This window comes from Suillus bovinus, assembly GCF_016758785.1.
Source record: "Suillus bovinus strain UH-Sbo-P2 chromosome Unknown EDB93scaffold_146, whole genome shotgun sequence".
Lineage (NCBI taxonomy): Eukaryota > Fungi > Basidiomycota > Agaricomycetes > Boletales > Suillaceae > Suillus > Suillus bovinus.
The window spans coordinates 1-60440 of record NW_024542202.1 but is presented as its reverse complement, the minus strand read 5'-3'; the positions used below and the strand labels follow the sequence as shown (position 1 = coordinate 60440).

General features: G+C 45.4%; 15 protein-coding genes across 15 annotated transcripts; 10 read left to right on the top strand and 5 right to left on the bottom strand.

Annotated features, from left to right (window-relative positions):
• Positions 1-1973: 1973 nt before the first annotated feature.
• EDB93DRAFT_1332657 (uncharacterized protein) lies at positions 1974-3156 on the top strand (the record flags this gene model as incomplete). The annotated part of the gene is made up of 3 exons (XM_041455256.1): positions 1974-2499; positions 2543-2832; positions 2885-3156. The coding sequence occupies exons 1-3, from the start codon at positions 2099-2101 to the stop codon at positions 3154-3156; spliced, it is 963 nt and encodes a 320-aa protein (XP_041301093.1). The 5' UTR covers positions 1974-2098.
• Positions 3157-7246: 4090 nt separating this feature from the next.
• On the top strand, positions 7247-8487 carry EDB93DRAFT_1256967 (uncharacterized protein; the record flags this gene model as incomplete). The annotated part of the gene is made up of 4 exons (XM_041454029.1): positions 7247-7516; positions 7571-7807; positions 7866-8007; positions 8057-8487. The coding sequence occupies 4 exons, from the start codon at positions 7247-7249 to the stop codon at positions 8485-8487; spliced, it is 1080 nt and encodes a 359-aa protein (XP_041301092.1).
• Positions 8488-24652: 16165 nt separating this feature from the next.
• Positions 24653-25838, top strand: EDB93DRAFT_1270149 (uncharacterized protein; the record flags this gene model as incomplete). Its single annotated transcript, XM_041454311.1, has 5 exons — positions 24653-24950; positions 25116-25297; positions 25371-25532; positions 25578-25749; positions 25801-25838. 5 exons carry the CDS (start codon positions 24653-24655, stop codon positions 25836-25838), a joined length of 852 nt encoding a protein of 283 aa, XP_041301091.1.
• A 1338-nt stretch (positions 25839-27176) lies between these two features.
• Positions 27177-28549, top strand: EDB93DRAFT_1256962 (uncharacterized protein; the record flags this gene model as incomplete). The annotated part of the gene is made up of 8 exons (XM_041454028.1): positions 27177-27281; positions 27336-27373; positions 27421-27552; positions 27600-27708; positions 27762-27952; positions 28002-28140; positions 28188-28379; positions 28439-28549. The coding sequence occupies 8 exons, from the start codon at positions 27177-27179 to the stop codon at positions 28547-28549; spliced, it is 1017 nt and encodes a 338-aa protein (XP_041301090.1).
• Positions 28550-30166: 1617 nt separating this feature from the next.
• Positions 30167-32477, bottom strand: EDB93DRAFT_201986 (uncharacterized protein). The gene is made up of 6 exons (XM_041455680.1): positions 31128-32477; positions 30887-31084; positions 30766-30788; positions 30548-30711; positions 30482-30498; positions 30167-30432 (listed from the first exon to the last, which is right to left on the bottom strand). Exons 1-6 carry the CDS (start codon positions 32294-32296, stop codon positions 30327-30329), a joined length of 1677 nt encoding a protein of 558 aa, XP_041301089.1. The 5' UTR covers positions 32297-32477; the 3' UTR covers positions 30167-30326.
• Positions 32478-32498: 21 nt separating this feature from the next.
• EDB93DRAFT_1186589 (emp24/gp25L/p24 family/GOLD-domain-containing protein) lies at positions 32499-33664 on the top strand. The gene is made up of 6 exons (XM_041450822.1): positions 32499-32771; positions 32824-32835; positions 32888-33204; positions 33261-33311; positions 33364-33417; positions 33465-33664. The coding sequence occupies exons 1-6, from the start codon at positions 32625-32627 to the stop codon at positions 33523-33525; spliced, it is 642 nt and encodes a 213-aa protein (XP_041301088.1). The 5' UTR covers positions 32499-32624; the 3' UTR covers positions 33526-33664.
• Positions 33665-35124: 1460 nt separating this feature from the next.
• Positions 35125-36479, top strand: EDB93DRAFT_201940 (uncharacterized protein). Its single transcript, XM_041455679.1, has 5 exons — positions 35125-35531; positions 35584-35767; positions 35820-35897; positions 35952-36279; positions 36350-36479. The coding sequence occupies exons 1-4, from the start codon at positions 35427-35429 to the stop codon at positions 36218-36220; spliced, it is 636 nt and encodes a 211-aa protein (XP_041301087.1). The 5' UTR covers positions 35125-35426; the 3' UTR covers positions 36221-36279; positions 36350-36479.
• Positions 36480-37922: 1443 nt separating this feature from the next.
• Positions 37923-39186, bottom strand: EDB93DRAFT_201855 (proteasome endopeptidase complex beta subunit). Its single transcript, XM_041455678.1, has 6 exons — positions 39056-39186; positions 38906-39003; positions 38770-38846; positions 38441-38717; positions 38189-38390; positions 37923-38134 (listed from the first exon to the last, which is right to left on the bottom strand). Exons 1-6 carry the CDS (start codon positions 39086-39088, stop codon positions 38021-38023), a joined length of 801 nt encoding a protein of 266 aa, XP_041301086.1. The 5' UTR covers positions 39089-39186; the 3' UTR covers positions 37923-38020.
• Positions 39187-39842: 656 nt separating this feature from the next.
• Positions 39843-41158, top strand: EDB93DRAFT_201816 (uncharacterized protein). Its single transcript, XM_041455677.1, has 2 exons — positions 39843-41002; positions 41053-41158. The coding sequence occupies exons 1-2, from the start codon at positions 40182-40184 to the stop codon at positions 41135-41137; spliced, it is 906 nt and encodes a 301-aa protein (XP_041301085.1). The 5' UTR covers positions 39843-40181; the 3' UTR covers positions 41138-41158.
• A 1335-nt stretch (positions 41159-42493) lies between these two features.
• EDB93DRAFT_201804 (nucleotide-diphospho-sugar transferase) lies at positions 42494-44384 on the bottom strand. The gene is made up of 3 exons (XM_041455676.1): positions 44192-44384; positions 42631-44127; positions 42494-42568 (listed from the first exon to the last, which is right to left on the bottom strand). Exons 2-3 carry the CDS (start codon positions 44118-44120, stop codon positions 42562-42564), a joined length of 1497 nt encoding a protein of 498 aa, XP_041301084.1. The 5' UTR covers positions 44121-44127; positions 44192-44384; the 3' UTR covers positions 42494-42561.
• Positions 44385-46404: 2020 nt separating this feature from the next.
• EDB93DRAFT_1109221 (uncharacterized protein) lies at positions 46405-47945 on the bottom strand (the record flags this gene model as incomplete). Its single annotated transcript, XM_041447934.1, has 8 exons — positions 46405-46525; positions 46578-46648; positions 46851-46973; positions 47027-47165; positions 47213-47403; positions 47452-47560; positions 47610-47744; positions 47794-47945. The coding sequence occupies 8 exons, from the start codon at positions 47943-47945 to the stop codon at positions 46405-46407; spliced, it is 1041 nt and encodes a 346-aa protein (XP_041301083.1).
• A 778-nt stretch (positions 47946-48723) lies between these two features.
• Positions 48724-48988, bottom strand: EDB93DRAFT_1256955 (uncharacterized protein; the record flags this gene model as incomplete). The annotated part of the gene is made up of 2 exons (XM_041454027.1): positions 48724-48771; positions 48824-48988. The coding sequence occupies 2 exons, from the start codon at positions 48986-48988 to the stop codon at positions 48724-48726; spliced, it is 213 nt and encodes a 70-aa protein (XP_041301082.1).
• A 690-nt stretch (positions 48989-49678) lies between these two features.
• Positions 49679-50697, top strand: EDB93DRAFT_1256954 (uncharacterized protein; the record flags this gene model as incomplete). Its single annotated transcript, XM_041454026.1, has 2 exons — positions 49679-50152; positions 50206-50697. 2 exons carry the CDS (start codon positions 49679-49681, stop codon positions 50695-50697), a joined length of 966 nt encoding a protein of 321 aa, XP_041301081.1.
• A 790-nt stretch (positions 50698-51487) lies between these two features.
• Positions 51488-53597, top strand: EDB93DRAFT_1109218 (uncharacterized protein; the record flags this gene model as incomplete). Its single annotated transcript, XM_041447933.1, has 7 exons — positions 51488-51609; positions 51735-51752; positions 51840-51897; positions 52058-52112; positions 52167-52979; positions 53029-53261; positions 53316-53597. 7 exons carry the CDS (start codon positions 51488-51490, stop codon positions 53595-53597), a joined length of 1581 nt encoding a protein of 526 aa, XP_041301080.1.
• A 2640-nt stretch (positions 53598-56237) lies between these two features.
• Positions 56238-56672, top strand: EDB93DRAFT_1096425 (uncharacterized protein; the record flags this gene model as incomplete). Its single annotated transcript, XM_041446782.1, has 1 exon — positions 56238-56672. A coding segment is annotated over one exon (435 nt), but the record flags the coding sequence as incomplete, so codon positions are not given.
• Positions 56673-60440: the final 3768 nt, after the last annotated feature.

The window sequence follows — 60440 nt, the reverse complement described above, 5'->3', positions numbered from 1 at the left end:
TTTTGCACTGGTCCAGCCGAAACCAGCCGAACTGAATCAGGACCCAAATTCACCCAAATTGACACCCCGTTTTCGAGGGTCTGAAATTCACCCTGTCATTCACGGTAAATTAGCAAGGCAAATCAGCTGGGCAAATCAGCCCACCCCAAATTCCCTGACGCCTAGTGCCACAACATTCGTTCGCACTCAGAAGTATCGCCCTGCTTGTTTTATTTCCCCACCCTCCTCTCCCTTTCTTTCTCGTTCCCGACTCAACATTTCCTCGCTGCTACCCCCCACAAGATTCCGAATCAACTGGGCCCGGAGGCCACCTGCATTCTGGTCACTGCGAGGAAGCCCTCCCTCCCTCGCAGCTCACCTCAATACACCATCATTACTGATTATACCTTTTCCATATTCGAACACGTCTAAGTGATCCTCAAAGACACATAGTAAGGAAAAGCCCGGGCAATTTCCATCGGTTGCTATCTTCCAAGATCCACCTTGGTCGTATCTGAGGGCCAGATAAACATGATTAGAACTATTAGTTCTGGGACGTTCCTCCGCTTGTGGTGACAATCTTAATGGCCGTGAGACCCGAATTGATGAGATTGATACGTAGACCAAGTTTGCTCGACTAGAAGATGATGATGGATGCGGAGATTGCCTAGGACTGGGGTGAGGGTCTTGAAAGAAGAGCACCGACTTTGCGGGACTGCAGCGTGTAGATGATAGATTAGTAGTAACTTGACTCTTGAGTTACAATTATATTTTTCACATATGCAGTTTGGGTATCGAATTTAGGCTAAGGCTTAGGCTGAGGATTAACAGGATTCATCTGTATCGGCTAATGCATGAGGCCTGAAAATCCACAGGAGAATAGAATTGTCTGTAAAACATTTGACCAAGTTTCCCGTTGTCTGTGTATAAAAGAGCCAAGTAATCACCGTTATTTCAATAACGAAGAACATCACCCAGCCCAGTCCTTCGAAGTACAACAATGAAGCTCACCTCACTCGCCATTATGATTATGTCTAGCCGCGAAGGCAACTCAAAAAAAGGCAGCCTATCCTTGGAAGATGTGACCTGGCACTGGCAACTTTACCATTACTGAGGTCGAAAAATCTACCTCTTGGCTCGCCATATACGTGACCCCGCCTCCCGCCGTGGTCGGGGTGCTGCGCACGCACGGCGAGAGGGACGAACTCGCGGGAACGATGCCGGATATGGGAGGAACGGATGAAAAAGCGAGCGAGTGCCAGCGGGAGGCAAGTCTGTGAACGAACGAAAGGCTTGAGCATTAGGGGCAGAAGGATGTACAGTATGGAGCAGTAACTAAGTAGGTACTAGTAGTGTGACGAGCTCAAAGTTGATATAGTTAGAATTGAACGGGACCTACGAGACTTGGCCTGAATTACGAGGGACAATGGCTTCGAATGTGGAGCCATCCGTCCTGCATGCTGAGCACAAAAGGGAGGGACTTCGAGGTGTTTGGTGTTGAAAAAAAAAAAAGAAGCGTCTAAAAATCGTCAGCGCAGGTCATGGCCAGTGGCAGCGTGCGAGAAGTATTACTCACTACTTTCGAGGGATGATATCCCCGCGCTCCTTCTTCGCGCGGTTGATTGCCCGAAGCAAAGCTGTGTGGCCCACAGTGGCCTCTGGATATGCAGCGAGGAATGCGGGCTCGTGTCCATCGAACCTATGTGTTGCATAGAATGATGATGGATGGGGATGAGAGCAGTTTCGTGTGCCCAAAAATTGCGAATCAACTCAGTGAACTCATGGATAAATTAGAAAGACATATATGGCAATATATAGTACATAATCACAAGCATAGCATAACTCTGCTACTATCACTGATTCGGAATGCACAATCGATGGATAATGCACAATGCACTCCAGAGCTCACCACTCTAAATATTTCATTCGGAACAGCTGGTGGACAATTATTAGCATACATTCATAATACTACCAATTCAAAATTTTAAAATCGGTGCTGTGAAGCCTTCCCGAGATGAACATTGTGCGAGTGTGCCCAAATGAGTGATTTTGGACACTAAATCCAAGATCCACCCAGATCCCATTAACCTATCAACACAGAAAGTTCAAAATATGTGAAATGCACCATCCTGAATCTACTCCAGGTGTTTCTATGTCAATAGGACACCACCACAGCATGCTATTCGCGATTCATGAGCAAAGCGTGACGGTCAGGCTAGATTGGGAAATCACACTCTCGGCTTGGTTGAGTCTCCGCTTTCTTTGCATTCGGCAGAATCGGCACATACCAGCATCTGTTCCTTTGAAGACACCAGAGGACATTGTTACATTACAAGGACAGTCGACCATGTCAAGGACAGCTCGAGTTTTTCGCAACCGCCCTTCACCACATTCACAACCTCCTCTCACACGCGAGGATCGTGAAAAACGTATCAAGGATGCAATCGATACATGGCGTGGGGTGAAACTAAAAGCCTCCTACAAGCAGCCAAGCATGGTGTCGAGCACATATATTCCACAGTGCGTAGGAGATGTGAAGGGTTGACTCTGGCCACGAGACGAGGCGCATGCAAAACAACGCCAAGTCAAAATCAGAACTGGAGGATATTGCTACTGCTCTTTCGCTGTCAACCGAGGGCACGAAGTCTGAAATTTTAGAACGCATCAAAGGACACTTGGAGAATACTCCCGACCTACGCCAGGACCACCGCTTTTCTGGTCTTTACCATCTCGTGGAAATCGGGCACCCCATGAGTCAAACGGTCATGCTGGATCTTCAAGAATTGACCATACTGCTCCCATTCAAGCTACACACACCATCTCATCAGCTCGTTCCAAGCATCAGTCATGGTTGTATTTCACTTACTTCTTCATGTTTATTTTGTTGCTGATAATGTCTGAATAGCTATGCATAGTAACGGCGCTCCCTTCTCTCGAGTCAAGCGGCAACAGCAAATGACGGTCCTTTACCCTTCCCTCCCCTCATTTAATAATCCACCACCTGCATACCCCATCCCACATCCGATTCTCGGTCGCGAGACACGATTCATGCAGCCAGTGCCAGCCCCAGAAGGGCTCGTCCTCTTCGAACTTCACAAGACCTCCCACACGCTACATGCTGGGCCGTCCACTGGCAGATCATGCCTTACCCCCTGCATGGCCTTCCTGCACCATTAAATAGAGTTCAGCAAATAATGATCACTCAGCACATCCTAGTGTTTATTATTACTAGATATTATTCCCTCAATGAAATTTGATTTGGAGCTCGTTATTGAAGCTTGAAGTTATGAACGGTGCGGAACACTGGACTTTCATTCGCTTTGCACGCTGTCGGACTGTGAATATCATTGTGTATTGGCCGAGGTGCCGCGCGTGACATAGTGTGACGAAATTGTGCATTTCTATTGTGTTTTCGACACCTCAACTTCCAGTGCTGCCGCTGCAACAAGCTCGCAACAAAATTAAAAAATTCTTGTTGGGCCTAATGCACAGAGACCTAAAGTATACACTACAGTAGATCCGATACGAATATGTGTTGTTGTTGTGTTGCTATTCAGCAATAAGTGTAAATTGTGCATTTCCCGTCGAATGATAGTATTGATCGTTACATTTTAATATTTGACCTTATCGTAACGGCGCCTACGCGCCGAGTCCCTGACTCCGTTTCGCACACCTCCATGCACCTGAAATTCTAGTAGTTTACCCCAGCCGACGTTCGGTTTGCCTGCCTTCACACTGCCTGTCTTGAATGGGCTTCATCCAGAGTACACACATGTATAAGACAGACTACACACAAATATTCAACGAAACCACCAGTACTTCTAGCAAACCAGAAACCTCCCAGACAGTTGAATGCCTGAATGATGCGGCCTCTTTAAACATGCCTACATCTGACCTCATCCAATGATACCAGAATCTCCAACTATGTGGACAACATGCCTGTCTTAGCTGCCTTCCTTGTTGGACTTCCTTGAGCAGGAGGACCATCAGCCTTGCATTTTGGTGAATTGTACATCAGGACTGGGCAGACAAACTTACTAAAAATGATGGCTCCTTCACCGTCATATAACTCGATTAGGTCTAGCACTGCAGATGACATGATGGCGAAGGAAGAAAAGCAGGGACCCCACTGTGTCAGGAAAAAAAGCAATGATCGAGTACAAAGCCCAGTGAATGTCCTATTCTGTGCAGTTCATGTTCAGAGCACATCGACATCATCCAAGTCCAAGTACGACATCAAGAGTCTTTTGAGCATTTCAATGGCCCGTATCTATTCATAGGACTCTCACCAAAAGCACGTGCTCATCGTGCAGTTGATGGGCAAAGTACATGGACATCATCAAAGTAAGACATCATACAAGAACATGTTGTGCAGGAGGGTTTGATGCCAGTCAACCCAAGCAAATTGGGTAGAGTTGGCAGAGGATTTAAGAGATGGGAAAATGTTTGAGTTCGACAAGACCCTCCTCCACTAACGTGGGAGTCGGGGATACAGGAAACAACAGTTCCTGATGTTCATATCCCAGTGCGCGGTCTATATAAATGCTCAAACTCATACTTGAAGGGAAGGTGGAACCATTTGGCACCTGCCCCAATATCTCTCTTGTCAGGCAACAGTGCAATTGTAAGGCTTTGTACCAAATCTCCATCACGTCAGTGACAATTTTTTATGTGAGCATAAATGCCAGTATCTTGCAGGGAACGATGATGAATTCACCTGAGCACCTGAGCAGAAAATCACCTTGTGTGTTGACTTCGGAGGTCATCTTTTTGATATATCTAATAGTTGTCAACTATATATCAGTTGCAGACAACGTCAGTGTATTCACTCGAGCGTGCGGCCAGAAAATTGTTTTGTGCTTCAACTTGAAAGGCCATCTTTTGCATATTTTTACAAGAACATCTAGACGCTTGGGTCCCTACCATTTTTCTCCTAATCCTCCTCGTATCAGCCCTCGTGTCATACCCTTACCCCGACCTTACCCTCGTCATCCTTGTCATCCTCGCCTTCCCTTTTGCTCTCTACCTGTTGCTGCAGCAAAGCCAGTACATTTGGCCGGATCCTTTCGCTGACGAAGCATACCCATGCTCCGTTCCACCACCTGACTGATCCAGTGGATAGTCACCTTTATCCTTACCGTCCGGACGGTAACCTATGATACGATGCACGACGCATCCCCTTTGCCCTGTTCCCTTTCTTGATCTCTGACTCAGTGCGCAGTCGCACATGCGACTTATACTTAGATCCGCAGCTGCACGATCGTGCCCCTGCGCGTTTCACTTCTTATTTCGATCTTTGACTCACTTTCTTATCTAGCACGTTCTACCTCGACCGAACGTGCCTTCCTGTTATGGTTTTACCCTTTACCGATTGCCTCTCCCAGTAGTATGAGTTATCACCCACTAATACGTCTCCTGTCCTCTATATAAACTCGCTACCATGTACCATATTCCCTAACTTGAATCTACTTGGTTCTTGACCTCCTACTCTTAACTGAGTGATCCTTTCTGCCTTGCCAGCAGTCTATATTCTATCTTCTTATCTGCTCATCGCGGATAAGCCTATAGTCTCGACCTTTGCTCATCGACTTCGTCGACCAGCAAAGCCCCTGTTAACTAGTCGGACTTCTGTCCTTCTAATTAACGACGATCCTTACGATTAACCTTCGGGTGTCGTAAGCCTAGGCCGATATAGCTTATCGTCTCGCACCCGCGTGACATAAGCTACCCGATTTGGACATAGGCGTTAAATCATACTTGCCGAAGACCCGCCAAGTACGACCCCTAACCTTGGGCTAGCCCAAGGACGTCCTCGACCGTTGACGACACAAGCTCTGTTTGAGCGTCGCCAACAGATACCATCCAAGTCGTAACACATATATACAACAGTTTGTCAGATATATATCAATTGGGATTTCGTGCGAAAAAGCTTTACCTTGGCAGCAGTCGACAGTTATGCATTCATTCTGATCTCAGTGGTATCTATTCCAGACATCAATTGACCATTCATCGTTCTTCACTCACCATCCAACAGATGTAAGGTGTATTGCACCATCTATCGACGAAATCACATAACATCGTACATGACCAGAAGAGTCCTTAACGAGGACATCTTGAGGTTGTTTTGTTCTGATGTCCGATGACCATCCATCGTTCTTCACTTACCATCCGACAGATGTAAGGTGTATTGCACCATCTATTGATGAAATCGCATAACATTGTACACTACCAGAAGAGTCCTTAACGAGGACATTTTGAGGTTGTTTCTTTCGGATGTCCGATGAAGATGAGGAATCTAAACTGTGGGGAAAGTTGGTGCTAAGCTAAGCAAACACAGATAGACCCGTGTGCGAGTGAAATCGTCATCCCAAGGGCAGCTAACTGAGTAAAGGAAACCTCTCTTTGTAAAAAAAAAGAGGGACACCAAACAACTAATGAAGTACTAGGGCTAAGTAATGCGCGAAGCGGAAACAATGCAATGTACAGAAGGTGAATGCGCGCGAGTGCAAAAGGCGAAGGTCGAGGTGCACGACACGAAGGTAGTGCGCGCGAGCAAAGGTGAGAGACAAGCGAGCAAGAGAAGCAAGAGAAAGACGAGACAAGACAAGTGTTAACACCCCAACTAAGGTTGGCTGATGCTAAGACAAAGACTGAGAACCGAAGTGCGCGACTTTAAATAGTCACTTGCAAACAACAAGTAAAATTCTTAGTATCTAGAGACACACAGAAAGTGGGCGGAAAATCGACCTCAAAAATAGAGTAAAGAGATAGTATATGTAAAGATGGCTAAGCGCCGCTAGGCGTGCAGGTCCGATGTAGCGAGCCAAGTATGCTAAATATAGTATGCGAGATAGGTAATAGGGTCTTGGCTGCATGTGGAATCTGCAAAGTAAAATATATGAAGCACTACTGCGCAAGACGTATCCTTGGGATTAGAGCTGGAGTGTGTAGGGAATGTGGGAGAATTCGAGGGAAGTGCCTGTGGAGGCACGAGGCTCTACAACAGTGGGAGACTTTAAAATCTGACTGTCCCCAGTCAGCGCGCGCGCGTTCATGCAAATGGACTTAGGGAAATTTTGACGAGAGGTGTCATGTGATTGTGGTCCATATTTTGAAAATGAAGCGCTGGCGATCAGCCTCATGACCTCAGGAATTAGCGCAGATGCTGACATAATTGTGGTTAGCGCGTTTAAAAGAGCGCTACATGGCAACGTGTTGTTCTCCTCATCTTTCGCCTTAATCGCGATATTCTAACCTTCTTTTCATCATGTTGACTTTTGATTTAACTTTACTTGACCCTCCTTGCTTGCCTTCACCTGAGGCTCAGGCGCCTGTCGAGGCTGCGCCAATGCTCGAGGAGCCAGCTCAGAAAATTCCTGAGCCTGCACCTGTCGTCGAATCTGAGGGTGACCGCGTGCTCCGCATCTGGAATGCGCTGTTGCCGTCGGTTGGCATACTTTCAGGCTTGCGTCCAGAGCTCCTCCAAGAATGTCTGGAGGACATCGAATTGTGGCTCCACAAATGGGCACATTTTGAGGTGAGTGGCACGTGTCTTTGCATGTTTTTATTGATTGATGGGACTTATCTTCAGGCTAATGCGCGCATCTGCATGCGCGACATGCTGAAGGCCGAGACATTGCTCCCAATTGGAGACAAGGAGAAGGAGGACCTCTGGGATCTGAACAAGTGGGTGGCGGTGGCACGGAAAATGGTGAGCGGGTGGAAGAAAGCAGCAGAGGCGATCATGGTGGAGGTGTGCGTGGCTTGTGTAGATAAGGAGAAGGGAAAGGGAAAGGAGAGGGAGGAGAACCCAGACATGGGTAAGCCTGTGAGTATATTTCTACCTTTTCTGTCATGTCTGGCTGACTCTTTATTTGTGTTGACAGAAGGCGGGGGGGTGTATGTTGACCAGCCCCAAGACGCTTGACCCTCCTTGCGAGAACTGTGTCCAGCGTGGCATAAAATGCTTGCAGGGCAAGAACGCACACTGTGGACCTTGTGAGTGCTTGCACAGGGCATGCAACTTTGGTAAGTCATCTTTCTGTTTTAGTTCTTTTGTTCTGATAATCGCTTATAGCTACCAAACGCAAGGCACCTGAGGCTGCCAGGCCTGCTCGCAAAATGCCTCATGTGGCTGAAGAATGTGCGCCAATGGTAGAGCCAACCACAGCTGATGATGCCGACGACTCTGGTGAGTCTGAGGTTGAGGTCATGGAGGTACCAAAGAAGGTGCGCCCTGCGCCCAGGCCAGTGAAGCCATTGCCTGTGCGCCCTGTCGCTGGGCCTTCGAGGGTTCGCGTGGACGATTCGGAGCTCAAGCGCCTTCGCACTGATAACGAGCATCTTCGGGCAGAGGTCGACAGGTTGTGTGCCTCGCAGGAGGACTACGACCATTTCGTGCAGAACCTCAACTACCAGGCCTGCAAACAGCAACAGGAGCTCATTGCAATGAGCAATCGCCTTACTCATTTCGGACGAATGGAGGGTGATGGGGCAGGAGATGGATGACTTCATTGTGGGGCAGGAGCATGCGCAAAGTAGATAGACACTTACTATACTCTTTTCTTTTTCTTTTTTCTCTGCACGCCGCCTTCTCACGTGTACTATATGCCTGTGTCTCTCCGCGTGCACACTTCACGCTGTACATACAAGAATATATCGGGTTCTCGTCATGTCCGAACATTTTCGTGTGAGCTTCACCTAAGTCCTGATCCTTTGTCCATGTCCATGTCCATAGAGTCCATTGGGCCTGGATATAAATGAAATAGTACTTGTGAGCAAACATGGTATAGTTAGAATGAAAATGAAGGATAATTAGTGATATACGTGTGATTGCGTGAGCTTTGCACTTGACTTGTCTTCTTTGTGCGACTGTCTGCATCCATTCCTGCTGTGAGTGATTATAGTGATTGGGTATAGTCTACCTAAAAGGTGTGTGGCGTGGCTTCGTGCATTCGAAATAGAAGGTCTATGTGGATGGTTATGCATGCGCGTGTCAATTAGGAGAAACTTATCTGTATATACTGTTTTGGGTATTACGCGCGATGCATGCAATATAATAGAGTCTGTGTTTGTGTTATGTTCAGTGAATGGGCGGGTTATATGCGAGATGCGAGAGAGAAACTGAGATTGCCGGATGAAACCCGGGGTAAAACTGAGAGTAAATACTTCTAGCAAGACTGTGTTTTTGTGTTTTCTTATTTTTTGCAATGTTTTTTTTGTTATTGTGATTGCGGGATGATATGTACAAGTGCGGGTGTCGAGAGTTTGAGGATGTGGGGGTGTGGATATGAGGGTGTGTGATGAGCGAGCCTCCGTGCGCTATTCATCTTGCGCACGCTCGGGTTTGTCTTCATTGGGTTCTATAGTTTCGTTAGCCTCTAAATGGTCTATACTTTCATCATCTATTCCAATTATCTTTGTGACGGATACACAATCTTTGCGACGCGGATAATATGGTATCACATGGAATGCGGCAAAGCAGAGCTTCAATATTGTGCCATCTAGCTTGGCGAGCATATAAGAACCTCCTTTCGTGCACTGCATGACCATCATCGGTCCGAGATGGCGCAGCTTGGTTTTCTTGCTGAGTTCATACTCGACTTTGGAGTTGCGGACGAGAACTAGCATGCCGGGTTTGAAGTCATATGACTTGATAGATGCGCAAAAGTGTTTCTCAAAATCGCGAACAGACTTGAATTGTGCTTTGACAACCTGATCTTTGATTGCATCAAGATCGGCTTCGCATTTCTGCAATTGGCGCACATGCCACGCTATAAGGTCAGCGGTGGTAAATGCACCTTGGCTCGGCAAGGGAGCGAAAAAGGTGGCTTCAGCTAAATCGAACAGAAATATAGGCTCGATGCCATGAACCATAAAATAGGGCGATAGGCCCATCGCATGATAAATAGTAACATGCTCGGCCCAGAAAACAGAATGAACAACTTGGTACCATCACGAGTCATCACTGTTGCAACTTTTGATGATGGCCTCCCAGACATCCTGGTGTCGTCTTTCAACTATACTGTTTGCCTGCAAGTTATATGGTGAAATGCGAATTGGGTGGATTCCGTACTTTCGTGCAAGTTCATCTACCACGAGTCTGTACATGGGGCCGTTATCAGTCACGATCTTGGTGATCAGACCCCATCTGCAAAGAAGCTCTTTGAAAATGAAAGTGGTTAGCATTTTGGTATTCTCTTTGCGCAACATGTGCCATTTGGGGTATGGCATTAGCGTGCAGTGCACTTGCATGAGATACTCAAATCTGCCCGCTCTGGGCATCTTCATCGTGTCGATATGCGCTTTGCGAAATAAACCTCCTGGTATCGGAACCGTTGGCAGAATATGCAACTTTCGCATCTGGTGAACCTGACAATCGTGGCACGTTCGTGTGTACCACTTAATGTCTTCGATGATGTGTGGCCACCAAAAGCATAGTAGCAACTGCATGCACATGGTGTATACACCTTTATGGCCAAGGTCATTGTGCACTTTCTTAAGAAGGCGATATTGCTTGCGTGGCGGCACTACTAGCTGGTGTTTTCCGTGGGGTTCTCTTTGCCAGAGATTGCCCTTGAGAACAAAGAAACACACGGCGTAGTTGACAAACACTGCAAATTTGTGATCTGAAAGGTCAGCGGGTCTTTTGCGCGAAATAAAAAACTCTTTGGTTAAGACGAGCGACACGTCTAATGCTTGCATGGCCTCTGAGCGAGGGATGATCGGTTCTGGTTCTTCTTCCAGTGCGACATCTAAAAAGATGCAATGTACTGGTGCACGTGAGTCAAAAGATGTGTGCGCATTCTGATGCGCATGGCGGACGAGTTCCGTGCAACTGCTTGCGATGTGTTGCATTCTATCATTTAGTATCACGACTCCGAATGAGTATGCGCGATCTATCCAATCTTTGTGGTCATCATCCTCCTCGAGAGGATCCTCATTGGCAAGCGGCCTCCTTGAGAGACCATTGACACCTTTGTGCTTGGTTGTGGAAACATGAACAAGTTTGAATGAAAATAATAGAATGCCCGCGATCTATCGATTGATGGTCATGTTAGGTTGCAAATCTGGATTATTGATCATACCTTTGATATATTTTGCATCGACTTCAATGGTGAAATTCTTGACTCCGAAAATGAATACACGAACTGCCCAAAGTGCGCGAAATAGTCCGTAGAGTTCTAGCTTTGCTTGCGAGTATTGGCTTTCCACCTCGTTCAATACTATGCTGCCAAAATGATTAGGATATTGCTTGCCATCCGCGCCTACTTGCAGCAGAATGAACCCGATCACAATGTTGGACATGTCAACAGCGAGGATAACTTTGCACTCGCTCTCATAATCGAGGCAGTGAAGAGTGGGAGACTCTGTCCAAAGATGAACGGAACATCTTGCCTGGTAAGATTAGTTAGTGGGCGTGCTTTGCGCGCGAAATCGCAGATGAAAATGCAAAGAACGCCGCAGGTTCCCAAGAAACCATGGACTTGCAATTGGTTAGTAGGCTCTGGCCAATCTCGTATCTTCTGGACCTTAGTGTCTTCGGGTACTCGACCCTTGAAGGTACACTTATGCCCAACGATGACTGCGCTTGGCGCGGTGAGAACAAATTTCATCGTGCTAACTGTAACACCAACATTTTCAAGCCACTGCAGAATGCAATGCATGATGGTTAGGTGTTCCCAGAAAAAGCAACACATGCTGAGATTTTTGGGTATGGTCTCATAAGTACCATCTGTGAGTTCATATCGCATCTCGATGGATTTGACCGCGATATTGTCAATGAACGGAAGTGTGTGCTTTGGAATCTCATCCTGTAGAATAAAGGCTACATCGCCTTGGAAGATCTGTGCTGCATTAGTATGACCTTGTGGTAAGGTGGTCAGCCTATGTGGGCCTAAAGGCGTGCCGAACGTAGTAAGGTCGCACGACTCTTCATGGAGTGCACACTGGTCATATCCAGAATACAAATCCATCATACCATATATCGCATAACCCGCAAAAGATTCCGCAAGATGTTCAACGAATGGAGGTACTGACACATTGCGAATTGTCACCGTGTTGAGTGGCTGCAAGTTGTGAACGAGGTGTAGTGATTTGCCATCTTTCTTGACTACGCAAAACCAGCGCGAGCGATATGCGGCCATCAAAGACTCGTATATGCCTGATGCAATTTTCTCTTTCATGATGTGCGTGACTTCATCTATCGTTGACAGCGGAACTGGAATATTGCGCTGCGACCATGGCACGTGCAGAACTGTCAGAATCTTGTATGGCGGGAAGTACCTTTCATCAAGGCGGCCGTGCTCTAATGCTTCCCAAGTGAACACGAGTTCATGCATGCAGACTAGCCAGTGTACTAGCTTAGCTTCCTCTGGCCATAGCCAATTTGCGGGATCGAAATTCAACTTATCCGCGCACACTTGCATGAGGCAGATACCTGGAATAAAATCAGGGGGGGTGAGTGGGTAATGGTATTAGTCCTACTAAAGGATCAGGCAGTAGTTCGCGAACAATGCGATACTCAGGTGGAGTAGCCGCAAGCATGCTGTGAACTTTCTTCGTGACTGGTTTGTATACCGCATGTGGATAATGGGATCATACTCATAACACACATTGAACATGGCTATGTTCGCAACATGGAATGCCATGCTGGAAGAGGTTAGATGCGCATATAGCGCAGACTGAGGAAGAGAGAAACGAGAGTGCGAAAATGAGATGGGAATGAGAGATGATGATGAAATTAATGAATGTGATGTAGCGATATTGCTCCTTGAGAGTGAACAAGAGTGGTTATTGTCGCACGATATGCATGACGCGAGTGATGAAACATTAGTGATATATGAAGAAGAAAATGAGTGTGATGGACGAAGCAAGGAGCACAAACACTCTATAGTGTCTCCCCACATATGCTGCGGATCATTGAAACTTAAAAATCCTGACCCTCGGCCTCGGCGACATTAACATGTGAGTGCATATGCGTAGCTTTGCCGCAAGGCACGCCATGTACCATGACTTGGCAGTTTCTGACCCAAGGGAGGGTCAGGATGCACATTTCTTTGTGCATATTTGGATCCATTAATAAAATGTCTTGTGCTCCGCTAGGGAGGTCGAACGTGCAACAAGAAGTGAGAGTGAAAAATGGGCGGCCAAGCAGAACCTCAAAGTTTGTGCATTCCGTTACCTGAACTTGGAAGTACATGGGACCTCCTCCAAAATCAAGTGGGATATTTTCAATGATGCTGAGCGTCGAATCGCACGAAGTATTTACCAACTCCATGCACATGCAGTGATCTGACCGTAGACCAACTCCAAGTGATTGCAAAACTTCCCTTGGCATTACGACGACTTCTGCACCCTGATTGAGGATGCAGGTAAGTGTCTGGCCACCTATGGTAGTTGTGCGAATACACCTCGGCGGCGCGAAGTGATCTGCAACAATGCATCCATCATCGCTACGCGAACGCACATCTTCATACTCGCGCATCCAATGATGCGAAATGGGGTGGCTCGACAGCTCGTTGACTGAGACTGTCGCGACAGTGACCTGTTGATTGGTTGACGTGTCGCAGAGGTTTTTCTGAACATTGGGCGAAATGGCTAGGACATTGCGCACAGGAATGCTGATCACGACATCTAGAATCTGGTCAGTAATGCGCTTTTCAGTGCCTTTGTCCTCAAGCAGACAGGTTAAACAATAGGTGCCCAAAGACGCAGGTGTTGCCAGCACTGCTGCTGCTGCTGCTACTGGGGGGGGGGCGAAACATTAGTGGTCTTTTTTGCAGAAGATGATGATGATGTTTGCGCGCTCGCAATCGGTGCGGGCGGTATCACTATGGGTATTTTGGCTACCTCCTTGCCTTTACTAGACGTTGCTTGAATTGCCGGGGAGATGATTTCCTCCTTGACTGTCAGCTGGCATGATGCCGGACCTGGTCGCGATCACATTTTGCTAGGGACAGCAACACTGTTGAAGTGGACATTCTTATCCTTCATGTTAGCTTTCGCTCCATGCTTCTGCTCTACCTTTGCCTTCACGTATGTTAGGGCTTGGGTAGCATGCTCGAGTTCGTGCTCATCCTCATCTTTCTCAGACTCAGACTCAATGATCGTGTGTACGAACGTGGATGGATCAACATCCAAAACGCATTCTACCTCGGCTGGCGCATCGTACCATAAACCTACATGAGTGCTGCTAGCATCCATGCTCTTCTTGCTTTCAATCATACAATCTATGTGATCCTTCAATAGCTGTTTGTGTCCGATGATGCGATTACCATTAGGCATGATGAGCTTATAGTTCTCATCCAACTTAAACTTCCCTGCATTGAGGTATTTTTCGCGCTCCAGACAATGTGCGATGAAATGATCAAGGTTGCCGCAGAACATGCAACCATCCGACACTTGAGTAGTGCGCAGACACTGATATTTGCACTTGGTCACCGAACCTTGCGCAGGCTGTTGCGCTGGCGTCGATGCGACCGTGGGGAGTAGACTCGCTAATGGTGCTGTGACTTGCGCATTGGTGATGGGTGCAGGCAAGGCGGGCGCCGTAGCTGGTAATAAGAATATTGCTACATCATAGACATTCTTCCATGGGTAAGGGTCCTCATGATGATGGTCTGGAAACTTAATTAGTAGGCAAGTGCGTGTTTGCATCTGCACATTGCTAGGCAATCCTTCTAAGAATATGTGATTGTGTTCTGCCAAGCCTACTCTGTCTTTGTCTAAGAGCAGCTGCATTATCTTGTGGAAATCGCGATAGTACAAGCTCAACTCATTGACAGATGGCATTGGCATTGCGGCGTACTTTCACGCGACTGCGCTCAGGTCGTTGACCATTGTAGAAAGCTGATTCCTGCTGGGCTCAGCAGAAATCATACTACCTAGACAACAAATATTTAGGTAGATCTTAGCACGACCTAGTCTGCTATACTTGCAGAGCAAGTGTGTTCGATCCTATAGGGGTAGCTGTTTGGTATTAGTTTAAATAGTCAGTTATCAATAATAGGAAGATAATCTGAAGCTAAGAACTACTTGTCCAAAGGGAAACTGTTGGGTCCGAAAATATTGGAGTTGGGTCAGGCGTCGGACTGTCGGAAATGCGTCGGATGGTAAAGGAATGTGTCGGAAGTGTGTCAGATTGTCGGTCAAATGAGTGTCAGATGTGTTGGAGTGTTTCAGAGAAAAAGAGCTGATAGATATTTTGCAATACAATAAAGTACTACTAATATCCAATGACTTCCATCCTACTACTGAGTAGGGAAAAGTAAGTAATGCAATAGGTAGGAAGTACTAGATATTAAATAGTGTCTATGTAGGATTTCGGAGTGCATTTGGCGAAAACAGTAGCGCAAAATCAGGTCCGAATGTATGTAAAAGAGCATGTGTACTGCACCTTTTTGTAGATAACATGTGAATATGCACCAGTGGGGGTAGATACGACTGGAAAAGACATAGGGAGGACGAGTCCGATGCGAAAATGTTGGGTCTGAAACTTTCAGGTCGGGGTCAGGCGTTGGGATCAGGATCGGAATGTCGGGGATGCATTGGACGAATACTGTTTAACATGAGTATCAAAAACACGGGTTTTGAGCCCAGCACCGCGACTATCATTACACTGTGTAGCGACAATTGCCTTCACAGCCAGGGTACATTACCTTTACTTCGCATATAAATGTGTTGTAGTTGCTGACCTTCGCTTTGGGCAGACATGCCCAAAGTTCTTTGTCGGCGGGCATGAGATAGTGGATGATCTGCTTGATGCAATCAAGACCGGCGAGACCAGCCTGATCGGCGTGTTCTTCATATGCATCTATAAAATTGAGGAGGTTAGCGGTGGTACTGTCAAATTACGGTGCGCAGTCAGTGCTGCGAATGGGCATGTGATAAGGTGTAGTCATTGTGACTTGCGGGGCGACGGGGGCGATTGTGGGTGCGGGTACTGGTGCGGGTGCGATGTATGCGGTTTGCGGTGCGTAAACACTTGAGAGAGCACTGATTATGTGTCTGTTGAGTATCAATACGGGCGGGTTGAGGACTTGAACTGTTTCAGGTTTGATGGGTGAATCTGACTCTTCTTCTTCTTCTTCTTCACGCAGCGGCGTGAGCATATCTATAGGTGTTAGCATGGCGAATCTAGCTTTCTGTTCCGCTTTAGGCGTGCTGTGAAATGTTCCTGGGATGTTACCCCTAGGCACGTCTATGGATGCAAAATCATCGAGCAATTCTTCCTTGATTGATTCTCTGGGTGAAGATGTGATAGGCAAAGGTTGTCGTTCATTTGTGCCGCCAAAAAATGAAAGTCCCAGATGCAGCGTGTCATTAGCGGATTCTTCTGTGGGCGGTATGGTAGCGAAAAGTGAACCGTCAGGTAGTTCTTCTATGGCTTCATCAATGCATGCAATAATATCCGCGTGAAATAACCAATGCGCATTGGGTCTGAGTACTCTATCAGATGTCGCAGTAGTGCCCCTCGCAGTGGGCTCCAGTTGAAGATGAGGAATCTAAACTGTGGGGAAAGTTGGTGCTAAGCTAAGCAAACACAGATAGACCCGGGTGCGAGTGAAATCGTCATCCCAAGGGCAGCTAACTGAGTAAAGGAAACCTCTCTTTGTAAAAAAAAAGAGGGACACCAAACAACTAATGAAGTACTAGGGCTAAGTAACGCGCGAAGCGGAAACAATGCAATGTACAGAAGGTGAATGCGTGCGAGTGCAAAAGGCGAAGGTCGAGGTGCACGACACGAAGGTAGTGCGCGCGAGCAAAGGTGAGAGACAAGCGAGCAAGAGAAGCAAGAGAAAGACGAGACAAGACAAGTGTTAACACCCCAACTAAGGTTGGCTGATGCTAAGACAAAGACTGAGAACCGAAGTGCGCGACTTTAAATAGTCACTTGCAAACAACAAGTAAAATTCTTAGTATCTAGAGACACACAGAAAGTGGGCGGAAAATCAACCTCAAAAATAGAGTAAAGAGATAGTATATGTAAAGATGACTAAGTGCCACTAGGCGCGCAGGTCTGATGTAGCAAGCCGAGTAAGCTAAATATAGTACACAAGATAGGTAATAGGGTCTCAGCTGCACGTGTAGCACTAGGCCGAGAATTAGCAATGGAAACAATTAGTTAAAATGGGAATATAGTGAGAAAACGCACCAATGGACATCTAAGGACATGGGGAGGACGGATGGATGGGTATGCAGATGATGCTAACACGGGTGCATGGTGCGTGCGAAGTGCGAGTGGCTGCGTGCGGAATCTTCAAAGTAAAATATATGAAGCGCTACTGTGCAAGACGTATCCTTGGGATTAGAGCTGGAGTGTGTAGGGAATGTGGGAGAATTTGAGGGAAGTGCCTGTGGAGGCATGAGGCTCTACACCAATGTTATGTATATCCCCAATATTGACGGATGGGCTGGGAGGAATATTATTTCTGATGGAGACAGGTGGGCCCATCTATGCTGATATTATATATATCCTCGAAGATGTCGGGTGGGCCGATGTAATGGTTTATTGTATAGATGGGTGGGCCAACATACAGGAATTATTTTGTACACGGGTGGGCCGAGGGAGCGGTGGAATATGTATTATATAGACGGGTGGGTCAATGTAAGGGTTTATTGTATAGACAGGTGGGCTGACATACTGGAATTATTTTGTAGATGGATGGGCTGAGGGAGTGGTGGAATATTCATTATATAGACAGGTGGGCTGATGGAGGGGGATGTTATATAGATAGGTGGGCCGAGGTAGTGAGATATCTGTCTGACATTCACAGATTACCAAGTCCCAGATGCCCAAAAACCGAATCCCATTGTGCAACATCCATTCTGGACACCCAAACACCCGAAGCTCAAGACTGGAAACTGGAAACTCATGAAAATGTGTGAAATTTCTATTTCCTGACACCAAACACATGAACACCTGAACACCCAAAGCCTGAAGCTTGAAAGTCCATTTATCAAATCACCGAGTGTGGAGTGCTGATAAACCCGAAGCCTGAGACCCAAAATCCAAAGCCTGGAACCCAAAAGCATGTATGCAACATGTCCATTTTTCATTCATTGCACAAATCACCATGTGTCAAGTGCTGAAACCCAAAACTCGAGACCCAGTACACAAATCACCAAGTACCAAGTACCAAGTGCTGAGGGCCGAACCCCAAAGTCCGAGGCCCGAACCCTGATGTCTGAAACCCAAAAACATGTATATAACATATCCATTTTTCAGTCATTGCACAAATCACTGAGCGTCGAGTGCCAAAACCCAAAACTTGAAACCCGGTATGCAACATGCCCATTTTTCATTTACATTAAACAAATCATTGAATGTTGAGTGCTGAGGCCCAAACCCCGATGTCCGAAGCCCAAAACCTGAAAATATGTATACAGCATATCCATATTTCCCTCACTGCACCAATCACCACGTGTCAAGTACCAGAACCCCAAACCTGACACCCGGTACACAAATCACCAAGTGCCAAGTGCCAAGGCCCAAGCCCCGACATCTGAGAAACCCAGTATGCAACATGCCCATTTTTCATTTACATTAAACAAATCACCAAGTGCCAAGTGCTGAGGCCCAAGCCCCAATGTCCGAAGCCCAAAACCCGAAGCCTGAAACCCGAAAATATGTATATAACATATCCATATTTCCCTCACTGCACAAATCACTGAGTGTCGAGTACTGAAACCCAAAACTCGACACCCGGTACACCAATCACCAGGTGCCGAGTGCTAAGGCATGAGCCCTAATGTCTGAAGCCCGAAACCCGAAGCCTGGAACCTGAATATGTATATAACATATCAATATTTCACTCATTGCACAAATCACTGGGTGTCGAGTGCCAAAACCTGAAACTCAACACCCGGTACACAAATCACCAAGTGTTGAGTGCCAAGTGCCAAGGCCCAAAACCCGATGTCGGAAGCCCAAAACCCGAATCCTGAAACCCGAAAATATGTATATAACATATCAATATTTCACTCATTGCACAAATCACTGAGTGTTGAGTGCCAAAACCCAAAACTTGAGACCCGGTACACAAATCACCAAGTGCTGAGTGCTGAGTGCCAAGGCCCGACATCAAATGCCTGAAACCCGAAGCCTGAAACCCAAACATATGTATACAACATATCCATATTTTCCTCACTGCACAAATCACTGAGTGTCAAGTACCGAAACCCGAAACTCAACACCCGGTACATGTGACTACAACTGGACATGAATTCTGTATTTGTATGTATTATCCATTGATGTAGGGTTCAAATAACTTGGGAATTGTATTGACTACCAAGTGTTGGGACTCAGGACTTGCTAGTCAATATAGGAAAATGATAATGAAAAAATGAAAATTATTATTATGCTTAACTTTCTTAATGAAGGTTGTAGTCCGAGTCTATGCGAGTGTATTGGTGGTCCTACCAAGTATTGGTACTCAGTGTAGTGATGGTTGCGGTGCTGGGCTCGGAACCACTGATTTTCATACTCATGTCATTCTTGTCAATTGGGAATTATTTGAAGACTACATTAAATGTTAGTCAGTGTCGAGTATGATAATGAATGTATAGTCATACCTCAGTCTGAGAACAAATAGACTGAGGTAGGATGATGCAGGTATGAGGATTATATATTTGTCTGGCATGTTAGCAATGATGTAAAGATGAGGCATGCATTTGTACATGTGTGCAGTAAGTGAGCATAAAGATAAAAGAATGAATATTAATAGTGAGACTTGCACATTATGTTGAGATATCCAACATGACAAGCCTGTGATGGGATCAGAGACCTGGAATAACACCCATATATGTCCATTATAATAGCCCTAATAGTTTAGAAAGATCCATGAAGGATTGATGTAATGACAGGCATATGCATGAAATGTGACAATAGACATATTTTTACAAAGTCACATTTATAGATGATTCAGGCAAAGATTTCATTAAAAATATGTAGGATAGATTGTAAACTACCTAAGGAGCCCATACTGCCTACTGCCTTGAGGGTAGGGGGTGGGTGGAAGGGATATAGTGAAAACATGAGTTGACTCAGCATTAAAGTCCTATTATTGCTTCACTGACCATTTTCGATGCTTTGGGTCTTTGAAGTTTCCCACACTCCATTTCTTATCTATTTCACTTCCTCAGTAATCAATTCTTGGTGGATTTGTCTGTAAATTTATGTCTATGATACTTAATATATTTTGAATGTACTCCAGGTTTCTGATGATGAAGATTCAATGTTTTGAAGGTATGGGCCCCTTATCAGGAGAAATGGCAAGTATGCACACTAGCTCACAAACTCCAGCCTATTGTGAGCTGATCTTGGTCATAAGAGGCAATAATATAAGCTATGCTCATTATATATTGAAAGGTTGGATCATGGATGCAAGGGCAAGATACTGAAAATTGTGAAAAATGTCAAAAGTGCAATGGTCTATGCTTACATGTAATAACACTGTCTGTAATATTCAATAATGTGAAAACAAGTAAATATGCACCAGTGGGGATAGATACAACTAGACAGGACATAGGAAGGATGAGTCCGATGCAAAAACATTGGGTCTGAAACTTTTGGGTTGGGGCTGGGCGTCAGGATCAGGATTGGAATGTCAGGCATGCATCAGACAAATACTGTGTAATATGAGTATCAAAAACACGGGTTTTGAGCCCAGTGCTGCAACTATCATTACACCAGGTACGGAGTACTGAGTAATGAAATAACCAATTGACAAGAAAAGACTACCAATACACTCACCTTGACTTGGACTACAACTTTCATTAAGGGAAGTTAAGCATAAAAATAACTTTCATTTTTCATTCTCGCCGATGTTTCAGATTTCTCTAGCTTATATCTTGGTCAAATGATAATTGATTAACACGAAAAGACTACCAAAACACTCACCTAGACTCAGACAACAACTTCCATTTTTTCATTATCTTTGCCTATATTGGCTAGCGAGTCCCGAGTCCGAAGTACTGACACTCAGTAGTCAATACAATCCCCAAGTTGTTTGAACCCTACATCAATGGATAATACATACAAATACAGAATTCATGTCCATTTGTAGCACCGGGTATTGTGTTTCAGCACTCGACACTCAGTGATTTGTGCCATACATGAAAAATGGACATGTTGCACACCAGGTTTCAGCATTTGACACTTAGTGTTTTATGTAATGAGTGAAAAATGGACATGTTGCACACTGGGTTTCGAGTTTCGGGTTTTGGCACTCAACACTCAGTGATTTGTGCAATGAGTAAAAAATGGAAATATTGCATACATATTATCAGGTTTTAGGCTTCATGTTTTGGGCTTTGGACATCGGGTTTTGGGCCTCAGACATTGCAGCTCAGGCCTCAGCACTCAGCACTTGGTGATTTGTGTACCGGATGTTGAGTTTCATGTTTCGGTACTCGACACTCAGTGATTTGTGCAGTGAGGGAAATATGGATATGTTATATACATATTTTCAGGTTTCAGGCTTCGGGTTTCAGGCTTCAGACATCAGGGTGCGGGCCTCGGCACTCGGCACTCGGCACTTGGTGATTTGTGTACCGGGTTTTTAGTTTCAGGTTTCAGTACTCAACACCCGGTGATTTGTGCAGTGAGGGAAATATGGATATGTTGTATATATATATATATATATATATATTCGGGTTTTGGGCCTCGGACATTGGGGTTCAGGCCTCAGCACTCAGCATTTGATGATTTGTTTAATGTAAATGAAAAACGGGCATGTTGCATACCGGGTTTTCAAGTTTTGGGTTTTGGCACTCAACACTTGGTGATTTGTGCAATGACTGAAAAATGGATATGTTATATACATGTTTCGGGTTTCAGACTTTGGGGTTCGGCCCTCAGCACTCGGTACTTGGTGATTTGTGTACTGGGTCTCGAGTTTCAGGTTTTGTCACTTGACACTTGGTGATTTGTGCAATGAATGAAAAATGGACATTTTGCATACATGTTTTTGGGTTCCGGGCTTCGGATTTTGGGACTCAGGCTTCGGGTCTATCAGCACTAGGCACTTGGTGATTTGATAAATGGACTTTCAAGCTTTAGGCTTTGGGTGTTCATGTGTTCATGTGTTTGGTGTAAGAAAATAGAAATTTTACACATTTTTGCGAGTTTCCAGTTTCCAGTCTCGAGCTTCGGGTGTTCGGGTGGGATGTTGCACAATGGGATTCGGTTTTTGGGCATCTGGGACTTGGTAATCCATGAATGTCAGACAGATATCTCACTACCTCGGCCCACCTGTCTATATAACATCCCCCTCCATTGGCCCACCCATCTATATAATGAATATTCCACCACTCCCTCGGCCCATCCATCTACAAAATGATTCCAGTATGTCAGCCCACCCGTCTATACAATAAACCCTTACATCGGCCCACCCATCTATATAATACATATTCCACCGCTCCCTCGGCCCACCCATGTACAAAATAATTCGTGTACATCGGCCCACCCATCTATACAATAAACCATTACATTGGCCCACCCGACATCTTCAAGAATATATATAATGTCAGCATGGATGGGCCCACCCACATCTTCGAGAATATATATAATATCAGCATGGATGGGCCCACCCGTCTCCATCGGAAATAATATCCCTCCTGGCCCATCCGTCAACATTGGGGATATACATAACATCGGCCCATAGTCCGCTGGCCCATCTTATACGGGATATTATGTAGGTCGGGTGACCTGTATAATATGGAAATATGTCACTGTAATATGTGTCATGAATGAGGTGGCGAAGATGATGCATTTCTTGTCAGTATCATAGATTTCACTATTGATATCAAGATAAGCAGATACTGCTAGGAGGTGTCATATCCCATATATCCACACTTCTCATCCGGACCTCAGACCCTAGATCCGATCTGATCCAATATACAGATCCTCTTCCGTTCCGAGATACGATAAGCTTCCTATTCATTTTCTGTTCATATAACATTAATCACAGCCTATCCCTTCATTTGGTATTCCTTGTTCCCGGTATCTCAGTTATCCTTACTTCTGGCTATGCTTTATGATCCGTTAACCTGTGCTAATTTCCGACTCATGTTTGACTTGTGATAAACTTTGCTTATACTTTGTGCATAGCCTCGGATAGTCTTCTAGTATATAAACCCTTGTATATGCCCTGTAATACCTCAGTTCGAATATCATCTTAGTTTGTTCTCTTTCTGTCCTCCGGACTTGAGCCTAGTTAAGCTCTTGTCGCATTCCAAGACTTAAGGATTGTATCCTATAAAGTCTACATCTCCGACTCTATCTTCGGATAGTCTATACTCTGTTGTTTTCTAGTCCGGACCTGTCCAGATTAGTCTTACGCATGCTTCCGTTATCCGGACGACCTTTGGATATCATTATGGTACTCGTCTGATCCTCTGGATGTGTTATATCTCCCTCTCTGAAATAAGGGGCAAAACTTGGGAAAGGGGCACAGTGTACGAGCTGAGGCTGAAGCCTTATCGGATCTGTTAATATGAGAGTATGACCTTAACAGGAGGAAACTCTTGGCAGTGTTCTCATTCCCATCATAAGTCGGTGGTGTTCCGATTTTGATTTCAGTGAGTTTTGATGTGGTAGACATTCTTCCGCTTGGTCTGGTTAAACTTCTGAATGCTGTGGCAAGGATATTCATGGATATGGGATCAATGATTGCTGAGTACTGTTGGGGAACAGGTACTGGGTGAGGAACTTAATCTTTTGTTACGACTGGGATAGTTCTTCTGTCAAAGGTCAAAGATAGACCAGTCTTGTTTGACAGCGTGTTCTGAACTCCTAGTACAAGGAGGGTTCAGGTTCAAGGGTTCCTATCAGACGAGCCCTATGGCTTCTATCTAGGTTCAGCGGCGAGTGGTTTTAGCACTTCTGCCTATCAAGGGTTCAGGCTAAGATAGTGAGTGACTGTCTTAGATATCAAGTATCAGACTATAAGGGTGGAGACCTTATAGAACAGGATTCAAGGGGAAAACCCAGTAGATTAAGTTAAAGAATACTACTGTTGTACATGGGGTTTATATAGGTAACAAGAGGCGGCACAGCCATGTCAAGGAAGGTAACAAGGATAGGGATATAGTACAACCTATCAAGATAGCAAAGATAGGTGAAACAATCATGCTGCGCATGATAGTAGTCAAGATACAATCAAGAAGAAAAGAAGTGCAGACAGCCTGCTTGATAAGAGAATGGCCAAGTCTGGATGAGTCTAGAGTTGGCGCTAAGGTTACAGAAAGAGAAAAATAAGTAAGGCTAAATGTTATTGTAACAAAAACCATCATTGGCCTTCATCAGCCCCATCTGATCACACACCTTCGACAACCGTCGACAATTACAATGGAACTTTGCTTCCACCATTCATAGTCCCATCTCAGAATCCCATCCATTTGAATGATTTGGCATCACTGCCATCAGCACTTGCCAATTATCGGCACAATTTTCCTCCTCCACTCCTATCTATGGACGGTGTTACTATGCTACCACCAGCAGCACCAAATTATATATGACCACAACCCCTCACAGCGCTGAAACATCCCCATTCCCAAACTCTAAAATGTGATGGTCCATGGCAATTTGTTGCATGCTCAGGTCAGTGACAAAAATCATTTGAAACCCCTTCAGTAAGTGCTCTTCCTTCATAAACTAACTTGTGCACTCATGATAGTGAAGCAGTCAGTGCCTTCTAGCACAACACCTTCTCATCTGACCCCCACTCAGCCTATGCAGCCGCAGATCGACCTTCCGCCTCTGGATTACCAATCTAATCTTCCAATACACGATGCCTTCATTCTCGCCACAGAGAAGGAACTTATCAGAGACACTGTCAACAATTGTACCATGATAAAGCCCTCATTAAGAGAGGGCTTTGTTCAAGCCACATTAGCAAATGCAGTACAAGACTGCTCAAAAAAGACTCGATCTGACCCGGCCGGGTTGACAAACAAAGAAATTGAAGGTAAATCAAATATCAGATTTGGAGAACTGATTGCTGTAAATTTAACAGAATTTGGTCAATGTTGGGCAGCAAAAAATGTGGGATTATTGTACATGGATCTCTCCATACCATTTAGACTTTTGATGGCAGCCTGTAAAGAGCTGGCATTTGGTGTTGTTGATTGAGGCTACGATCTTCGACCCTTGATTTGGTCGAACACATCGGAGTCAAAGTGGAAGCAAAAGAAAATCAAAAGCCTCATTGGCGACACAACCAGGCCTCTCAAATTTCTCTTCAAGAAGGATGAAGAGACTGGTGAATGGATGGTGTTCGAGCATGATGCACTTCTAGATGTGGTTCTTGGTGTAGTGAGGAAGCTCAAATATCGGCGCTACATCCATGATCTGGATAATCTTTATTGCTATGCTATATATTGCAGAGCTCTGGACCAACAATCCAATGGATAGGCTAGTCCTTGACTTCACAACCCCATTTCTATTGCCATCCCTACTAAGTATGGTATCTTCCCAAGGGCATGCTATAATGACAACAATTATACACCAATTACGGGAGCTTGCTCGGACTTTTGGGATAACTATCATGGTAAGGTTGTTACACGAATTCACAACTGCTTCTTATTTCATCTAGGTGATCAATGGAACATCAGCAGCTGCACCATTCAATCAGAGTTCCGCATCTGCATCAACGATCAGAAAACCTGTTTGGCCCGGGGCCTTCGTTTACATTTTGACAGATTGTACCCTCTGGTCATCAAAGACACAAGACATATCTGATCCCAAGTGTCTGTTCAAGGGCTATGGTAAGTTACTGAGTATTTTTACCTTCGTGTGATGTCTCAATTGAATTACAGAAATCAAAGATTTGGTGCACCTTCCAAATTCACCATAGTGTCTTATCCTTGACAATCCTTTTACAGGTCATTTTTTTGGCATAACGTACATATGCTATGCGTGTCCGCCGCTGGGTTGATACAGTTGCTTCCTGACAAACATAATTTATTTGAATAATAAAAGCAGATTACACTGTGTACTGTGAAAAAAGCTGTAGCACACAATGTTACACATGAAGTCTGGAATGATTTCAGACTACAAGCTGATATATATCCTGCTTTTAAGGATGAAACTTTGTATATCAGGAGTGCACGTGCTGCTTATGTAATATTATGATGGATGTAATGACTCAGGGTTGCTTCCACTGGCAGAGAATCCACTCCATATCCGCATAAAAGTTTTACTGTGCGGTATCTTTGCAAGTCTTGTAACTTGCACTTAAATTCCTGGATAGTGACAAGTGTCGGTTTTGCAGTGAGTGAAATGAGAGGGAATTTGAAAGAGCCCTAACCATAGTATGACTACATAAAGATGGACTCCAATGAGGGCAAGTGTTATGGTGCTCTGGCAGTATGTTCAATGCAACTTGCAGTTGACTTGATTTTGACTCACGCGAACCCAAGTCTATCGTGTTTGCTTCACCTTCATTTCTATTTCAACCAAGCTTATCTTTCATTGGCATCAAAAAGTCTAGGGATCAACGCTCCACAATACTGAAAGGTTTGTCGCTATGCCATTAGTTAATAGGGCTCACAACTGGCCGATTAAGATCACAGTATCACTCCCTTGGATTGGTGTAGCTGCTTGTTGATGATATCATGCGCAAGTCACCACCAACTAACCTGGCATAGTTGAGAGAATGTCCTCACAGACTCGGACTGGAGCCATACCATGACTATGTCCCAGAAATACTAGCACACCCTCCAAAAACCAATGATGAAGCCCGCAAGCATGCTAGTATCACTCATGGCAGACATCGAGTTGAAATATGCCATGCTTCAGCAGCAGTGCAAATCTTCCATGAGTTGTTGGAGCCGTATCAAGTAAGCTTTTTGCGACAGAAATATTTGAGCGCACAGGAATTGAGGAACTCGTAGGCTCCAAAGCATTCTCATGCAGATTCCTATGCTCACAAATCATTCACCATATTTTTTGGTCCCTACGGCATTTTAGCACCCTTTGCTATCACACTGATGCTAATGTTAATGCCCCAAATAGGGTAACTTTCAAGCAACATATATTATACTGACATTTTTGGCATCCTCCGAATTTGGTACTCACTTACAGGCCCTGGCCAGCATATAAGATGCAGGCTGGTTAGCTCTCAGAACCCTCATCTCGCACCCTCTCCTTTGAGTTGCCCATTCAACCATCTTTCCCATCTTTCCCTGTCTCTATGTCTGACAACGAGCACAGTGCGCCACCCGTCAATGAACCTCCTGCTTTGGAGGGCTCAGGCAGCGTCGAGGAGCGGCAGGCTGAGGCCAGCCACAATCAGGCAGTAATATCTGCACAGGCTCGACAAAAATGAAGAATTGTGCACCTGGAGGAGAAGCTATTGGCTCTTGAATCTTGGCACACCGCTAAAGAAAGGTATGACCCTCGTTAGCAGTTGAGTTTGGTTTCTCACTGTAGTATAGGCAGACTAACTATTACGTGGCTCAAGGAAGAGCAATTAGACATGTTGTTACTCTGTTTGATAGCCTTGAGGATCTAGTTGCCGAAAATGACCAGAGGTATGACGTTGAAGAGGATGCAGAAAATACCACTGAGTAAGTCCTTTCCTGGGTGTCTGAGCATTACTCACTGTTTTATGTAGTCAAAATCACTTACAGATAGGCTACATGACGTTCACAAATACCATGCAGTGGTTTTTTGAGAAGGCCATGGAGATGGAGTATGAAGAGTATGCACAAATGTTAAAAATGGTTAATTTTCATTATGTTAATTATTATCTTGCTTTTACTGAACTATTTTTCAGCTTCAGCAAGGGGCCAATGCTGCTCGAGGGGACGATACCTCCAAACTGAAGGTTCTCGTTTCTGAGTGGGTCAACTGTGAATTCAAGCCAGATCCTCTGGTCGATCCAGATGACAAACATTCGCATGGGTTTACTAATGATGCATGCGGTAGGTTACTTTGTCCTTCGGAACTTGATTGGAACAATCCAACGTAAGTGGTGCACTTAGAATATTGAGAAAAATCACTCACATATCACCAGTGTAAAGGCGGGCATTCGAGATCACGCAGATGGCTACATTGTAACTGACCTCTTCTTTCCAGCATTTGTTTATGAAAAATACACTGTGAAACCTGACGATCTGGAGGAGGGACTATTCAAGGGGAAAATCCTTATTCAGGTATGTGGCCTAGCAATAGTCCAGTATTGATCTCAGTTGTTTTCCAGGCATACAAAGCAGTATTTACGTCGCCTTCCTCAGCTAAAGACGTCAACGGTGATGGTGATGGGGTTAACATCATTCAAAATAACCAATGCGCTAGGAAATCCTTCAATGGACTTAAGGTCAAGAAACACATAGTGCAGATCATCAATATGGTGAAAGTTACCCCTCAGTCAATTGCATACATAGTTTGCCAAGTAATTTATACCATTGGTCATATTGCTGGTATCTAAGTATCTAATAATCAAGCTGACAGGTCCGGTTTGCGCTCTCTTCCATCACTTCCTGGCAGTCAGTTGATGGAGACTTTGACTATGTCCAATTTTGGCAGACTGTTGTCGACTTCTTTGAAAGGCCTCCTGGTTGAGAAGCTCAGCACTGGGTAGACAGGCTCCTGGAGTGGTGGACTAGGTGCATTTTTGACTGTCCCAGAAAGCCTTAATTGAACTTGCCATTTAGGAAGGTTTTTGGAAGGAGTCATCATGACGACCTCAGCCAAGCAGTGAAGGATAATATGTCTGTAAATGCCCTTGCAAGGCAAAGGGCAGCACGCGACAATGCTGCTTTTGACTCGCCCTAGAACTTAAACGTACTTGAGCTTTATATTCATAATTTTGACCTAATGTCATATGTTTAAAATTTGCTTTGTGCGATAAGGATATTACATCTGCAATGAATCTTTTTCAAGTGAATGATTTTAAACTACAACTTCTTGAGACTGGTGTGAATGGGCCATCACTAATGTATGAGGCCAAACAGTAAGTTCCCTGTCGGATGGAGGAGCTACCTCGCCAAGATTTCAAATACATACATATGGAATCACCCTTTAGAGCCCACAAATATGAAATCGCTGTGATGTATGATGCCGCATGCATTATCTGCCACTCATTAAAGGCTTGCAATTCAAGATGTGAATCATGAATTACTCTCCTTGTGTTCTATTCCCTGAGTCAATGGAACATATGGTGAGCTTTGTCTTGTCCGTATTTCCTAGTTTCATAATAATAAGCCATCACAAATGGATGTCGGCACCAAATGGTAAAATGGTCGTTGGGTGAACAAACTATATAGCTGAGATCTCAAAAGCACACATATGAAATCTCTCCCTTTGAAGCACATAAATATGGAATCGTGATATGCGTGACACCATGTGCATTATCTTCTGGTCATTGAATGCTTGCAGTTCGAGGTGCAAAAGATGGATCACTCCCCTTATGTTCCACATGCTGAGTCCATGAAGTAGAGGATGTGCTTTGTACTTCTCCGTGTTTTTTTAGTTTCGCAATAATGCACTGTCATACATCAATGTTGGTGCCGATTAGTAAGATAGTCATCAAAAGGACAAATTGTATAGCTGAGACTAGACATTCGAGGCGGAATATGACTTGACTGTTGCTCGCTCATTGACATGCTCCAGTAGCCGTGCCAATGTAGTGTTTCTTCCCATGGATTTTGAAGTGCATTCTATAATATGATCATTGCACACTTACATAAGGTTGAATGGCAACTTGAAGTCGAATATAGGTTGATTGTTGTTTGCTTGCTGAAAACCTGAACACATCTTTGCATGGATCCCCAACTGCAGTTTACAATACCACTATTAGATCATTGAAGAAAATACTGTCAAAATTTCAAGTAGCATACACTTTGATTGTCACTTGCTTTGGTGAGCACATAGTTGTTCTCTGGAAGATGTCAGCGCTTTGGGACCACCCTGGACATTGACCAGTAATTGATGAATATCCCCACATTTCAAACAAGTGGTATCAACGTAAAAGTAAAGTGAACATTTTTGTGATTTGCTCCATGAATGTACCTCGGCTACTGTACAAACTTGATGTTTCTTTACACAGATAGCCAACCACATCACACAAGATGATTCTTAGCATTAAACCCAAGGAACGACGGAATGAGAATACTCAATGTCCACGGTTCCACCAAACCAAAAGATATCCGAGTCACACATCGCGCATGGTGGTAGTGACCAAAAATACATTCAAATCAGCTTGTCAGCAACAGTACTGCAACTACAAGCCACAACATAATACAGCACGCGTGTATGATGATGTCCACCTGGCAATCGCAATATACACAGTTAAAAGTCCACCAGTCCATATTCCAGAACAAGAGAATAGTGATACTTTTTAGAATCCCAGCCCTTCTAAGCGGCGAAGCACATCGTCGTGTTCATAGAAGTCGTCATCCCCTGGAACCTGGGATCCTCGGTGGCAGGTTGCAGCATGTTTCCACCTAGAGCAGAAGTGAATCTATCATTCGCTATGCCTCGCATGTGTCCTACCAGAACAGTTCCTTGACCTAACGGCAATGATGAGAAATGTCACGAGATATCATACTGACTTCATACCTTCACCTCGCAATCTTTGATGCTTTCGACGGGGACCCACTTCTTGCATTTATGACACTTTCCTTCAAGAATCTCCGATCGCTCAAGTTTGAGCGTGTTGCGGCGACTACTTGTCCTGTATGACAGTGGAGGTGAGAATGGACGTCCGGTAGTTGCTGACACTCCTTTCAATGCGAGAAACAGATTAATGGGTGAAGAATCATTCAAATGTTCCTTACCATGCGCAAACTGCATATGATAGCTGAAAAAAAGTCAAATGGAATCATATAAGAAACTGAAATTCTCTGGAAAAAATGTTAGCATGATTGCGTAGGCTGTGAGGGAAAAGTAAGTGACCACTTAAACGCAGAGAATTTCGTTGATAACCATATTTTTTGTCCCCGTCCACCGCGCAAAGGGCTTTCGACACAGATCGGACATAGTCCTATCTTGGACCTACCTATACCTTTGACAAAGCGGGGAGTGTACAGATCTCGTGGATCTCGTGGAGGATTACAGATACCGCCAGGATGTTTCAAGAGATTGAAAAGAGAAGCCCTGCAAATGGTGAGCGCCAGGTAACAAGCAATAAATAACTTACTCCTCGGTATCAAGTTGCAGAAACGAGCTTATAGGATAACGCCGATAGAATAAAGGAAAATCGGGGTGACGAGAAACCTCCGAGGGAAGGCGACGCTGTGATGGTATGCCGAGATATTTAGGCTCCTGAATCTGAGAGGTAAGGTCGACAGCAGTGGGATCGCCGGAGGTACGTGCGCGTTTTGTCCGGCATGAAAGTCGTTTCTCATCGTGATCGGCCGGAAGAGGGTGCTTAGAACTCTGCACGAGAACCGCACGGCTAGCAGTACGAAGCGAGCGTCGAGAAGTAGAATATAGCCCATGGTTGTCTCTTGAATGTCGCGCAGTACTCGAGTTCTGTCCCAAAATGGGCGAGCATAGTGAAGAAGCGGAAGACAATCCACCAGAAACGTTATCGCTAAGGGGGCGCTCGGGAGACGGAAGGGGTGTGAGTGCAGAGAGACAGGAGACAGGAGACCAAGACCGCTCGCTGACATGCATGGCAGGACTCGAAGCAAAACCTGGAGAAAAGGTAGGATGACCGAAGGAATGTAACGAAGGAAGCTTCTCCATCAGCGACCATGTACTGGGAACACAGGATCCTCCAGAAGACTGATTGGATGGGTGTCCGCTTTCAGGTAGAAACGTAGTGATATTGTCGTCAGATATCCTTCTAGCTATAGGAGACATATCTGGATCGGAATTGTGCCATGATTGTGACAACTTAAAATGTCGATCGAATGGCGTTCCTTCGGCATTAAGCGTTGACGGTGACAGGCCGCAGCCAGGTAGAGGAGGGATCTTTGGAAGGGGACTCGGCGAAGAGGATAACTGTTGTTCTACCCAGGATTCAGTGTAAGGTGCAGCATACACACGAGACAGTTGCTGAAAGGCTGGCGAAGAAGCAGACATAGTATACCGGCGTGAAGGAGTAGATGGCATTGATATGGATCGAAGGAAATTTTCAGCTCGAGGCAATTGGAGAGAAATGTCTTGTCCTGAACTGGGAGCGATAGAACCCATGGTTGAGTGTCGCACTGACATGGATACCGGGGGAGCATCAGAGCATATAGTCATAGCGTGTGCGTATTTGTCGCGTTGGAATTGCAGTCGCGCTGGACTTGTAGTAGGATTACTCGAGGGAAATTCGAGGGAACCGTAGTAATGAGACCCATCGATTTCGCATAACATTTCTGAAAGATCCAAGTCAAATTCAAGTATGAGTATTTGTCGGTGAATTCATTTTGACCAAGCCACTGAATAGGCCAAATTATCGCAATAATAATGGTACACACCAGGTGGAAGGCTACAACAGCTTTATCAATATAGATGAGGAGGACAAAGCGATATAAGTATGTATGTTCAATGGAGGTCAAAAACAGGTCAAAGGATGCTGCCAATTTGTCTTCTAATACGTACGATACTCGGAGTTCGCGGAGTCCGTAATTCGATACCGGCACACCGGCAAGGGTCACTACCCTGCACGCGAGCGGCTGCAACTAATTCATGCTTTCCAACAATGATTCTCTTACTTCTTCTGTATAACTGTTTTCTCTTCCTATCACTTCTTCCTTCAGCAAGAAGCTCGGCGTTGACTACTGCCATTGCAGCAAATGAGCGTTTATGTTTCTATGTTGATGCAGACAAAGCAGGGGAAAAAATTGGGGTGAGCACGAATGGTTGTGTTTGTCGAGTTACACTGAACGTCCCACGTGAAGTTTTACTTTGCAGTGTGTTATGCGGTGTTGTGCCGGCTCATATACTCAATGTCCCACAAACTAGGTTCAATCTGGAGGATCGTTCGACATAGACTTCGACGTTAAGGATCCTAATGAGAAGGTCATACTTGACGGTAAAAGCGAAAGGCAAGGCGACTACGTCTTGACTGCCAACACCGTCGGAGAGTACTCGTTCTGTTTTGAGAATGATATGTCGACTCTCACGGTGAAGCTAGTTGACTTCGATATCATGGTGGAGAGCGAGCCTCGCAGGGAAGCGCCTGCCAAGCCAGGACAGGTGGCGGATCACACTAGTGCACTGGAGGAGAGCACATTTCGGTTGAACTCACTGCTTTTGAATATCAAACGTACTCAAAAATAGTATGTTCAACTATTGTCTCAAGTTATCATCATGCGTACTGACCTTCTTCTCAAAGTTTCCATACACGAGAGAACAGAGGGTTTTCCTTGGTGAGGTCGACACAAAAGTTGGTGGATATCCTCACGTTTATATGACTGGGTCACTCACAAGCAATATAGCCGCCTCTTCTGGTATATGGTTCTGGAGAGTATGGGCATTGTGGGCATGGCTGTGTAAGTGCAATTCAGGTGTAATTCAACCACAGCTGAATGATATTCAGCCTTCAGGTGTATATCCTCCAAACCTTTTTTACGAAAACAGGTCGTCGATACAAAGTATAGTTTCGTGTGCCGGCATCTGCGTTTATATATCTCCTATTTTCCTCCGCCATTCCACGTTGGCCCTCAAGCAGCATCACGTTTTGGTTGCCCTGACCTGGTAACTACGATTAATATGACCAGTGCGAGCGTTGGCATCTAATCGAATCCCACTGAGCTCTGATGCAAAGGGTGTAAGTAAGTACGTTCTTACGATCTGGATCGATGGATGCACGCAGTAAGGCATGCGCATCAGCTTCAGAACTGATTACCAGGATATGGTCCCGTTTTTGCCCGTACGCGTGGATCCCAAGATCCAAGCTCATGATAAGCTGCAACCTCTTGAATCCAGCTACGCCTCTCGTACTTAGGGCAAGCGGAGTCCGCTTGGGGGATTTAGTCACGTTTTACGACAATCCGAGTCACGGAATACGAAACTTGCAGTTACTCTGAGTAAGTCATTCAAAGCATACTGCTTACTTGTCTCGCAAGTCATCCATGAATATTAGCGTGAAATCCCAATTGAAATTGTTTGAACTCTTATGACCGAGTCTAAGTTCCTTGATTTCAAATCTGAGCAGAAAACCTTGTACTTATGAGACTAGTGGGCAAGCTGGCGGAAGTATACATCATTGTATCAACCTCTAGTGTCCCAACATCTCCTGGGCTTTCTCTAATCATCTGTATCGATCACCGTCACACAAGCTACGCACTCTTCGAGCCGATCTTCAGAGGCCCGTACAAAACAAGATCCTGAGCGATCCACGTCGCTCGATCCCTCTGAAAAGAATATCATTGTACGTGGTCCCACGTCAATTTGTGCCAGCCTCATGTTATTGCAATAACAGCTTGAGGTTCCTGTGTTCTTCCCAGGTCCCGCAGTACATCACAGACTACGATGAGTTCAGAGCCAAGGCGTCAGAAACATATATGTTGTTGCTGTGAATGAATAGTATAATGAGTACATATATGCATATCCTGGCGCGTATACTCAACCGCCTTTTTCGCAGAGCTTGGAAATAGATACACAGGGCCCAGGTAGGAATTTTTATCACAGGATCGTTTTTTTCCTCGCACTGTGATGTGGTTCAGGCGTCTGTTTCATTGCGGATGATAATGGGACTCCTCTTCTAGGCTCACCTAGTTCTTACTCAAGATACTTGGATTTTCTTCAGGGCTACGTCGTTCACTACTTGCCTGATCTAACCAATCTTGGTGCCCTTGTTCCAAACAAAGATCAAACATAGTACAGGCAGTCAGTGCCACAGTAGCTTAGCAGTGTTACTCATGAGTACAGCTTAATATATTTAGTCATTGGTAGATCGCAAGGCCAAAGCAAAATAACTGTCTGGATGCTGCGTGGACAGTACTTGGGATATCAACATCACAGTGCTTCCGGTTTATGCCTGTACGTCGATATCTAGTGCTGCTAGGCTCCAGCCTACCGCAGCGTAGTAAGGAATGACTACCGTCATCCGCATGGGTTTGTCGCAGCGCACTGCCCACCGGGCTGTGCTATGTACTCAGTACTTGCGATCTAAACCGAGTGTTGCGAAAGAAATGCCTGTTCTAAGAATTGTTCACCCGTGATACTGCCTTAATGATCTACTTACAGCTACTTACCCAATGAGAATCGTTCAATTATTGCCTACAATCGCCTCAGAGGGGCGGTGCAAGGCCACTTCTCTAGTCACCTGTGCTGAGCGCTACAACAGCATCGCTCCAGGCTGGCTTGTCTCGGTGATCAAGTATTTATCGCGTGACAATTACCGAGATACTTATGAAACTTCCCGGTCATCACGTTCCTGTTTCCTTTCCTTTCCTTACCAAAGTTCTAATTGGAAGACGCGGGCGTCTCTTGATTGGTACCCGGAGCTGGAGGCCCTCTCAGGCAGGTCCTTGGAGCTTGTTATCTCCTAAAAGTCATGGTTTTGTTGTTTCCTCAAGGCCTAGCGATATGTGTTTTCTTCTATGCACTCCTAGGCCTTGCGGAGCATAGCCGAAGTTTCTCCTGGGATTTAATGAATAACGTAAGTCGTGGTTGTTCTTTCTTGTATGTTAGTTTTTTATCCCTTCGATCAGAAATTTGAGCGAGTACACAGTCTGACCGTCTGTGATAGCCTGCACATTTCACTTTCTTCGTCGTCTGGAGGCTATAACGATATTGGACCTTCTCCACACACCCTTCTTGCCTTTGAAGCTGGTGGGGCGCTGACTACTACCCAAATCCACGAAGATGGTCTGTGGCAGGTGAACCACCCAGCAGGTTCGTGCAACGGGCCCTGTGTTGGAATAAATTACAGAGCAACGTTATACAGGGTCTCAACTGCTCCTCGCCCTTGTCGACTCCTTTGGAAACTCGGGAGGGGTGCTCCCCACAGTCTTCACGGTTGCATGTGAGCTCTTTTTCTTGCAAATGCCCACACAAACATACTAAGGCATCTTCGCAGCAGGATCCTCAGACTGTCTTCCCGCACTCCCCACATTTGCAGTTTCCCCAACGATTATAACGAATGTCACCCGTATCGAGCCTTGCGGCTCCTGGCAGATGTCCATCTCAGGCGGAATTCCACCATACACCATCACTCTCGCATCTCCCGGAGCCTCCTCTCTGCGGCACTTCGCTATGCCACAAGAGGCTACCCTGATTTCATTTATAAATAGCAGTATCACACTAAGAGGTCCTACTATAGGTGCGTCGGAATCCTCGGCAACCTGAGACTGTTGACTGAGGGTAAGCCTGTGTTTTGTTCCTGCTAAAGCTGCAGTGCGTGATTCGTGAGTGGTTTTCTCCACCTTTATTGGATGCTGCTAGAACACTTATATTAATCTTTGGCTCTTTCCATAGGTCTGGTCTATATGGACGTACGACCGAATTTGTAGAAGTCATCGATACTACTGGAGTATCTTGTCAGGCTGTGAATCGGGGCGGACAGTCCATTCTTGCCGCACGATCGAATGGCAGTGTAAAGATAAACCATCAAGATATGACCATCATTGCTGTGTGCGCATCAGTTGGTGGAACTGTGATCATCGCTGCTCTGTGCTTTGCTGTGATAACGTTCCGACGCAGGCGGCGAGGGTTGATTGCAGGTCAAGATGCGCGACCTCGGCCATTTGAGACCAACCCTCCACCAAACACTAATACATCTGTGCCGCGGGTAAATGTTTCGGTCCCTTTGTCCGTCATCGACATCTCCTGGCGGAATAATAATAATTGGATGACATCTCCAACGGAAGCATCTTCCACACACTCGCCCCTCGGTCCAAAACCCTCCCCTTCGCGCACTCATATACGCCCGTTGCCTGTCCCAACTGCTTCCCGTCAGCCATCTAATACGTCTTTGCGTTCTCCTGAAGATCCCCCTTCACGACCACCACGCAACCCATCTAGCTCGTATGTTGCTCAATCTCCACAAGCTGGGCCCTCGCGAATCTTCCAGCAGCAGCAGCAGCAGCCAATCTCTTCCATGCGCTCTGCTAATAACAGTCACCCCCCTACAACTTCACCGCTTTCACTGCAGCGCTCTGCACTTGCACAAGAAGCCAAACGATCCACTCCTCGCTCTCGCACAGAGAGGCACAAACGCACACTCCATCTTTCACGTTCGACAGGGGACATTCCTCGTGACAATATAGCATCCCCTTCCCACCAACAGCACGCAACCGTACCCCGCTCGACATCGAACTACCTGCGACATTACTACTCTGCATCGAATGTCACGCCTACAGATCGTAGAGTGCTTGATCCAATTTATCAAAACCGTGATAGAGGGGATCCACCACCGCCATACTATAAGCACTAACCACTTGTAGCATATGTACGAGCATAACAATAGAAATACTTTGATTTCATCATTGGTAATGGGCGTTGACCACGTCGTGTGTCCGCACGTAAGTCCGCAACTCTGTTGACTTCCCTTTTAGAACCCTCGGCCAACAGTCATTGACACGTACAGGATATACTTTATCTCACTGAAGAACATCTCCCGCCCCAGTCTAATGGCTAAACAACACAAAAACAAGGAGCCATTAAAGCACATTGCCCGGGTCTGAGTCCGAATCACCCTTATTTAGCCCGTCACTCGTCCCAGATCAACCACGTAATCCGTATGAACACTTGACAGTAATACTATTGATACAGAGGTGTTCAACAATGGTGGAGTTTTCACTAACGATGCCCCATAGGCTATCATAAAGTCCATATTTCCTGTCGCCCTCCTTCCGTATTCGCTCATATTCAGACGCGAGCTCGCCCTGCCGCCTTTTCTTATCCTCAGAAGCGAATTGCAATGATTTATCTTTGGACATGAAGTAGGTCATATTATGCAATGCGCGTGCATACCGGTCGCTTCAAGGATGGCAGGCAACGTGACAGGACCGTTGAAAAACCTTCAAATATTCAGTTTCTGCGACAAAGGAGAGGCAACAGCGCAACCTCAGTTGGCGCTGCAGGACTTTACACGTCGCATATATTTAGAAGGATAGTGGATTAGACTTAGGAATAGACGGATACAAGCTACTGTGTCTGGGCCCCGTAACCCCTGATGTTCTCTGCGAATGACCATGCAGTCTCGAGTTGCATCGAATCACTGATGGATACGCCTGTGCTAGAAATTGCAGCAATTTGGAACTGAAGGAGAGGACAGTTAATTAGGTGAGAACGATGGTTGCTGTGAATATGTACCTTATTCAAACTTCGGGCATCTCTGTAGAATAGCACGCGCAGGCTATCCTCTAGGATCTTTCGTGCTTCTTCTTCAGTAATGACGTCCTCCCTCCCTTCGACGGCCTTACGCAACAGTGGTTGGGCAATGAAAGCGCCGTACCCAGTAGCAAGTGTCGAGGCAGAATATGTCGTACCCAACAGGTCAACGTACGATAAAAACCTTGGAATGATAATTGAATCCTGCTTGAAAAAAGACGTAGCACATCCTACCTCTTGCCGTCCTTAAAACCACCAATAAGCAGAGAATTCCAGAGCGGATCCATCTTGGACCGACGCGCGTACATGAGTTGCGACATGTACTCATGGATCTCCACAGGACCGAGTTCGTGTCCATCTTGTGCTGATATCTCATCGATGGATAGTTCCTCAAGGATATACTGGATGTACTGGAAGTCCGACATATCGCCTCCCGCACCGATGACAGTATAATTACCGACTTGGTGTAAACGCTGCACATCCTTGAATCGAGCGAGGGACCCGTATGATGCTGTTTAAAAACACATGAACTGATGAATGGGATGATTTCGAAGTGGATTTACCGAGGTTGTCAGCAGCCATCATGACACCATCCTTGTATTTGATCGCTAGCACGCTCGTTCCAGTTACAATTGGCTGTCTACATATCAAGTTGAGTTTCATTGATAGAAAGGAAGAGCAATAATCGAACAGACTTACTGCGTTCGCTGTACGCCATCAGCGAAAGAATCCTTTGGACCATTATATGGTCGCTGGTGAATGGGGTACGTGGCATATGCATCAAATGCGTCGTTTCTCTGTGAAATCCGAATTCAGTGCTATACTCTAGCTCCAGTCCACGCTACTTACTGGACGACCCCAGTTAGTTGGAAAGTGGTCCATGGTGGGTTAGTAGAACAGGTTAATCGACGCGCAAGCCAGACGCGACACCATTATGTCAGCAGGTCAGACTCCATCTATAGGTTGAAGGCTATAACGACACATGCACGTCTGATAGTTGTCCACCGTACGCAGCACGTCTTACATGATACACACGTCTGATAGCAACCAACACACACTAGGGCAAAAAATCATTACTTTGGCCCAACAAAGTTCATGTTGCTGCTGGGTATAGGTAACATGAAACACGATAATTTGTCGATGATTTGTCTTTTCAGGATGAAGAAGTGGAGAGATTCCACAGATGGCGAACGTATTTGGCCAACTGATGAACTTCGAACTCATATTCCGTACTGTTCACGACATGTACATTTACGAACGCTGGATTACTATGTGCGTAGGATGTCTTAGCATCTGTTGACGGTATTAATTGTGATCCGGATTACTTAATGCTGTCGATGATAGGCTTCTCCGCTACCGTGACTTAGTACTAGCACCAAGCTTAAAACTTAACTTATTGGTTCAGGTTGCTCAAGTATAATTGCGCTGTTTGCATGTCGACTTTTGCAGCACTCTCCTAAAGGGCCCATCGTTGTCGGCGGTCGTGCGACAGTGTGGTCAAGGTGCGTCATGTTACGCTGATACTTCTTTGTTCGATTCGATATTTCGACAACCTTCGAATTGCTAGAATCCTGTGTTTTACGTCTCAGCTCTGAGACATCACGTACTTATTCACTGGTGTGAGCCTTTGACCAAGCCAGCCATCGTCCATATGATGCAAAATCCGGCCCTGGCCTTCGCCTCACAGCACCTCGATGGGTGGTTTGCACGAAAGTTAAGGCTCAAGTCACGCCCATCTGACGCTGAACCACCGTCTCCCAATATATAACCGATTGGTCAAGCAAGTTACGGATATACGTGATTTGGAAGCCGCGCTGGTCACAGTTCTTGTTTTCTATAGGATTGTGTCACCAACAACCACCGTACCGAATTTGTGCGAACATATAAAACCTCTCTACCTTAGGTACACACCTCAGTCGAACTTCGTTCGTCTTTCTTACTACCCCATATCACGACCCACCCACACTCGTTTATCATGTTCAACAAGTCCACTCTTTTGATCATCATCAGTGCTGCTTTTGCAGTTGCTGTTCCCACCGGGTCCATTCCTAAGGGTCCTAGTACGCTAGACAGTGTCCACGTTCTTGGCGCCAGCGCCAGCATCCCCGGAATCTCGGACGTCAAAACATCATCCACAAAATACGTCGGCATCGCTGATGTAGAGAAGGAGAAGGCACCCACAGTTCCTAAGGATACTCTCAGCGTTCCTGCTGTCAGTCTCCCTCAGGATGAGTCTCTTGTCACAGATGAGCTCCCAAAGGTTGATCTCTCCACTGTCGAATTACCCTCGCCACCGAGTCAGGGCAACGACAAGTCGGAGCAGACACCCGATGCCTCCACACTCAAGCCCCCCAGTGGTTCAGCGTCCATTGCCTGGTACGCTCGGACTCTACCCAACAACACAACGCCCAAAAACTCCGATACATCTCGCATGCAATCTGCAGTCAAAGACGTTGGCAAGGTAGTCGTGATTAAAGGTAATTTGCCGCGGGAACGTCACATTCCAGGCGTTCATATGCGTTCCTTACCCTACACACCCGAGCTCACCCAGTCTTCACCTCCCAAAGAATCGAATTCGTTTGCAACCAATGCTGCCAAAGCCTCGTCTCCCAACGAGCCACCATCTCTGTCGCGTCGTGCTGAGTCATGTGACTCTGGCTACACCTTGACCTACTGCAAGGAGGTCTTGGAGTCAGACAACAGCCTCATTCCGAAGCTGCTCCAGTCCGTAAACGTGGACACCTCTGTTACTGGCCCAGTGGGCTTGTCCTGCTCAGATACGAAGACGGCTGACTAGTGAGTTTCTTATTTTACTCCTTTTATGGTCAGTTAATGTTGCTCGTTAGCGTCTACCCCCTTTGCAGCAAGATGATGGACGTGCAAGGTCTGGCGCTCGACTGTATAGAGGCCATTGCCAGTGTCCTTGCCTAAGCCGCACATGTATACTTTATGTCCTTCGATTTGAACTTGAAGTCAATCCAACTGGAACTGTTCGGATGTTTCTTCCTGGTTGTTATTGTTTAAACTGATTTACTACGCCGATTTTGTTATATACCCATACTTGTGTTTGTTCGATACATACAGTAATAGTACATATTTTTGAAATCATCACAACCGGCCCTAAACCAACCAATGGTAGTAAATTTGGCACTCGCACTCTTGACTTTTTCAACTCATTCCGGACTCGCACTATTGTCCCCCTGCGATGCGACCTTAAAGGTTCTGGTTGCAGGAGTCTACCGCAAGTCCCAGACTATCGAGCGGCTCAGCTGGAGTGCACCTTTGTACGTGGTACGGTCGCGAGACCTTGAGGATGCTTTCCTTACCAGAGCTGCTACACTTGCTTTGATACTCACAATCCCGGTATATCATGGATCCACTGGTGTGTGTAGCGGGTATTTACGATCAAATTGTATGTTAGCGACTGCGCTCCCTATGTTTTTCGAACTGTCGATCTGCAGTGTTTGATGCAACAATGATTGATTGATCGTATCAATGTTGTCTTCGAGAAAGACTAGGTGGCGCAGTGCCTTTTGCTCCAGCCCCACCTCGTAGTCGTCCTCACGTTAAGTGACTTAAGTCTTAACTACTCCCGCCACACGCAGATCAGCGCAGACAGTCCCAAAGTTTCATAAATTACCAATCACAACACTGACTAGAACTTGAAAATTTGCTCTGCCAATACAAAACAGATCCCACCCTACAGCTCACAGCGATGCCCAGGTTCGGACTCTAGCTTCGGAAAAAGCGCCCAATAATTCAAGCTTTCCCTTCACTCAGCGTTTCCGCTTAGCTCCAGTACTATTTCTAGTCCAAAAGACTTTCGCTTTGTCAACGCTCATAACCTCTTCCTCGAATGTAACTTCGCTCGATTTCGCCACCAAGCAGTATTCCTAGGATGATAAAAAACATACACTAACAATCACGACAACACGCAAACTCAGAAAAAGGATAGACGATACATATCGTACACCACTCAACATGGAGACCCAGAGAAAGGAAGGGTAGAAATAGAGCATGAATCAAACTGATGGCCACATCGAGTCTCGACGCACTACTAGTAGCAAAACTTGAAACACAACACACCAAAGATGAGAGCCACCAATGCCATTCTCTGTTGTCCATTCATTATTTCCTCGTTCATCGGACCGTCTCCTGCCCGACCTGTGAACCAGTCAAACCTGTGCCCAATGAGCATAACCTCTCCTCGCTCAAGTAGGCCTATCAATCTCCCACCCTCGCTCGCCATCCTGATCAGCGCACTTTCAGCGACTGCGACAGCCCATCCTAGCCCTCTCAGCGAAGACCTGAGGGCTTTTGTGCGATTCGCATCTCTCCACAAATGACGGTACATATCATGTACTATGTTTGCAATGATCGTCGCCATCGCGAGACTCATTGAAACAATGAACACGATAGAGCACCTTGTGAAGAGGTATATAAACGCGCCTAGGACTGCTGATGCTGTGCTAATCAGGAATAGCTCTGCGCTGTTGGGAGTGTGATCTAGATAAGTCAAATTTGGGTAGAGCTTTATGAGCCCCCCATCGCCTTTGGACCACATGTAAAAACGCCGGTATGATCTTTGACCATCGTTCCACCAAGGGTGAGTTGCGATGACATGAGGGGCAGGATGGAATCCTTCACCCCCGTGAGTGATAGAAAAGTCGCGCTTTCTCCGACAGAAATCGATATCTTCTCCTCCGCCTGTTTTTGGGAACTGCAAGTCAAATTCCACACCATCCTGAACACGGCGGGCGATGAGATTGGCTGTGACACCCCAGGGCATGTCACTCTCGTTCTCTGACATTTTCGCAGCGATGTCCCAAAAGTAAGTCACGCCAGCAAGATGAACAGCATTGGTGAAGACAGTGCTGGCAACCGGGAAATAACTGTTTCCAATGAAACCAGCAGCCTGTGGATTCGAACGGATGGCTTTCTCAGCCTTAATCAGAATATCATCTTGGGGTATGACATCGTCATCAAGAAATAGAATCCAATCTGCGGCAGATTCCTTCATGCCTCTGTTTCGTGAAGCTGAGGCGCCAAGGTTATTTTCATTGACACGGATGCGGATGTCTGGGCGATGGGCGTATTTTGCTTCTAGCTCGGTTATTTTAGGGGAGTGCGGGTTATCGATGATGATGATGAACATAGATTCACATGTTGGAGACTCCTTGAGGGCAAGGATGGTATCGAGGAAAGGGAGCAGAACCCGGTAGCTTGGAATGATAATGTCCAAGGTCATCTTGCGAGTAGCAGCTGGGAAAGATGTTGCCAACGATGCCTCCAGTGTTGAAGCTGCCTCAGTCAACGAACCGAATGTCCATCCATCTGCATGTTGCTGAATGTAGCGTGCAGGTAGGCTTCCGCCAATGCCATTGGAAAGTCTTGATGGTATCATTCGAGAGCAGCCCCATTTACGGTACAGCTGGAAGAGGAACGGGTCTCCATCTTGATTAATAAAAACCTCGGGTATTACTTGGCCGCCAAAGGCATTCATATGAATGCGATGGATAACAGGGAACGTGGGCATTCTGGGAAAAGTCACGTTTGTGAAGGCGACGCATCCCATACCTTGAGGGACACGTTCGTGCTGTGCAATCAGCGTGAACTGCTCATAGATGTCTCTCATCCAGCCTTCGTCGAGGAGAACTACATCATCACCCATTAGAACGAAATAGTCTGCCTTTTCCTTCCAAGCACGGTGTGCACACTGGCGCCAAATGGCGCAGACATGACCATGGGGTACATCGCAGATCTCGGTAGAGACATCCATGATTCCTTCCTCGGCTAAGAGTGATTCGATGTTTAATATTCCACTGTTTCCCTCGCGACGCACATCAGTGAACTGAGGGAAACATGAGAAAGATATATATTGCCTTATATAGGGAATAATCACGAGCATCGGCATAATTCTGCTATGGGTTATCACATGGTCATGTATGAGTTTATGGAGGAAAGACGATTTCCTAATCGACGTACACAGGTTTGCGAACTACCAAAAACTCGTAGACTTGTGTAACTCGAAATCAAGTGGCAGACACGGCGAATGCTAATGGTCTGTCTCGACGATTCATGGCCGCCACATCGAGACCAATATCCTCAATTCGGAAGGCAAGTCTAAAAATAAGTGTCTTGCAAGCACGACAATCTGTGCACTGATCGCACAAGAACCAATTCGATTTGTTCAATCGAGATGTAGTTATAGGCAGGTCGAAAGTTAATGATTTACCTCAACAATTCATAGTCGCAACATTGGGACCAAGGTCCACAATTTGAAAGGTAAGTGCAGAAAATCAGTGTCCTGCAGATACTGATAATGTATGTGCTGAGCGCACAAGAATAGGTTTATATATTTATTCAGATCCTTCGACCACCCCTTTTGAATGTATACTTTCGCCCTGTTAGGTGTTCGTGGCTACTTCATGCAGAATTACTTTAGTTTCTCCATGGAAGGGACAATTTACGTACCATTCGGGGGACGGTCGGTGTTACGACTGGGATAGTTCTTCTGTCAAAGGTCAAAGATAGACCAGTCGAGTTGACAGTTTGTCGGCCTTCCTAGTACAAGGAAGGTTTCTGGTTCAAGGGGTTCCTTCTACACGAGCGCGGTGGCTTCTATGTAGGATCAGCAGCGAGTGGTTTTAGCACTTCTGCCTAGGCGGTGAGTGGTTTTAGCACTTCTACCGCAATTGAGGGTTCAGGCTAAGACAGTGAGTGACTGTCTTAGAATCAGGTATCAGGCTACAAGGGTGGAGACCTTGTAGATCAGGTTTCAAGGGGAAAACCCAGTAGATTAAGTTAAAGAATACAGCTATGGTACATGGGGTTTATATAGGTAAAAGGAAGTGGTGCAGCCGCGACAAGAATGGTAACAAAGATAGGTGAAACCGCCATGCGGCGCAAGATAGTATCTATGTTACAATCAGAAGGAAAAGAAGTACGGACAGCCCGTTTGATAAGAGAATAGCTGGGTCTAGAAGGGTCTAGAGTCGGTGGCATGGTTACAAGAAAGGAAAAATAAAATAGGAGTAAATGTTATTGTAACAGTCGGTCATATGCTGCTTTGAATCTTTCCACAATTTGTTCTGCAAGTACAATATTGGTCAGTCGGGTATTATTGAATCATCTGTACAAAATTGCTTTGCATGTGCAATGACGCTGCATTATCATGACACAGTGCTAACTTGACAGAGACTTGCCAATGGTGGAGCATAGATACCTTAGCACCAGTTTTACCGGTTGAGCTAATTCATTTTGTCTGAGTCTGAGTCTGTAATATTGGGTTTTTTCGTCCCCTGCTTTAGTGATTTTTGACGCAGGTATAGACAATGTGCATACACTTAATATTTCATGTGCGATGAGCGGGGTGGTGATGTTGGCTAGTTCTACCATTGTTGTGATACCACACTCGTCTACTTAATTTGTTCACCTTACATGGCATTAGTAATATTGCCGGCTTTTGCGCTCTGCTTCAATAATTGTGTATATTCACATTTGGAAGCCTCAATCATTATCTTCATTAACAGAACAACTATGCGATCACTGAGCAATACTAAGCAATCATACTAAACCTCCCATTGTGTAACAAATAAATCTGGAAAGCTTGCAGACAAAGACTGTACCCGGGTTACCCATCTCTCATGGGCATTGCTCTAATTTTGGTATGTTTGACACTTCTTGTTACTTCTCAGTGTATACATTTTGTCCCGTGATTTTGTCTCCTTGCATGCATGTATTTCAGGTCTGAACATGTCCATAAAATCAAGAACAACAATGATATTACCACGATACGTCCTGTCTGGGACTCTTCTCGTTTGTACTTCAAATTGGTCTGTATTGGAAATGATGAGTAGGCAATACCAATATCGCTGCTTTCATGCTTATATTTCCCTGATTCAGTTTATTGAAATACAAGTACAAGGTTCTGATTTTATCTATATTATTCGTAACATGTCCATGAGGGAATAAGATTGCAACTATACAAGCACAAATAGGATATCTCTCAGATCTCAGACATCTCATACATATTTACAACTGGCTTCGAAGCTTCACACTGAACAAGAATTTTAAATCATGGCATTAGAAACGGCAGGTTGTGCTAGTGTAATTAATGAGATAAACCAATTTCAGAGCCAACAATAGGTAAGGTGAGATAGTCCTAGAATCTACACTTGGGTGAGAAATCAGATAAACTATTCGGAATCAAAAAGAGCATCATCCATTTGTGCTCTCTGCCTTGCGAGAGCATTCACAGACATCTTGGCCTTCGCTCCCTCAGTGAGTTCTGCGTGGCGACTTGTTCCGAAGATTTTCCTAAGTAGTGAAGGTCAGTCGAAGCTCGTCGAGGGCGTACTGAACAAAGCACCTTGTCCACCACGCTAGGAGTCGGTCAACTTTCTGCTGTGCGAGTCGACCAGGGGGCCAGTTCAAAGAAATCTACAATGGTTTGCCAAAATGGTATATAGTCGAAGTTGCCATTGATCGATTGCCACGAGGTCACAGAAGATATAGCGAATCGCAACTTGTTACATTGTATTGTTAATGCTAGGCAAAGAATAGAAAAAAAAAGAAGCACCTGACATGAAACGTAAGCAATCAAGCAGGGTGTGACTTTATGCATCTTGATTATCTGCGCTACATGTGTCTTGACTTTCCTGTCAAGGTTCTTTGCACATCGGCAGTTTTCGGTGACATTAGCACCATCGCCGTCACCGGTAACCTCCTTTGCGGAAGAGGGAGACATGAATATAGCCTTGAATGCCTACTTAGTAAAGTGAGATCTTTGTTGGACTAGGAGTCATGTATGAAAAAAACCTGAATCAAAAGACTGCTCTTGAAGAGGCCCTCCTCTAGATTGTCCTGATCAGCCGTGTATTTTTCATACAAAAAAGCTGGCCAGGACATTTTGGTCACGACATAGCCATCTGCACGATCCCTTATCCCTGCTTTGACTCTAATAGATGGTTAGTTGTTGCGCGAGATGCAGAGTGAGATAGTTACCTTGGATTGTTCCAGTCCAGCTCGGTTGGGCAGAGTAGCCTGCCGCACGCATCGTTGATAAAACCACGACAGTTTTTGTCATCGGGGTCGATGGGGGGAGTGGGTTTGAATTCGCGGTTGAGCCAGCCAGCAACGAGACTCTTAAGTTTTGATGTGTCATCACCTTGAGCAGCATCGGCCCCCTGTCTGAGCTAGACAACAATTTAGCAAAGGTAAATGATTACTACTGGCAAACACACCTTCTTCAGCATTTCAGAGTATTCATCGTACTCCACCTCTGAGGCCCTACTATGAAACCACAGGAGGGCCTGGTTGAGGGTGATGTATCCAACTTGCAAACGTTCCTGGCTGATGATGAACAGTCACTAGCAATCATGAGTATGGGTGAAGAACTTACTCAATAGTCAAATTTTCGTCCAACTCGTTGCTATCACACCTTCGATCATTCTCCACTATCAGATCTTTGATGCTGTCGAATAGTGAAACTATATGCCTGATGGCTCTTCCTTTCGATACATAGTAGTTTATCTCCCTGACAGTCATAGTTAGTGAACTGATTTATATGTCAATGGTGCCCATACCTTTGTTTGGCCTCACGCCCTGACTCCAGCGACTGTAGCTTTTCTTCTAGCGAAGCAATTCTCTGCTTCTGTCGAGCACTTTCGGATGTCGGCACTGCTAGTGACTGTGCCAATTCGGAAGTATGGGGGGTGTTCTCCACTTCCTGTGACATGACCTTTCACAGCAAGAACGGAAAGAAAGAGGAATTGAGCCTACTTGGAACAAGGGATGAGAAGAGGGATAGGACTGACAAGCTCCTGCTTTATATGACAGTTGGCTGGTGTCGGCAAAGGAGGTACCTAAAAAAATGTGCTGAAAATGGTTGGACATGTTAAAGGAACTGCCAGAATAAGTTGTGATGTCATTATCGTAACAGGTGCTACATACTCATTAATTCAGGGTAAGCTCAACATTTTGAAACGAACACTTTTGTGTGACCTTGAATTTGGAATAATGCAAGGACACTCCTCGCTTCCAAGTTTAATGTTGGGAATGACTAAGTTTCGGCGGGACGGACTTACAATGTCATGGTGTTGTAGGCCTGTCACTTGCACAGTGTGGTGTTCGCCAAACTCTGCCTCTTGAAACTCAGCTCTGAAGAGTGCATATAATGGCCAGGGATATTTGAAGTGTGCGCAGCAGTGCACTTTGAGCTAAAGTCTGAATCGAGGGTGCTGACGCTCTCTGTCGGTGCAATCTTGATCTCAAATACATGGCGAGGATCATCGCCCAAGACGATACAGTTAGTAAGTTTGAGGTGGAGCGGTCCAGAAGACACTAAGTTAGACCGCGATCACTAAGGAGGAAAGGGTGGCAATATCAAAAGACAACTCACCAGCAGGCGGGCGTTAGATAATAATATGCAGACACTTTCGCTGACTCGAGGGGCATCAGGAAAAATCTCGACCATTTCATCCACAGGTGATAGGGATTTCGTTGGGTCAAGTGTACTAAGACTGAAGATTGTGCTTGATCGTCTCGTCGACAGCCAGGTAAACCTTCCACAGTATCAGGTCATCAACATCCAATCATAGGCATCAGATCACTCACCTTCCATAGCTTGAGAGTTTTAGCATCAACACCATCAAATTCATGCTTATTCTGTTCTTTGATAATATTCTGGAGGGCGCTAACACTCTCTGTCAGTGCAATCTTGATCTCAAATATACTACCAGGATCATCATTGCCCAAGACAATGCAATTGAGTTTGTACATCTGACATTGAGAACAATGGTAGTAATAGTGTCTCGTCGAAGCGGTGACTGGAGTGAGTAACAATTTTGAATTTCATATTTGGCTCACATAAGCTTCCTAAGGTAGTGACTAGGTTCCTCGATGGCTTAACTACAAAATCGTCCCGAATCCAGTCCAACTTGTGTCCGAAATTAAGCAAAGCTTGCAAACTCGCTGGCAACAGGTACACATAAGTGTCCAAAGACTTATATGCTACTATATGATACAGCAGGAGCGGCATTCAGAGACCTCAGAGCCAAGCAACCACACCATGTGACCGGCAGCTTTGGCATGGCAAGGGGTAAAATGGTCCCTTGCCATGACCAATTTTCCCTGCAGTGTCACACGCATGTCGCTGCTCCAGCCTTTTGTTCAGGATTGACTTGCCTTAACTGTTCAACTGTTGGAACTGATATCATACAGAGTGTGTGCTGTGATAGGTATATTCTGGACGAGTCATATTCTATTCTCACATTTCGCATGTTTTTCAGCTGTCTGTTCACTGATTGAGGTGACCGATCCCTGATCACATCACCTGTCAAAGTTTCAGGTGACAAAGTATCGCCCAATATGGGCAACATTATTAAATCTCATCCACACTAGCATGGATTCGATGACTACCGGAAGAATCGATCACATCTTTCGTCCATGTATAGCATCCTACATATATATATGGAGCGCACACTGTTCGAGACCTTTGAAACTCAGCCAGGTGACCTCGCTTTTACTCTACTGCAGGGCTCACCATCGCATAACATAGGCATGTTCCACCTTACTCCTCCTCCAAGCTCTGCCAGTGGGTGTAGTCCTGCCTATGAGTACAGGGCTACCACACGTAGTCGCAGTGTTACTACAAAGAAATTCCAGCGGGATATCACTCCAACAAATACTCGTCGGGCCCGAGCATTCAAAAGAACTAGGCGCCATCGGTCATCATCATGTGACACCGCCTATGATTTGTCAGATGACATACATGCACCTGCATCCCTTCCCCCCATAGTCCATCATCTATCACTCTATGTGAACTGTGTGAGAAGAAAATTCAAGCCCTACAATAGGGATGCTCCCACTATGTGGGCCCTCCAATTCGCTGAAGGTTACCTTACCCCAGGGAACACCAATACGAGTCCCACAGATATTCAGAGGGTATGTTATCACATATGTATCCTGACGTTGCTTATTGAGGGCAAGCATGTTAGGGCAAGCATCAATTATGTTGTGGCTTGAGACACCTGTCCCATGAGGCTATGGCTCAAGCCGTCCTCACGAAGGAAGCTGATGTTGAGTCGAGACGCCTGAGTGCCATGGCAACGGCTTGGCAAATCGAGGCATCTGAGCGACACACAAAGTTCCTTCACATGTTTCTTGAGTGTGATGCTGATACATATGCTAGCGCCGCTTCAGAGCGTCTCGACTCATCAGTTCAAGCTCTCGTTAACTGCAGTAAGGAGGAGCTTCAAAACCACATGGACTTTGGTGCCGTCGCATATAAACATGACGTGATGTCTTTCGCTGTTGTGAACGAACAGCTCACTGACATGGAGGGTTATGCTGTTGAGCATTATCAGTCCAAAGATGTTCATGCAGGAGGTGGCAAGCAAGCGCTTCCCATCGACTCTGGTGATATTTCAGATGAAGGGGGTCCAGAGTCTGTGCATGAATCCACAGAGAACTCTGAGTCGGACAGCTGATGTGATTACTGAATTGACCTTCCATTATGCTCGTACTGATATTGTGTAATAGACGCTACCTGAGCAGAAGAGCTGTACTTCTAAGTCCGAATCATTATTTGTTGATAAGACCTTTTCTTTGTAGAAACACTGCCATTACAGATATAATTGTATTTTCTTGGTCCCTATTTTGAAATGACTCAAAGTGTTTTCGCCAAGTGACTCACAAGCGCTCCGCTTGATGTAGTATAAGTAACTGCATGAAACTTGAAAAAATTAAATTAAATATTGCGACGAAGTCTTGCCAATCACACATAATAATACTTCTCATTTAGCAAGTGCGTGCCACAGAAGCGCAGGGCCTAGAATTCCAAGCTAACTTCATTTTGATCAGACCAGATTTCTTTTTACAACTTCTATTTACTTGTGGAGCTGGACAAACAAATGGGTCCCCCTTACTAAACTACTTTGATATCGGATCTGATTTTGTCTAGCCTAGGCCAGAGCTTCCAGCAGATTGTCACGAGGTGGACCACATTCATAACGTAAGGATCTGTTAGCTAAGGCAGGAGGAACACCAGGCGGCGGGATGGCAGCAGCTTTAGACCTGCGAAAGTTCTGCATCAGGGGGATATCACAAAATACCAGCTGTGTCCAGGTGATGACCCACAGGTGAGGGCTAGTACTAGGCTAGCTGGGGGGATATGAAGCTTGCCTCGAGTCTGATGACCTTTAGCATAACGAGACCCTAAACTCATGAGGACCTCATTTTGTTCGTTTCCGAGCCGAAAAGGAATTTGGGCCCATCTCCATGCAGAGAGTCGAGATGATACAGTACCTGGTGGAGCTCAGCAAACAAAGGGTCTCGCTTGAAATGTACGACAGCCACGACCTGAGCTCAGGGAAGACAGCGAACTCCGTCCTTCCCGAACAGTAAGGCGAGACCTGCGATAAGATGAAATGAAAGTAGCCGCTGTCAGGCCCCTTCGACTTGATCGATTTGAGGCAAGACGGATTGGGTCAATCATCCTAAAGGTTTAATTTGCTCTTCTATCAAGTCGATCATCACGGAGTATGTAAGTTTTGATGGGCAAATGCTATAATCTGCTATAATCGGCCAGGTCTTATGGTGAGTCACGTGTATTTTATTTCATTGCTACCAGGGATCAATTGAATCTGCTCCCCTTTGAGCAAACTTCAGTGTGTCGGGAAAGCCTCAAGGTTAGTTGACGACGTAAAATTCAATGGTAATACTAACTCATGATTCAATTATTCTAGTAAGCTAGCCTGGACAGGATGCTATCCGATTTGGCGACCAACAATATCAAGGCAGCATTAAGCTGCAGTATTTCACATCATTTTTACCACCACCCCACTCCAGACGTTGAGCTGGAAAGGTGTGTTAAGAAAGAAATATGGCTATCGATCCTCTGAAGGTTTGTCGAGATTGCAGCTGCTCCTGATTTTATTAATCACATCATTGTGGCCAGGTATCCCGTCAGTTATCATGTCTCGCGAGCAGAATTGGTTGCTACTGGTTGGTAGCCCCGAACCTCAATTCATTTCTTACGCAGACAATCAACCTCCGCAGGTGTCATTTGGCGATGAAGGCCATATCCAGCCTGAATCTGAGATAGTCACATCTCACAATCCCGGGTCTGATCAGACGTCTCGCCTTACTCAGTATTCGCCTGCATCAGGTTCATACGAGGGGGACAACCAGATGTTTGGGACCGTGTTTCCTGTGTATTCAGAATATCTGAAGACTCACAATCTCACCCACGAGTCCAGTCACTCTAACATCAACTCTCAGCATCCGTCTGCCATATACCGTGTTCCTCCTCATTCGACCGGTGGGTCATCGAGCACGTCAAATGTCCAGCACTCTTTCCCATACCTGCCTCTTAGCCATGATGTTCCAACCCAATCAACTTCATCGACTCTTGGGGCTCGTAGCTATGAAAATGAGCTTCAGCAGTACCAACCTGATACCATGATGCCCGTTAACACACGAATGTCCCAGGGTTTCAGGAGCACGAGCCCTGTGCATGTCCAACATTCAACCAAATGGGTGATGTTTCTCGGCACCAAGCCCATCATCCATACCATACTGCCGAGCAAACCAGTGTCTCTATTGACACCTGTCGTTTTATTGGAAGGGGAAATCGACGCTGTGAAGAAGGAGGCTAACATACAGATGAATAGGCTCATCCTCCATCAAATGTTCTTCCCCACCGATGATGCAGCTCTCGGAAGGATGGCCAAACTGGCACTTGACAAGGCTATCACCAAGTGCTCAAATGGTATTCAATTCATATGTATTCTTTCAATAACTCACAAAGACAAAAGCAGCGGACTTCAGTGGGTGGAAGTTGCTATGGGAAGGCCAAAACGAAATCAAGAAGCTCAAGGGCATATTAACTAGAATTTGCAATGAAATCAAGGACCTCATACTTGCCGCAGTAGTAAATGCTTATTCTTTGTCCCTTGCAATTGAGAAGCACGGTCCAGCGCATCTTTCACCAAGGATCGCGAAAATCAATTTGCTACTCGCAACTAATGCGTTCCTCCATGGGCTCATGACGGTGCGTGCACCCATTCTAATGCATGTTCTTCTCTAATTTGATGTTTTATCTCAGCTGCTCGGGAATGATGGCCTGTCCCACCAATACAATATACCATTTGGAAATAGTGTGATCATCAACGCGTTAGAAACTATCTTGTTGGAGAGACAGTACCACCGGTTCATCTACTACAATGATTCCGAAGGGTGGAAAAAATGCCTCATGAACTTGATCACGTTTATCAGCACAGCTTTTAGGTGGGCCCTAAGACAGTATCGGACAGGTAGATTGAGAGCTGCCGATATGACTTCAGATAGCACTACTTTCTATCACGAAATCTTGAAGGAGATGTCCTGACTTGAACCCTAATGGGCAGTTGTATTTCGATGCGATATTGGTCGACCTTTGTGAAGGATTTTGTACTTACTAGTCATTTTCCAAGTTCGTCAGGTACTTAATCATAGTGAGGTACTTCTGGTATGTTTCTTTTGTTTCTGTTTGTCGCATGTATCAATGTACTCTATGTGTCTCAGGCAATTGCTCGATAGACGGGCAAATCATTTTTTACCATGAATATCACCATTTAGGCCCTCAGTCGACCCCCGAATAGCAACCATCATCCTCTTTTGTTACCAAACTTTTCGGTCAAGCAGAGATCCCTTAGTAGTTGGTATTTGTTACTCCCGAGCCTTTATCTTCATACAAGTGACGTACCACTTATGTCGAAGAAGCGGGCTCATGTTTTCCCATGCATCATCCTCAAAAACAACCTCGAAGAGGGTTGCAGAGCCTGAGCCCCAGTCACTTCCTCACCCAAACTCTGTGCAGTAACTCAAAAGGAGCCACTTCTGACGACATAAGGGCACTACCTACACTCTACTTTCTCTTTCTAACTCATGTTTCACAGCGGCACTTATTCCATTTGAAGAGCCAGGAGAAAACAAGACCTGATGATATCCATGGACAGTGTTTTTCGCCATTCATGAAACAGACGATACCGCTATTGATGCATGGGTCACTCACGACGATTACTACTACGTGAACAAGTGCACTGATTCCCTCGATGTTCGTACTTTCGGACTGATTTTAACATGTACTGGAAGGTGCGGGTGGACTCGGAACCAGATTGGATATGTCTGGCTTTGTGGGGACAAGATACGCAGTTGAGTTTTCTCCAGGAGCAGCGAGGACTTACAAGTCAGTGTGCATTTCATGCTCGATGCGCTCGTGTTGACGTTGTCTCAGGCAAAATCACCCTAACGTGATGGTGTACAATCAATGCATGAACGTATGCCTCCAGCACGCTATTGATGTCTACCAGAAGCTCATGCGACAAGGGAGTGAAAAACCTCAATACCATTATATGAAACACTTCAACAATATTATTGTTGAACAGTGCGTTTTTGCTGTCTATCCTGGATTGCTGCCCACTGAAACCCGAACTCAGAACTGTAAACGTGCCTCTGAGAGTGGGAGCTAATCATTTTGGTAAGTCAAACTACATGATTTCTGGCTGTGTGGAATTCACTGTGAAGGCCATAGACTTGCTAAAGGATCTGCACACTTGACTCTTGAGACACGAGAACGCTAGGACAAAATACAAAGGCGAGACGCGATACGTTCATATTCACACATATTGGCTGATCCTTCGACAGCCGTCTATCAGCGGCTGAATGCAGACATGTACTTCTCGACGGCACTGACCACAGTGCTACCAAATAATAAGGGTGGTCAATCCTTCGATATACATTTTCCTGTACCCTCTTCTAGGGTACAGGTTTGCTGGAAAATTTCTCTGTCGACTCGATCTTCAGATTCTTCATGGCTCCACATGGTCCGCTTCCCTGTCCTTTTTTGGTATTATATACTTTGTCAGCATTTTATTGCGGAAGACTTCCCCTCTCCTGTCTTTGTCGTTGTGTTCATCCTCATGGCTTCTACTTCATCTCTAGTTAGTAATGAAACTGTGCTTTGTCCGCCTGTGTCTCTGGTGATCTCTGATCACGAGTCTGCAGATGATGGAACTTCCGTTGTCTCATCATGTGTTTTGCGCAAATATTTCGGGTTTTTACGGGTTTCTCGTGATCGAGTGCCTCGGTGTACTCAATGATATCCTGCTGGTTCGCTATTGCCTGTGGTCGCGCCAAATTTGCGTATGATAGTCGAGAACTTTGCGACATTTACACGAGATCAATACACTGAGATTGCATGCGCTCATTCTATCTATGTGTCTTCAGCAGATCGCAAAGATCATGTTCATGATTTGCTCCACGTGCATGTATGCAATTCAGTGTGTATTTTTAATGCAGTGGTGTTTAAGCTCTTAAAGTATCCCAGAGTTGCTGATTCTATTCTTGTCTTACTTGAGCCTTTTGCAGCTTCATCTCGTTCTCATCGTGCAAGTACCAAACGTGATGCTTGCATTGCAGCCAGCACACCCGAGCGCACGGATGTGAGAGCAGTAGATGCTGCTTGCCATCGAGATACTTACAATGAGAATGCAGATGTTGTCGATGATCCACATTTTCCAGCTGTGTTATCTTTTGACGATAAGTTGGATATTATTGGAGATTGGCAACAAAAGATGAGTCCACAATCTTTGAGACGTGGTTGTTGTGCTATTTGTGTGCATAACATTTGTGCTCATGATCTTTTATGTATAGATGCAAGTAACATACCGCTTCATTTGTTGCGCAATGATTGCTTGCCGGAACATACTCTGCCTCATACATATGATTTTGAGCTGTATCTTCGAGCAATTTTATATCCGAAAGGACTCGTCGATCATTGGTCATTTTCTGGAGTGTATATGTGTCATTCATGTCACTTGGCTCTACTTGGCCAAGCTCCACGTCAGCCTCTTAATTCATTGGCCAATTTTCAGTATTATGGTCATGAAAGACTACCTGTTGACATACAAGAGGCTTTTTCTATGTCCTCTATTTTCGACCTGAATGTTGGTGTCCCATGCCGTGAGCATTGCAAGTGACCCATTTTTATACATACAAGTCTTCAATTTCTGGCCCTCACTTTTGGTCTGTGGAGGAAGGTTCACAGCGTTATAATCAAGGCAATATTGCCATTCGTCCACAGAATTCTACTGAGCTGTATACTCTTTTGCCACCGAGTCCTGATGAGCTGCAAGAAGCTATGTGTGTCATATTCTCGGGACAGAAAATACGACTGTCACACAACACTGTCAGAAAAATGGGACCTGTGTTGGTCACAAAGAGTAGAGTTCAAAAGTTGATTCAGTTCTTAATCGAAAATAATTCATGGTATCAGCATAGTGGTGTAACATATAGTCAGTCCAATATGGACACACTGTTCGATGAGATCAATTTGAAATCAGACACAAGTCTGCTGAGCGCTCTATCAGTTTGTCATTTGCCGATGGAAAGTCAGGTTCCAGTGGACGAGGAGCTCTCGTGATGTTTATGAAGACAATAGAAGTCAGGTAGCTGTAGGTAATATTGTTATGGAGGCTGTCAGGTATACTATGGGAGAGTCAAAGACGAGTATCAAATGGTCACAAAATTGACAATCACATGCAGGTTTGCATAAGTCACATGATAAAATGACGTCAATTCACACAAGCAAACAACTGACCAACAAAATGACGACACAAACAAGCCATCCAAAAACATCATTCAATTGAAACAAACTACTCACTCAAAGCTTTACAACATGTCCACTCAGAGCAACCTATCCACTGAAAACTCAATCATAGGCTGCTTATTCACACCAACAGAGCCCAATGGCTTCACAGACATAACCATCAGATGTGCAGCAGATGGTACATTTACCCTTACAAGACCGCACCTGTTTTTCAGGAATATCGCAGATCTAAAAGAATATAGAATTACAACGGATGATGGAGAAGTCAAAGAGGCTTACAACATCCATATTTCATATGACAGAAAATTGCACGGAACACCGCTATTAGTGCTGCCGCAGTTCGGTCCAGAACCTAGGCTCAAACCCAAACCTTTGCAGACCAGACCCATGGTTCGGTCACAGGTCCAGACTTTCTGTTGGACCGAACCCCTTGGTAAGTTTGGGGTTCGGTGTGTCATTGATAAATCTGGACCGGTTCTGAACACATCCAGACCAGTTCGAACCTCATGACTTTTCGAAGTCGAAGCCTCATGTTTTTGGTGAGGCTTTCTGTTTAAGTATTGTCCTTGCCCTTCTGTTCACCGTCTTCTCCTACTTCTCCTGCATTCTAGTAGGCAAGGCGATCTCTCAGTGACTTCGGTAATGCATCAACTCATTCAGGTGCCAGCTGAGTTCACAACAATTCTACTGTCTGTCCCAATTAACTTATAATGCAATTTATTTCAGAACATACCTACTGTTGTGATTCACCATACTTGCCATCTGCCATGGGTTCTCGTTTTGGTGGTTCATGGTGCGCAACAGTTTTAAAACTAGTTTTAAATATATTCACTTGGTACCTAGGGACATTTATGCCTCCTGCTGCTATGTCCGAGTCCTCTGCACGTTGCACTGACGGTTCATTGAAAGACGCCAGTGAAATTCAGTGGTACAATGATGCTGAAGACGACACCCCAATGGTTCCTCCCCCTGCTCCCACCAACAATGGCACTCTCAACTCATTTGTCCGTCATTCTGGTCGTGCTGTCAAACCCACAGAGAAGATACGTGAGACTCTGGTTGCCAGCAGTACCTCAGCCAAATGGTCAGCTCCAGAACTTCCCCAAGGTGTCCCTGTACCCAAACGAGTGTTTGTTAGCCAAGAGGATGACTACGATGACAATGAAGATGCACCCGCACTCGAAGATGTTACAGATGATGAGGAAGAGGATGCCGAGAGTGCTGAGAAAGAAGAGGCTTACCAACGGACGAAGAAGCTTGGCGACCAGGATCGCAAAGACCACAAATCTCTCAAGAAGGACAAACACAGCGCTGACTTAACGACAGTCCTCACTTTCGAGAAAGGCCGTCTTAATCCCCACACCCAGGAGCTTGAAAACGGGTGGTGGTGTGAGGTGTGCAAGGCCAACAATGTTGTTTTACACCAGTGTTTCTTTAAAGGCGGTATCTCGACTCAACACACGCACATTGTGCGCAATCCCAAGTGCCACTTCCCAGTTTATCAGGACCACTGCAAACAATGTGATCTTGCGATGCATGATCGTGCAATACCTCAAAACTGCAAGACGACTGATATAGTGTATGTTATTTTTCTTGTTGTTTTCTTCTCCTTTCATTGACCTTTACAACCAGTCAGGCAACCTTGGATACATCTCTCCCTCCCAAGATACCAGTATTCACGAAGTCTGGACTTATGGACTACATTGTTGAACTCATTGTTGCCGAGGACGAGGTGAGCGACTTTGATTCTTAATATCATTTTAAGACACTTATACATGCAGGCCTTTCAACTTGTAGACAAGGGTCCATTCTGCCACCTTCTTCAGTATCTCCGGCCATCACTTTCAGACCGAGATATCCCCCACCGCACAAAAGCTTGGGATGAAATACTCAAACGCGCAACTCTGGCGGTTGAGCGTGTGAAAGAGAAGCTCAAGCTTGTTGATAGCAGAATCTCAATGACATTCGACTCATGGACATCTTTGCCTGGTCACCCTTTCCTGTCCCTTTCTGCGCATTATATAGATTCCCCGGCTGACAAGCCTCGAGAATGGGAACTCAAGACCGAGCAGCTTGCATTCACGCCCATTCATGGCAATCACAGTGGTGCAAACATCGGCCAGATTCTAATTGAGAATATTGACAAATATGGGATCCGCACAAAGCTCGGGTGGTTTACGGCTGACAATGCCACTAACAACAATACTGCCATCGAGACTGTCGCTGACTCTATCGACCCATCTGGTGAGAAGTAGAATCCAATTGAGCATCGTGTGCGGTAAGTCTGTCTAGTATTAGATACTTCCATTGAGATTACTGACAAGTATTTCAGTTGCATGGAGCACGCACTCCATTTAGCAGCAAAACACTTCATTGAGGAGGTGGCTCCTACACCAGCAAGTGTATTGCACAAGAAGGCGGCTCAAGCAGAGGCAGAAGAAGATGAAGACGAGGAAAGTGTCGAGTTTGAAGTCAGTGACACCGTCGGCAAAGAAAGTGAATATGCAAAGGAGAAAAAGACAAGGTAAACTCAGCCTTCATTAGCATAGATAGCTGGAAAGAAAAAGATGAGAAATGACGTACATTCTAACACTCGTCCATCGCATGCAGGCCGGTTCCCATTAAGACACTTCAGCCCCCAGCATCAGTAACAACTCACATGGAATTTCACAACACGAATCAGATTACACATCTCATAGCATTAATAATTCTGATTCATCTGGACATTTTCCTACAAGCCTGCAAAATGTACTCGCATTGTTCGTGCTTTACTTCAGCAGCCTACCGCCTCACTTGCTTGATGTTCTCTTCGTTTGCATTCATTTTGTATCACTACTTTCTCGTATTGCTCATTATGTCTCTATTGCTTCAGAACAAATGCTTTCTATTAGTTCATACGTACTCTACAGCGTGCACTGGAAGCTACAGTAGTTCTCATTGTCATGTACTTGCGCTGTTCCCTTGCAATCAATCGTTAACATTGTTTTTGTCTTGTGCGTCCAGATGAAAATGATCGAACAGTCATTATATATGGATATATTGGTTTTACTGTCACTGTGACAGAGGGGTGGGGGGGCTTCCGAAGTTGCGAGAGGTGTATATCCTATATTGCAAATTTGCACACCTCTTGGTGTTACTGTTGCTTGAAATCTAACTACTTAACACTTTGTATGTCAGCAAAAACACATTCTTACGGTCCACGAATGTGCATGTGCACAAGGATTCCCAGATTACTACAAATCCGTCTTGGTGAACACACTTCAGTCTGGGGTACTACTCTGACACCTGATGACCCAATTGCAACATGCCTCGCAAATATTACATCTTTCTCTTCACCTGAATCACCTGTGCCGCCATCTCCTGCGCCCTCTCAAGACTGACTAGATGATTATGACGACTTTCATATGCCCCCACAAATGCAGAACCCATCTATTGCACAGGAAGATGATTTTGGTGACTTTGGGGATTTCGGAGAAGCAGGGGACCTGGAAGGCAGCAGGGGTTTCGGACACGATGCAGATTTTGAGCAGGATGGAGATTCTGGAGATTTCTCAGAAGATGATGTGTTTCATGAAGAGCCAA

Excerpts from the sequence above, each read along its gene's own strand:
- EDB93DRAFT_201986 (XM_041455680.1), bottom strand. The coding sequence starts at position 32,296 with ATGTTATGCGAAATCGATGGGTCTCATTACTACGGTTCCCTCGAATTT. Across the intron at positions 31,085-31,127 it reads CTGCAACTTGATACCGAGGA|GGCTTCTCTTTTCAATCTCT; the intron begins GTAAGTTATTTA and ends CACCATTTGCAG. Across the intron at positions 30,712-30,765 it reads TCATATGCAGTTTGCGCATG|GAGTGTCAGCAACTACCGGA; the intron begins GTAAGGAACATT and ends TCGCATTGAAAG.
- EDB93DRAFT_1186589 (XM_041450822.1), top strand. The coding sequence starts at position 32,625 with ATGATTCTCTTACTTCTTCTGTATAACTGTTTTCTCTTCCTATCACTT. Across the intron at positions 33,205-33,260 it reads ATCAAACGTACTCAAAAATA|TTTCCATACACGAGAGAACA; the intron begins GTATGTTCAACT and ends TTCTTCTCAAAG. Across the intron at positions 33,312-33,363 it reads TTGGTGAGGTCGACACAAAA|CCGCCTCTTCTGGTATATGG; the intron begins GTTGGTGGATAT and ends CAAGCAATATAG.
- EDB93DRAFT_201940 (XM_041455679.1), top strand. The coding sequence starts at position 35,427 with ATGGTTTTGTTGTTTCCTCAAGGCCTAGCGATATGTGTTTTCTTCTAT. Across the intron at positions 35,532-35,583 it reads CCTGGGATTTAATGAATAAC|AAATTTGAGCGAGTACACAG; the intron begins GTAAGTCGTGGT and ends CCCTTCGATCAG. Across the intron at positions 35,898-35,951 it reads CACAGTCTTCACGGTTGCAT|CAGGATCCTCAGACTGTCTT; the intron begins GTGAGCTCTTTT and ends GCATCTTCGCAG.
- EDB93DRAFT_201855 (XM_041455678.1), bottom strand. The coding sequence starts at position 39,088 with ATGGACCACTTTCCAACTAACTGGGGTCGTCCA. Across the intron at positions 38,847-38,905 it reads GATGGCGTACAGCGAACGCA|ACAGCCAATTGTAACTGGAA; the intron begins GTAAGTCTGTTC and ends CTTGATATGTAG. Across the intron at positions 38,718-38,769 it reads GATGGCTGCTGACAACCTCG|CATCATACGGGTCCCTCGCT; the intron begins GTAAATCCACTT and ends GTTTTTAAACAG.
- EDB93DRAFT_201816 (XM_041455677.1), top strand. The coding sequence starts at position 40,182 with ATGTTCAACAAGTCCACTCTTTTGATCATCATCAGTGCTGCTTTTGCA. Across the intron at positions 41,003-41,052 it reads GATACGAAGACGGCTGACTA|CGTCTACCCCCTTTGCAGCA; the intron begins GTGAGTTTCTTA and ends GTTGCTCGTTAG.
- EDB93DRAFT_201804 (XM_041455676.1), bottom strand. The coding sequence starts at position 44,120 with ATGCCGATGCTCGTGATTATTCCCTATATAAGGCAATATATATCTTTC.